This window comes from Pleurodeles waltl, chromosome 2_2 (genome assembly GCF_031143425.1).
Source record: "Pleurodeles waltl isolate 20211129_DDA chromosome 2_2, aPleWal1.hap1.20221129, whole genome shotgun sequence".
In the NCBI taxonomy this organism is placed as follows: Eukaryota; Metazoa; Chordata; class Amphibia; order Caudata; family Salamandridae; genus Pleurodeles; species Pleurodeles waltl.
The window spans coordinates 546985734-547057822 of NC_090439.1; positions in this window are offsets into that span (position 1 = coordinate 546985734).

Below are 72089 nucleotides of genomic sequence, written 5' to 3' on the forward strand. Positions count from 1 at the left end.
ACCCCATCTCACTGGTGACCATTTTATCTGTGGTACCTCCTGCACCCTCTCCTCATACTGTACAGTGGCTTGTAAAACCTGTCCATGTGGAGCGGCTGTTCCTGCTGGTCCCGCTCGACCTCTGTCCAGTATGTACCATTTCCAACGTATGACATAAGCTTCTTGAGCATGTCCTATGCGGTATGTTTTAGGTGAACTCAACACCCACTGCATAATTGAAATCTCAGGTCTCAAAATCACATTATGACCTAGAGTCATTTGCTCACTGTCCACTAGAGTGCAGTAGCCTGCAAATAACTTTTTCCCAAAGGGAGTGTATCGTTCCCCAGCTTCAGGTAAATGTTTTAGTCTAGAAACCCAGGGCACCCTCGTTCTTCCCTATTTTTGCCACCTGCTCCAATTTGCATATTGCTCCTGAACAGTTACATGCAACTCAATGTCTCCATCCTGTACTGGCCATAAATCTATAGCCTGTTGAATCGCCTCCTTTGCCCAATCAAACGCACACTGCTGCTGTTCACCCAATTCAAACTCATGCTTCTTTCATGTCACTTAGTACAAAGGGGTTAGGATTTGACTCAAATGAGGAATATGCTGTCTCCAAAAACAAACAATCCAATGAATTGCTGTGTCTCTTGCTTAGTGAAGGGAGTAGCAAACTCTAAAATCTTTCATTTTGCCTGTGGCAACACCGCTCTATGTCCCTGATTCCACTGAATCCCTAGAAACTTCAAGCATTCTGAGAGGGTCCCTGCATCTTGTCTGGATGAATCATCCACCCTCTGATGTGCAAGTGTTCCACATCCCGCTCCGAGTATGCACCTGTTCTTGTGTATCTCCTTGAATCATCACACCATCAATGTAATGGGTCTATTGCAATCCTGGAATGACAGATACTTCATCCAGGTGCTCTGCCAAAAGCCGGTGACAGATGGTGGGGTTTTGTACACACCCCATAGGTAAAGATAACATCCAGAATTGTCTACCAGAATATGAAAAAAGCAATTGGTCTTGACACTCAGGGGTCAATGGTATGGAAAAAATATTGGCAAAATCAATAGTTGCATACCATGTCCCTTTATGTTTCTGTATTCTTTCAATCAAAGTGATTGTGCGAGTACCGCAGCTGCCAATGGGGAGTATATATTTATCCGCTTGTGATAATCATTAGTCATTCTGTAGTGCCCATCAGGTTTATGCACGGGTCAATGGGGATTATTCCATGCAGTGGTAGTTGGAGCTATTACACCAGCCTCAATCATGTCTTAGATAGTCTTACTTATTTTATCATGCCCTCCTGGGATGCAGTATTGCTTTAGGTGTATTACCTTTGTTGCTGGGGGCACCTTCACTGGGGTTATCTTCAGATGGCCCACCCTCATAACTGCCACTGAAATGTATCTCTTGAATCCAAATTGATAACAGCCATCATCCACATACAAAGTCATTCCTTTTAAAATGTCAATTTCCAGTATGTACTCCAGAAGGGGGCGCAATCAAAACAGTATATTCTCTTTTTGATGTTCTTCCTGTTTTCATTTGAATCGTAGTCTGCACTGGAGGAGATTGTTTTCCACATAAGCTTTTGATGGTGTAGTGCTGCCTGGTAAATTTCTTGGAATTGCCATAAATTAAAGAGGCCTCCGCTCCAGTGTCAACTAGTGCTCGGACCCTTTGCACATTTCTGTGCTTCCTGTGTATTGCTAAATCAACATGTGGTCTGATATCTTCTCAAGCCCATCCCTATACCGAAGTTTGGCCAGTTTCCTAGTCGGATTTAAACATGTCAACTTTTTCCCAAGTCAGATCGGGATATATGCTTTCATATCTGCAAGCAGACTCTACTCCTTCTCTGCTTTCAACAGTTATCTCCTTGCTGTACCAACCTTCCTCCTCTTTCCCTTGTGAAGAGACATTTGTTTTCCTTTCCTTTCCATCATCCTGCTTCTGTGACTGACTCTGAATTGCATGTTTATTGTCTTGCTTGTGAATCCGCCTGCTACCTTCTTTGAGGTCCAGGCTCCTCTTACAGTACATCTCCCACATACTTTTCATATCTATCCCATCAACCTGATCCTTGATGACACCATCATTCAGTAATGCCATAAACATGTCTCTCCTAGATGCTTGGTTGTTATCTATATGACCCTCAAACCTTGAGGCTTTCCATGGTTTACTCCAATCGCCAAGCTCACCCAGCTCGTGAACAGCCTCCAGCACCTCTTTTATTCTCTGCCCTGTTTGATTAATTAGGCGAGTCATTATCACCTGCTTGTAAGCTGGAGAGGTAAGACAAATAATTTTATTTTGTACTGAAATGGTCAGTGGAGCCTCTAACAAATTGTGAGCTTCATCTAATAGAACAGCGGTTTTCATACTTTCTTGCTAAATTATTTTCATGACGTCTCTTAATGTGTACCAAGGCTTATCATTTGGCTGCCAGTCTGATTCAGTATGATATTTCTTATTACATCTCATGATTGACATCTGTAATAAACTGGTCACTCCTTGATTCCCATAACTCCTGAATTGTTCTTGTACTATGGGGTCAGTGTTAAGAGTACAAAACATCCTTGAATCTCCAGAATCTAATGTTACCCCTGAAGTATCATTCTCAAACAACCTCGCCATACATGTAAGCAGTGCTTTTCTGTTTAAATCGGTCCATAATATCATTAACTTCTTACTGAGTATAAACTACTAAAGAATGCATTACAATTCCTCGAGGATTCTGTGGAGTTCCCTTTATTTTTTGTCTAAATATTGGTTGTGCACAAACCACGTTCTGCTCATTTGGCTCACACAGGCCCCCACCTTTTTTGACCTCTTCATCACTATAATTTGGAAAATCAGTGCTCTCCCATATGTGAGTGTCCCATAAATCTCAATTCCAATCTAATCCTGCATTAGCAATTGCTAAATTAACCTTCTTTTGACATATTCTGCGTCTGCATTTCCAAAATTTTTTCTGGGTAACTTTAACAGCAGCTTTCTGTGCCATGGACTGATAGGTATCGTCCTTGTCTTGTAACAGCTTTTTCTGACAAGACAACACAGTTACAGTATTTTTTGTTTCAACTAACTGCTTTTCTAATTGTTGATTCTCCTATTCTAACTGCTTACCTTTCTCATGCATTTTTCTGTAGGCAGAGAGCCCTCGCCAACCATAAAATAGATAAATAACTACTACGTTCAAAAGGTACTGTTTTCAAACATAAAAGCACATTGTGGGGCTCTGCGTCCCCAAGGCATTCATCCCAGGACTCAGAAAGTCCTGAAAACCAAGACCATTAATTCACTATGACATGATAAGGTTCTTTGATCCACCCTGGAATCTCACGTGCATTCTTAGAAACGGTTTGCAATGCTGCTTTTGACTTCTTGCCAAAATATAGTTCCCTTTTAAATTTTATACTTTTCAACGTTTCCAAACCCTTTCAGACTTCCCAAAGTGTTTTGCTACAATTGAGACTGAGACAAGACAAAATGAAAGGAATGCCAACAATTCAGAACTATTAGTCTGAGTAATAAAGTTATTAAGGCACGTTTCAAGGTTCATATAGGGAAAGTGTGCAGGTCAAATGCAGCAACATGAATATACTTCTGAAAATAATCACAGCAGTATAGTAATAATGATCACTGAAATAAACAATGAAAATACACTACTTCAATCATTGATAATATATCTACCTATAGTGATTACATATTAATTCACAAAGCAAAGCTAAAAAGTAAGAATTAAAAATGCATCACCATGGGACTTGACATGGACATCATCTCTTTGCCTACTTCAAGTCGGGAACCCAGATGACTGCCGAAAGAGAGAACCACCCTCTCTGGTAATGAACCGGGCAAAGGTGTCCCCCTCTCGGAATGAGTTCAATCTAACCCCAGTCGTCAAGCCTCCCTCTTAAATACCTTGAACAAGCTGAAGAGAAGAATTCTAGAAACCCAATCCCATACTGTAAGTTGTTGTTCAAACGCGGACTGTATCAGTCCGTGTTGAAAGAGCTGGTTAGAGATTGGCCACATCCCAAGGTGCGCTCCCAGGACCGAACTGTTCCCTGACGTACCATAAACATTCTCTGGTGCATCCTTGTCTTTCCCTCACTCCTTCGTGTTATAGCCCTGCCTTGTTGAGAAAGAGAGCAAAAATATGTTGCTCCAGCTGTGCGCGGAAAAACACCCAACGGTGATTGAAGCTAAGCTAAACACAAAATGGAGTCAGTGGTCAAGATGGAACTGGTAGTCAAATATGAATAGCACTACACCTGGTCATCACATTAAAAATGAAGCAAACAAATGTCTCAAAAGTACAGGATTCTTCAATTCTGCAGATGAATCCTCATACCAGTCAAAGGGAGGTGAGGATTTTTCTCTTGGTTATTGTCATCAGCGGATACCAAATTTATCCGTGATAGAAAAATCTTCAGCAAGGCTATCCAACATTGATATCAAAGTTCCAGTGATATTTGATGATGAATGTTTAGAGGCCTTCTGGGTTTCGAGGGAAAAATTGTGTAATGCACTCTCCCTTGGAATGCTTGATTACAATACTGTGTTTTTTTTACTGCCATGAGAGAGAGGGGGGTGCTCTTTCAGTTCTCACTCAGTCAGAAACATGGTGACAGCAGCTATGTTAGATCCAGTAGCTACAAGTCTTTCAAGCTTTCTGATATTGGTTTGAAATATTTGCACAGCAATTGAGCAAAGTGAAGGAATTATGATGGAACATAAATTAAATTGTATTTGTTCCACAGTCTGAGATTTTGCTAACCCTTACCTGGACTTAGCATATAACAAATAGTTATCCAACCAGAAATTAACAAATCATGCAGGCAGCTGAGAATATTTCAATTAAAAGATGTAGGGGCATAATAATGAGAATCTTGGACTGCTGGGGAAACACTTTTGTGACTCTCTGGTGGTGCAAGCCTCTCAACCATATCTATGAGGCCACTCAAAGCCACTTTGCATGGCCTTGAGTGGCATCATGGATATAGAGTAAGACAAATAAGTTGCGGTAAAGAGGGGGGCCCCTCGATAATGTTCAGACATCCAACTCAGGGTAAAACACATGAAAATATAAAAAACTGTGGACACTCGCTATTTACTTACACATAACTAGGAAAGGGCAGAAACAAATGCACAGCATAATACTAATGATACATGCAAATTATTTATTATTGTCAATGGTATATAACATATACACACACATATGAAAAGCTGTTTCATAAAACAAAACACTACATATAGGCTTATAAGTTACATATATACTTCTATCACACCACATTCACACACCATGCAAGAAAACCTACACATTGGGAATTGTAAAAAATCCAATTGAAACAATTAATTTATTTCTAAACAAGAAAATACTTCATATTTAGGATTACCATTATCACTCTCCAAGAAATGATCATTTACACATAATCTTTCATAATTTAAGAACTTGACATTATAAGTCGTTTATCGGCAATATATTTCTTCTTCATGTACTTTCAATGTTATTTCTAATTTCTCCTCAATGGAATCAAAACCATGGATCAGATCACTATATTTCTTCCCAATACATTCACAATATTAGTTTCAATTTCTTCTTGGTGGAATCAGAATGACCGTGAATAAAATCAACACACGTTTTGGTGCAAAAGCGCTTTCGTCAGGACATCCACCAATTAGCCATTTCTGCAATCACATGTCACAAAAAACAATTGTTACTGCCCTAATTCCTGATGATATGTATGTTAAAATGTTGTGTGGATACGTGGATAGTTTGGAGTCAAGGATTATTTTGTGTGTACTTTTCTCTCTTCTTCTGCAGGTAAAGTAGCAACATATGTACAGCTTCTGATGTCCGATGGTCTACATGAGGTTCTATTGCCTTATCTATTAGATATCAGCATCTCGCTGGAAGCCTTTCATATATCCAAAGATGTCAAAGGTGGAGTAAAATATGATAAATTTCAAAATACAATTGCACAAATTAACTGTTATACTAATACGACTAAATGGAGGCATATATGTGCAATTTAAGTAAAGAATACCACAGCTATATTGAGAGAAGAGTGAAAATTGTGAGGGATTGGAAAGATGAAAAGGTAAGAGAGAAGTTTAAGACTGAAGAAGAATTTATTTTGTCAACTTTTCATCTGCGGGTGAAAATTGAGCATGAGAGAATAGGTGAGTTGAGTAAAGGGCGCTGTGAACCTAGAGGTGGTAGGTCAATTGAATATGTGGGTAAGAGCGAGTGTGAGAGTAGGTATGTTATGAGTGTGGTAAGACTGCTTATTGCAACCTGTCCCAAAATTGTATGTGTTTGTGTTACCTTCCTTTAGTGTTTACTAGAGCTTACCATGTGACTGGAATAAAGTATGATGTTAGTTTTAAAATTGGGTTTGGGTAGATACTACTAGATACATGAGGAGCTGTGAATCTATCTATAGATGTGGCTAATAATTATGTGATGGTTAGCCAGGGTGCTAAGCTTGTGGACCACCTTGCTTCTAACACCACTGGTGCTATAAATTAATGCAACTAATTAGCACTAGATATACTTCTCATGAATAAAGGAGGGGTTTGCAGGGTCTTGAAGGTTAGGAAGGGCTATACCTACATATCAGATAACTTAGTGTTATTGACATATATGTTCATGTTCAAAATATATCTAACGTTTGTCATGAAGTTCAAGCTTTATAGGAACATGACTTGTGGGAAGCAGTAATTTCCTTGGTTAGTGAGACAGGAGAGGGTTTAGCAAGGATAGGGAATGGTTAGATAGTTTGGGAGGGTGTATGTTTAGGCTAATACTAACCCCTGCAATAAGAGTATTAATTTGTGTAATTGTCTTCTTTCTCTTGTTCACATTTTATAAGCCTCAGTTTTTAAAATGTGGGTGTAAGGAAAAAAGAAGGTCAGCAAAGAAAAAAAGGGAAGAATGAGAGATGGAGGATGCCAGAAAATGTGCTTATTAACAGCATAAACTGATGAAAGAATTGACCCAAAAGAAACAGAAAGTGTTTCAAAGCAGGCTATAAAAGCTGTCTGCTTAGATTAATTATATGTGTTTATGTGAATATAGAATAATCAGAGGGAGGAAGGTGTTGAAGTATTTTGCAAATATACATTTTTGTACATCATTAACAATAAACAGAATATAGTTTCACACTTGATTACACATGTACACACTGATATACTACTGTTGCTTTTAAAACAAGTATACTTGGTTGCTCAGAATGGTGTTTTCCTGAACCTTGTGAGCTAGGCCTTCATTTTGGAATTAGCAGCCATCCTTCTTAAATGAGATGTCACCATTGCCTTCCCACTGTATATTTCACTGTTTATTTCTGTAGCACACATTTAAGAGGAACCATACTAATACTTCAAGGTCTTTCTACTAGCTCACTGTAGCCTCTTCAACATAACAGCTTGTTCTTCTTCATATAGTGGAAAAGGGCTAATAGGGCTCTACCCTAATTTGCTGTTGAAACAATATATTTGATTTTACCACTATGTATCAGCAATTTCATACGCAAGAATAATATATAAAAACCCTATAATTGGGGGTAAGCCAGACAACTTTCCTGAAGACTTAGATGCTGCTAGGGATGCTGTCCATTTCTTTATTGATTTTGATGCCCAGTTGGGACTTACAATAATTTTGATTTGAACTTCTCTGTAATGTGCTATTTGCTGAGAGCCTTCATTATTAACACATGTATCATCTTATTGTTAGGTCTGGAGTTAGCCAAGAACTTTTGATTTTACTAAACTTATATGTATAATACACTTCTGTAATGTAGCGTTCAGCCACTTCTCTTCATCCATTAGTCTGTTGTTTGAATAATTTTGATTTTCTGAGAGCCTTCACAGCATTACTCCATTCTGTCTTATTTTTGATTTTGGCACTAAAACTCTTTAGTCCCATCTGAAAACAGTTATTAAGTGGGCTCTGTTACTTAGAACCACATGTACAAAGATCCGGTTTTGTGACTCGCAAACTGCGACCCTTAGCAACTCGCAATTTGCGACTCGCAAAACTGTATGTACAACAGTGTACTTTACACTGTTTTGCGATTCCCAATGGGGTTGCAAATAACCTACCTCATGGATATTCATGAGGTAGGTCACAATTTGTGACCCCATTGGGAATGGCCACCCTCACAGGGATGGTGGCCTGCTGGAGACAGCAGACTACCATGTCTGTGACTACTTTTAAATAAAGCAGTATTTTATTTTTTTAATGCAGCCCGTTTTCCCTAAAGGAAAACAAGATGCAATTCAAAAACAAAAATGAAAAGTTTTCTTTTCATTTTTTCAGAGCAGGCAGTGGTTTGTGGGACCACTGCCTACTCTGAAAACATATTTTCGCTGCTATTCACAAAAGGGAAGGGGTCCCATAGGGACCCCTTCCCATTTGCGAATGGGTTAGCACCAGTTTGAAACTGGTGCTAACTGTGATTATTTTGTGACCGCATTCACGGTCACAACACAATCTTACATCGCATTGCGACTTGCAATTAGGAAGGGAATTAATTGTGACTCGCAAACATATTTTGCGATTTGGTAAGCAGGTTACCGAACTGCAAAATAGGCTCTGTGCATACCAAAATATTTTTTTCCTGTCGCACTTGTCCGATTCTGCAAATCGGGCCGTTTGCGACAGGACAAATGGTACGTACATGTGACCCTTAATTCCTGATAACACTGATGTGCTGTGAGGTGGCTTAGCTTAGGGACACTTTGCCTCTAAAATTAAGTTTTAACACTATTTCTGACTCAGCAATTTGTGGGTGCTCCGTGGAGCTAAAAATTGCAGGGTGCCCCACGTCTACACACCATCCATATTACTTATCTCCTAACAGATGATCCACTACACTACATAAATCACATTATTTATCAGCCTAAAAAAATACAATTCTTCCTGGTTTTATAACCTTTAAAGATTTACTTAAAGGCATCATTATAAGTGGCATGATCCTTGGGCCGACATTATTCACATCTGATGAAACCCAACACCACTGGATCAGAATTCACATTGGTTACTATAAACACAACTCAAATAGGAGTTTTCAACTGGTAATGGAAAGTAACATGTAGATTGTGGTGCTTAATGCACCACAGTCTGTATTTACGTCCTGGTATGTGTGGGGTTTGTTACCTCCACTAAATGTCTTGAGAGAAACCCACAGGAAAGAGTTGTTAGTCTCAATTTAGGCATGTGCCGCAACAGGTAATACAGTGCATAATGAATTCCTTGAGCCACTTGTAATGAAGGCATGGCATTCTCTACTGAGTGGTTTTTGTACATTGTTTAGAATTTCCTTCGTTCTAAGATGGAGTGTCTCCAATTCCTTAGACTCTATGAGGTGAACTCCATTACAGTTGATCCTCCAAGCTGAGGGGTCATTCAGATATAATGTCAACTTTGGCAGAGTTACCTTGATTTTCATTGTTATCTTCCAGAAACATGTGATTCTCCAGTCCCATAATATTTTGTCTATGTTCCAGTGATGGCAGTATATTAGAGGTAACCTAATGGTAATCTAGTATGTATTTCTATCACAAGTGTATTGTGGGAGTGAATGGCAGTGTTTGTTGATATAAATGTGATATTTCTGTTCCTAGAACTTCATTGTTGGTTCCTCTCTTTGTTGGTATCTTTTTGCTGTGGGATATAACTTAGCAGACTGTCTCATCTGACAGCCTTTTCACGTTATGTGTGGTGTATTAATTTTATATCTTAAATTCTAAATGATTCCATTTTCAGCAGTATTGCAAGTAGTTTAGAAAGCCCTGAGGTAGCATGTAGAAGGCCAAATATGATCCAGTGTATGCTTTAAAGGATTGCACACAAAGGTAGCTGCTGATCTGATGGGTGAGTTTCATGCCATGCCCACAGCAACTACACCATAAAATGAAGTCAGTAAATCTTTCTTGAGGAACTCTGTTTCAAGGTCACCAGGGGCACATTTATCAAGACCTAGAACTAGTGTTGCACCACATTGTATAAAGAAAGGACAATGCAAACAGTAAGTCATTTTTAAGAAATGATGTATTAGCACACAAGCATCTCTTTTTAACAGTTGCATTGTGCAAAATCTGTGCTGAATCCTGATGCATCATGCAGGAATTAATATATGGAATATAGGCATTTCTGTGCAAAAGCCAGCACATAGTAACACGGTGCTATTTAACACCATATCATTGTGTGGCATAGCGTGTCACTTTGTAATTCAACAATAGCACTGCATCAGAATTGCTGTGCATCGGCAACCAAGGCATAGAAAATGGTGCAGTGGTTGTGGTATAAAATCCTCACCATCACAGCACACTTTGGCAAGCTTAACTACTCCATGGAGGTCAACATACTGCAAGTGGGAGTAGCTCGGAGACAACCACATAGGCAGCAAAGGAGGAAGAGATGTGTTTTCTGTCAATGGATATCCCTTATTGACCTCCTAGAGGTGGAGGTCATTCACTAATTCAGATTGAACAGGGAGTCCATCATGGAATTGCTGGAGATGAAAGCACCGGGTCTAAAATGCAAGGACCCATGCCATTCCAGCACATGTCAAATTGATGTCTGTCCTACACATGTTAGCCTCTGGATCCTTCCAAACAACATCAGCAAGATTGGCTGGCATTTCACAGGGGCACATTATCTGCATTATCTGCATTGGGTGCCATAATAAAACTGACCATACAGTATCTTCTATTACCCCAAACTAACCAACAGAAATTTGATACAAAGCAAGGGTTCTACAATATTGCAGTGTTCCCCCATGTGCTGGGTGCCATAGATTGCACACATGTGTCCCCCCTGCAGCCCCTTCACACCTCTATAGGAACCGCAAATATCGTTATTTCTTAGATGTCCGGGCAGTAGTTCACCATCATGGAATCTTCATAAATCTCCTCACAAAATACCCTGGAAGTACCCATTATGTCTATAATTTTCACCACAGTATAATCAATGGGTAGTTTGAGAATGTCAGATGTGGAAATAGACTACAAGTTGGTAATGAAAGCAGAATGTTAATAAATTTGCATAATTCAGGAATGTATGGCTACCCATCTTTATGTATGTGTTTGGATCATGTGTGATGTGCACCTAGTGGTAGAATTTCACTCAAACAAGTAGCTGAATATGTCCCGTTGTGTGATTCCCTGACACATTCTGAAATGTGAGTAGTAAAAAACACACACTGCTAGGTATTGTGTCCTGTCATAATGAGTTGGTGATCAGAATCGCAAAGTGTTTAATTTCATTGACAGCGATAATGCATAGGTGTCCACAATAATGTTTAAGCTAAGATCAAAGAACCAACCTAAAAAAAAAAATGGAGTTATGTATGTGTGACATGGTGTATCAAGGTGGGAAGATCTGTCAATTACCTTGACTTAAACATGTTGTTGCCCATATTCTTGTTAGTCCAAGTATATATTTCACACATGACAGTATATTTATTGACTGATCTATCTTCTAGGAACACAAATGATAAAGGAATATCACATATCAATGGCTGTCATGCACTGAAAGTGTAGACACAAATAATGTTACCAATCTGTACTCTACGTACATATCGGAGACTGAAAGAACAAATAAGAGGTATTTTCCTGCCACTACAACATGCAACTCAAAATATACTCATACATAACAAGGCACATGGACATTCTTCATTCATGTAATAGAAGATTCTATTCATGCCTACATTTGCTGTGTCTCAGTTCATCAGAGTACTTGTCACACAATGAGTAAATAGGCCAAGACAGAGTTCATACATTAAGAACAAACCTAGGTCATATTGTAACCAAGCTACAGTATCTAAGTGTCTGTACCACAAACAATTGAATATTCTTATGATACAAAATGGTGTAGGAATTAAGGCATATAAGTCCTGAATCACAACATATCAAATTCACATGCATACATTTTGTAACTGAAGGTTATGAAGAAAGTGGTACATCGGCCAGATGCACTACATTCCTTGTGTCAGTCCTGCCCCACCTAACAACACCATGTTTGCGCTGTATTTATAATACGGCATACATGGCGGTCATTAGCACAATAGCATCAACATTGTTGACACTATTGTGGTGCTTTCGTGGCCTATCATCAAAAAGCACAGGGAGGCCCATTGATGAAAATGGATGTGTCATTTTAACTCCTACTCAGAGCAGGAGTTGAAAATGACGGAAATTATGGTGCAGTGAAATGTTGTAAATGTCACTGCGCCATTTTTTCGGGCCTCCCTCTATGGGAACTCCTTGCGCAGACATAATGTGGCGCAAGGGTTTACAAAGTGGCTGAATACAAGCATTGCACCGCTTTTTTAATACAGCACGAGAGAAAGATCTCCTTATCGCTGCCTTAGCATAAAAAAATTATGAGAGGGTGGTGCAAGGTGGCAGTAGGGGCTTGCAAATATGCCCCATAGTTTGGTACCAATCAAAAAAGGATTCCAGTTCAATTCCTGTGTCATTCTCTGCTATGCACAATAGAATATCTTAAGGATGATGAATCCATATTTAAATAGCCATGTCATATTTGATGGAATGGAAAATCTGATTGAGCAGGTGCACATGCTAACTTAAGATTTACTATTTAAGGCTGTACAATAATATGTAGACAAGCAAACCCATCATAGTCGTAAATATGACAAATGTATGTGAGAGTGTCAAACTCACTGTCAGTATTACAACCTACATATCTCTAAATCCCTACAAAAGAGGCTAAATTGCACACATATAGTGCACACTTCACATACAGCTGAAGCAAACAGTCAAACTTGCTTATCATACTTATCTTCTGTCAAAACATGAAAATAAAGTCTTGTATCCTTTACACGCTATACTATATGGACAAATAAGCAACATACTCTAACAACCATTTGTAAAGCAATGTTCAATAATATCTAAGACATATAAGGGGTAAATAAAACAAAATGTTTTTGATTTTGTCTGCATACATATGGCACATTGTTAGTTATGTAGAAATCACAAAGAATACAATCACTGACATGTCATGTTTTCTCTTTCCAGGTGACAAGGCAAATGATATGCAGCTATGGCTGATTACCACATTCACAAATCCCCAGACGGATGGCCAGAAGAAATACAATATAGCTCTCTCACAATCTCTTATTGTGATGGAGTGCATGTTTGAGGTACTTCAGTCCTGGTTCAGGTGCCTGGACAAATCAGGTGGCAGAATTCTGTATTCACCTACCATGGTCTGCAAAATCACCTTAATCGGTGCAATACTACAGAACATCTGTCTAAGGGCAAATGTCCTCTGGGGCTATGAGGGTACAATCCCTCCTGACCAGGAAGAAGACTCTGAAGAAGAGCTAGTCCATGCAAAGGCCAGTCATCAGAGATGGGGCCACATCACGGCTACTTTGTTTGAATAATTACATGAAAATGATGGTGATAATGAATGAAATTATGTGAAACTTTCATCAAATAAATGACTTTTTTTAACCCATTCATTGTGCAGTCTGTGTATGTCAAGGTACATATAATGTCACTCACATCTTCTCAAGTAGATGTAGGCCTCTGTTGGACCTGGCCCTTTTTGAAGGGTCATCCCCAAACTTTTTGCCTCCTTTCTCCAATTTTTTATGACTTCTTGCTGTTGGCTCTAGGACTCTGAGCACTTTATCAATGCTGACCGGTACCAAAGAGCAGGTGCTCTACCTTTCTAAGTTGATATGATTGGCTTACACCTAAGTGGCACATTTAATTTACCTGTAAGTCCCTTGTACAGCAGTATCCCTGTACCCAGGGCCTGTAAATTGAATGCTACTAGTAGGCCTACTGCACTGCTTGTGCCACCCACAGAAGTAGCCTTTCAAACCTGTCTTAGGCCTCCTAGCACAGGGCCTGTGTGTACAGTTTGCAGCCACAGGGACCTGGCATCTAAAATGACTTGCCAGGCCTGGAACTCCCCTTTTGCTACACATGTCACCCCCAAGGTAGGCATTAGGTAGCCCTATGGCCAGGGTGCTGTCTATCTAGGAGGCAGGACATGTGCCTGGTTGTATGGCCTGTCCTGGTAGAGATAAACAACCTATTTGGTTTCTCACTGCTTTGAGTGTTGCCTTCTCATAGGATTGCATTGGAAATGCCCTGCCTTATATCTAAGGGGTATTGTCTGATCTATGAGGAGTAGAAAAGGCATGTTTTGTATGGTTGTAAAGATAGTGAGAAATGCTGCTTACTGGTGTAGGTGGATTTTTTATTACTTCTAGAAAGTGAGCATTTCCCTGTGCTTATTACTCTGGTGTTTTGCAGCTTGACTCCAGTCCATGTCTGGGGCACAGTGACAGCCTCCTTGTTTTGTGGCTCACGGAAGGTGGTGACCTCACCGGAGGTCCCGCGTTCCCTCTGGGACCCCATCGGGTGCTATGACATATAAGCAGGAAGGGGTGGTGACCCTCAACAGAGGTCCCCGGTCCTGCCAACGTTAACCCTCTTTTTACCGCAGGTGCAGAAATCGGAGCGCGGAAACTCAGAGATTGGGACACAAATGTCCCTGTTTTTCCCACATCTAGTGCAAATGGCAGATCGCACTCACCAGTCTTGGTAAGAATATTGTAAAATGAAATGTGCACTTCTGAGGATGTGTAAAGGCGTTATGTGCTTTCATTACTTTGTTGATGCAGTCATGATATTGTTTAATGTATGCTAATGCCATGAGCTTTTATGCTGTGTCATTCTATGTGCAGTCATGATAATATTTTGGCAATAATGATCATATGTTTAGTATGACAAGTGCATTCCTTTAGTAATGTTTACCTGACTACTGCTTATTTTGCAGGATGACTAGCAACCTTTATGTTTTATGTGACTATTTCTGGCTTTTGCAGAGTAATAGTACTGTGTAATGTTCTGACAACTGCTTAGGTAGCAGGGTGTTACTGACATGTTGTGTTTGGTCTAATAATGTTGTGTACAATAAGGTTTATTTTTATATAATGTGATGTTTTGTTTCTTTGTGGTGGGGATACTGCATCACTTGTGTTGTGTGTGTTGTGCAAACCCTTTACACATTGCCTCTGAGATAGACCTGCCTGCTTGTGCCAAGCTACCAAGGGGGTGAGCAGTGGTTCTCTTGGGTGTGTAACTCCCTCGATCCTGACTGATGTTGGTGGGTTCTGCCTGGCTTAGGTGCATCCCCTAGCCAACCAGAAACCCCATTTCCGCAAAACATGGAGGCATATCTCAATCTAAGAACAAATCAATGCAGCAAACCATTGTGATGCAGTGCACTGCATGAAAGGGAGAGGGCTGGATTGCCCAATATCTAGATAGATATGTGGCATTCATGTCCTCCCTCCCCTAAGAAGCACAGCAGCGTGTCTTGCTGTGTTACGCCACATGAAACGGGGTTCAAAGTGGCCCTCAGAGCATGACGCATCACACTTCTCCCAATAAATCAATCCCTGAGGTAATCTTCAAGCTGGTGTGTGTTGCAGATATGGAATAGCATGCAGAGTATCAGCACTTTGCAGAAAGCAATGTTGCAGCAAATACCATCACTGATCATGGGCAATATCTGTCACAGTCAAAGCCCTATGCTCAGGTGTAGATTTCCAAATGTCATTGTGAAACTGGAATCCATGCAAGTGTGGAAATCCACAAAAACACACATGTGACACCTTCCCAGGGCTGATTGATGTAAAGTTTATGTGTGCCCACACTTGCTAAAAAACACATTCACCATGCTTTGCAGAGCAATGCCTGGAGGCTCAAAGTCCTGTACTAAAACAAACTAAACCATGAGAAGGAATTGTCTGAAAAGTAAGACAAGGGAAATGGTTGCCAAGCATCACATTCCTTCAGGAATACAGAGATGTGTAATGTGTGAAGCATGTATGTCATAATGCAAGCACAAACAGATGTGCAAGAGTTGTGTACCTCTGCTCTGAATGCCCATTTAATTGTATTGTGAAACCCTAATCGTCCCGTAGGGGGACATGGTATTTGTGTGTGTATCATGACATATGTCTGTGTCATGGATTGCAGTCTGGTTAGACCCGGAGGGACACCCAAAGAGCTACCCTCATATATTTTACACTACTGCCTTTTCCAGGAGAAAAAAAAAACAATCCAAGCATGGTGGACGCAACATATTGTGTAGTGATCAATAGTAGTGAACATGACCATTGTACCTGGGGTCACTGGAGCGAGGCTACAGGCTCACCCACCTTTTCTATAGTTCTGCTGCTGCGTGTTCAGCTTACCCCTGCCCAGCAACAAGATGATCGGGAAAAGTGTGAATAAGAAAATCATTTGATGAATGTATGTGCCCGTGTAAGACATACACTACACATAAGGTGAAATTTGTGAACAGTATAAGCATGGTGAATGTGCGTGTGCGTGTAGTTCTTGTTCAAAGTGACACACTCTAGTAGAGTACAAAGGGAGTATAGCACTGAACAATTTGTGCAGACTGAGTGTGTGGCCTGCATGTGAGTATGCTGGTGGTAGCATGATGCATCTGGATTACAGTAATGTACAATGAATATGCTCTGACTGTACACTGAGTGCTGACATTCCTGCACTGCTACAAATCATGGAGGACTTTGGGTTTCAATTTGAGTAATGCCATGGCTGCCTTAGGGAAACATGAGAAGTAGAAGAATCTTACAAGTCCGAGTTTGATAGCCCAGCAAAGCTTTCTGCGAGGAAAAGTGTACCGCCGGCTAATGCCATTCCAAGACGCCGGCTAAGTGTCTTATTTATGGAATGGACTAATCCGGCGCAAGGGGTGGGATAACATCAATTAAAATTATGTTAGCCGGATGGGGGTGGCGGTATAGGAGAAGGGTTTTTTGCACCAAACATTCGGCTGGTTAGAGTACAAAATGATGACTCTACCCAGCCCAGCGTCATTTCTTGATGTAAAACCTACCATACCACATGACTCCTGTCTTACAAGAGACAGGAGTCATGCCCACCACCCCAATGTCCAGCACAGGGGACAAGGGTCCCCTGGGCATGCCCATTGCACCCAGTGCCATGTAGGGGGGCCCATTTCAAGGCCCCTAACAGCATTAAAAAATGTGCAAAATATTTACCTATACTTACCTTGGATGGGGTCCCCCATCCTCCGCTGTCCCACTGGAGTGGGTGGGAGTGTCCTTGGGGCCTGTGGAGGGCACCTGTGGACTTATTCCATGGTGTTACACCATGTAAATGGGCCCACAGGTCCCCTAATGCCTTCCCTGACCCAGGTGTTAAATAATGGCACCAAACAAGCTTAGCACCATTATTTAGGCCCACCTCCCTCCCGTACACCATTGCACTGGAGGATAAATAGGGCACCTGGGCCTTAGAGTCATTTTTTGCCCGGGAACACCTACCTTGCATCTCAATGATGCAAGGTAATTTTCTGCTAGCAGCAAAGTGTAAATATGGAGTTAGGTTTGCGTTGAATTAGAGTAAAGAAATTACGCTAATTCAGCGCAAAGCTACTATAAATCTGGGCCTAAGTGTTTTATGATTGAGTAATAGATCACAGGCGTGGGGATGGACACATCCCAGGAAGAGAGCAACTGTTGGGCTTAAAAGGGAATTATAAAGAGTGGGGCAGAGGGCCCAGGATCAACCTTTTAATGCACACACGACAGTGGCTGACATCCAGCTATGTACACTGCACTGGCAATTCATATGAATGCTGTTGTGGGATCAAATAGCTGTGCAGTCCTGCCTTGCTGTGCTGCACTGCTGCCTCTTGTTCCCCTGCCTGGGTGAGTAAGACTGTACATGCATCCCTCGAACCCAGAGTAACTCCTCGGCCTAGCTGGCTGACCTCCTCATTAGAAGTCTCAAGGACATGAAAGACTTCCAACTATCATGCTTCTGTACCTGAACTCTGCCTCTGTCAGTCTTCCCTGCTAATTGGTGCCACCCTAGTCTAGGAACCTTGGAAGTGGGCTCCAGCACAAGCCTTGCATCTTCTGTTAAATCAGTGCATTGTCTCTGTTGCGTGGAAAAGAACTGGTGCATCACCTCTGTTGCATGGGCTTGAACTGGAGCATTACCTCTGTTGCTCAGGTTGGAGCAGGCGCAACACCTGTGTTGCAGGGCTCGAAACCAGCATATCACCTCTGGTATGTGTGTCAAAAATGATGCTTCAACCCCATTGTGTGGCCCCTAGTGTTTCTGGTTAGCTGCAACTGCGCAGTGAATCTTGCAAGGTACATTTGTAAAGCAAAGCATCTGTAAAATCAACACAAATGTTGAGAACCTGTCTGTCACACCCAGGAAATAATACAATAGGTGTGGCTGCGTACTAGGAAGTATAAATGTTACTTTAACTTTCTGTTAGTGTCTTTTAGTGGGTATTGGTGATATTTTGGAGTGCTGTGAGAGTTTGGAGGGGTTTTTGTCTGTTTCTGGTGTTGTCTATGTCTGCTCTGTCCCTTTTATTCATATTTTGTATAGCCTTTGTGCCTGTGTTCTTCTTTTATTTGTTATTGTATTCCTATTGCTGCATGTTTGTCTTTTTTTGGGTGACAGTGAATTAGGTATAGGAAGGGAGTTAAGGAGTTATATTTTTGGTTTAGTGGGGCAAGGGTAGGTAGGGCATGTGCCATTGTGGCCATGTTTGGAAAGGAGAGAGGACGGAACGTTATGGAGAGGGAGGTAGGCTGTCTCATCTGGCTTGTAAACCACTTCCTACCTCTGTTGCTGGCTTGTGGGGGTTGAGTGAGCAAGGAGGTAGGCTGTCTCATATGGCTGGTTAGCCACTTCCTGCCACTGTTATTGGCTTAGGGGGTAGAGTGAGCAAGGGTTACAGAGCCCAAGATCTGAAGGATCGATGGGAGAGGGTCCCCTAGTACATGGGCAAGGTGGGCTATGAGCAGTGCTTTACCTCTGAAATTAAGCAGATGTATTGGACCTGCTGGGAGTGAAGACTGGAGGCCTCATATGTGTGCATTAACGTACCATCCACATGTAATAATGTAGATAACTTTGTCAAAGTACATGCAATATCAACATTTATTTGCAATGTGTAGATGCCTTGTGACACACAAGGCAATAAAGAGTGACTCCAGGTGGCAGATGTATCAAGCTGTCACACAAAGCATTACACCTGACATAAATGCTATGTTGCATTACAGGGAACTAGCACTCTTGACGCTAAGAAAAGGTGAAGCAGCTCGTTGTCAAAATGAAACTTATCATATAGCAATTTCCAACACTAAAGAAGGTGTGGGCTTGTAAATGTGATTGGATCAATCATATATTTCTGTTTTTCCTCACTCATGTGCCGCGAACACTGAACAAAATGTGTCTATATCAGCCTCTGTGGCTAGATTCACAATACAGATCATTATCCACACTGCACAAGGTATTAGGCGTGTCTTTGTGGCAAGAACCGTATGTATGTACAAAGGACGCATTTATCAAATCTTCATGCAGCACAGAAAGTCACCTTGCATCACTGAATGAAAGTGAGAGGACAGCAATGCATCTTATTCAAATTTTTATGGTGCATCCCAGTGCTTTCCTAGCACTGGCACACTTCTGGCAGCCTAGTGCCAATGATTGCCCCCTTGAGTCATGGTGCATGTGGACCTGTGATGCAGTGGCCCAGCAGTTCTTACATCATCACATGCATTGGGCCTGACATTGACATATGATGCAAGACATTTTTTACCTTTCACCTGTCATACACCTACCTTTTTGCAGTAGTGAAATGGGCAGAAGACAAGGTTTCCTACCTCCCAGCAAGCCTGGCAGATCAATATAACAAACTCCCCTGGCTTACCCAGATGAAGGGACAAGGACAGGATAGTGAAAACTCCAGACTGACGCCTTTGGTGTACCTCAAAGAGACAACAAATGATTAGTGTTCCGAATAATGGAGGTGTACCTCAACACAAAGTGCAATATAGGATTCTACATACCTATTGTCCCTTCCTCCTATCTTGTAAAGCAGAATGTATCAGTATAGGTTTGCTTTGCCTTTAACAAATAGAAATTAAAAATGGTAAGCATGTAAGTCCAAATTCCTAACTATATTTTATCATAATATATTCCTTTGCACAAACATGCTCACCTATTGAGTAACTGGAAAAGAAGTTTGTTATCTAAAACGTGAATCAATCAACATTCTTCAATTCGCTGTGCCTAATGAATTATTTTTTGTCAAAAGTTTGTTATCTAACTCTTGAGTCTATCAGCATTTATCATTTTCTATGCACATAATTCATCATCTGTTTCTCAAAAATAAATTAATAATGGCTTATTTGAATTATCTGTTGCAGTTACATACAAGACCCAATTTGAACAAATTTTGTTCTATTGTTTCCTTTCTGGAAGATTTGTGGCACTATCTCAAAAAGAGTTCTAAGAATACTTGTTGAAATCCAAGACAAAATCCAGAAAACCTCAGATAAGTTCTCCAATGATTATTTACAGTTATTATGATATCATACAATGCCTTGGCCAACAGTAATATGGCATACTCTTCTTTCAGCATATTTATCGAGGTTGTAGAGCTCGAGTCAGCGCCAAAATGTAGGAACAGTCTGACTGACCTGACACTGCAGGTCAGCACTATTTTTCCCAGAAAAACCAACAACAACTGAAAAAATGCTGAGGCCCGCAGCCAGAAGACCGAAGCAAGATGTCCGAAGTGCACGTGGCAAAGAGACTTGTGAATGGAAGCCAGGCAGCAGGTAAGAGGACTCCAGGAGTATCAGCAACTGTAGCAGACGCCAAACATGTAAGCAGGATCCAGGGAAATTGATGAAGGACTCAAAACAATGAGCAGTCATTTAGGTGCAGTGCGCAGCCTAAAAGGCTGCACGCTCCACCCATTAAAGTCCAATATCACCTCCTGTCAGATCAGCCCTGCGAGGTACATTCCATGGTCTGAAAATGTATACTTATGTGTAAGGGTTTCTAAATGTTCCATGACACTGGAATGTCATAGTGCTTAGTTAATATTTGGGAGTGTGTGTAGTTGCTCTATACTTGATTCAATGTCTCAATTTTGTTTTGCAGCTGGACATTGTCCACTCACTCAAGGTGAAGTTGACAGCTTCGGGCATAGTAATGGGGAACATAAGAGTCATGATTACATGGTTGTACCTTTGTGGCACGTGTGTCACAACTTCAAATATGGGTGTCATGCCTAACAACAGTTTGCATAAACAGTATTACCAGGTTAGCCATCACATTTCAATCATTGCACAACAGATAGATGCTGGAAATGTTCCAGGTACATCCTGACATTAGTTGCATTCTGAAACAACCGATGAAAAGGTACAATTGACATCTCAACATATGTTGCCACAGGGATGTGAATCATTTGTATGAAATCTAAAAATTCCATCAGATTTGCCACTTATCTGAGGTATACCTGTTGTAATCCTGTATCAAGGGTGCCTGAACCTCTATGAGAGGTATTCATGTCAGACCTATGTAGAATGGAGTGGCAGGGGCCCCATTTCATGATGTCCTGATTGGCTTCATGTATGTAGGGCAGCTCATATATTGATCCGAGGTTTAATTCAACACAATAGCTCTCAGCCTGTTTAATGTTCATTATGATGGTAGATGTCCACATGGCAGGGAAGTTGTGCTGTGGCCTAGCAGTTGTACTGTGGATGGCAGCCTGCATATCACAGTAATACATGTATATGGAGACCAGAGAGTGGCAATATTGTTATAACACCTATGCAGCCCCAATATAGATACAAAGTCATTGGCCTAAGTTTGGCCAGCAGGACAGATGCTCTCGGTTTACAATATATTGCCATATCAATGCCAGTCTCCTGGGCAGCTTCTACCCTATTTGGCATTTATGTAAAGCTTTCATGCAGTGCATCATAGCAAGTCACCATGATGCACTGTGTAAAAAAGAAAGGAGAGCAATGCACTATGGTTACATGATACCAGTGCATTCCTCTCCTTTCGTACTGGTGGCATATCTTTGCCCACCTTGCATCATGGTGCAAGGAGCCTGCATTGTAGGCACAACATATCTTGGGAAGGTAAGGACAGGTGCCTGCATAAACACACTCCTGAGAGGCTTTTTGATATTTCATTGTGAGTTACAGAACGCAGCACAGGGAGAATAAGGTTAAAAAAATGTGAAAATATATTCTTTCTCCTGGTTTAGGTTTATCTGTGGACTTGATGCATTATGACATGTTTCCAGGTGTAGCACTGATGCTAAATCTGTGAAGCTGTCAAAATGAGGGTGTTAGTGCAGTGAGACACCCACTCTCCATCTATGGAATAGCTTCCCGCCACAGAGTAAGGCAAGTCTGCAATGTGTACTGCCTTGTATAACTCAAGATGACTAGTAACATGCAAACCCACACAAGATACCATTGCTTACCTGTACTGTCTCACTTAGATTTTGCCTTGACCTTTCCCCCCTTGCATGATGCAAGTCCAACAGCAAAAGTGTAAATATCCGGCCGTGGGTATTACTTAGCATTGACACATCTGATTGAGTGTGGAACACTGGTATGAATGAAATGCGTGGTTCTTTATGGTGCCTAAATATATGTTTTGTACACTTACACTGAGCTTACTTGGGTTATTTTGACACATTGTAATTGGAGCTATCATTGTAATTACGGTATTTTGTACATTTCAACATGCCAACATCAGGTTTAGGTATGGAGAGGCACTTGTGATAGCACTTCAGTGTCAGTAATATTTTGTGATACGTGATGTACACATCAAACTTGCCCTAATATGAGGTACAATTTTCTTCCTAGCTGAAACCTCCAAAACGTTTGCCTTGAGACAGGCATGGTATGCCTGTTTTCAGAAAACTGCAAATGGATTCAGGAAAATTGGTGCACATTTCACAAAGCCAAGTCTATAGGCATTTGGGCGCCACCAACTTCTACACAGGTGAAGACAACCCCTGCTGCTAGACAATCTGTATGTGTGACTCGGCAGCCAGGCAATTCGCACCCCATGCCTGGACCTTCAGAAGGACAGCAGCTAAAAGACACAGGACAAACTAGCATAGGACAGTTATATTTCACTGTGTTGCTCATGAGGAGCATGTGGAGGAACGACCAGCCGGACCAGAGGATGTCCAGAATTGAAAAGAAGTTCCAGGAGGTACTTGAGAGAATAGCTGCCCAGATGTGTACTGTCTCTCATGACTTCTCCTTCCATGTTTTCTGTACATCTTATATTTTTATATTCAGTGGTCATAGGTTTTATTCTAGACAGTTGAGTGTACTTTTAGGATTAGTTTAGGGCAGTTTTAGATAAGTGAGTCATTTTATCTAGTAGCTTTTTAATATGGTAGGCTTTTAAGTGGGTGGAGGTTTGTGTTTTGAAAAAGATAAAAAATAAAACAACTCTTTAAAAAAACAAAAAATATATAATTGTTTAAGGTTCAATGTGTAGTTTGTATATGTTTATGATGTAGTTGATGTTTGTATTGTACTGAGCTGTGTGCATTAAGAGGGGTGGGGGTTGATGTTTAACTTGGCATGTGTCAGTAGTGGTTAAAACAGGCTAGGTGTAAGCTAAGGTAGCATAGGCTAGTGTTTAGGATAGTTAGTGCAGGTTAGGTATGATTAGTTACTGTCATAGTTGTTAGATTTTACATTGAAATGTTAACATTGTTCTCTAGTTGGGTATTATTTGTCATGAGCTGGTACTATTTTGTTAGGTGAGAACATGATGTTCAATTTGTCCTGAGTACATTGTAGGAAAATGTTACATTGCCAGAGACCTCTGGGCAACTGAGTTATATATGGAACCATTTCCATACTTTAGACACTCTAAGTGGGGCTCAGTATTTGTTTACACACAGCATAACACAGGTAGCCGTCTAACTGTAGTGCTCTGGGTGATAGTGAGAGGGCAAGTAAGTGTTGGATTTAACATTTTATTACAGATTGCTGAATGCTGCCTACGCTGGACCAAATTTGCTTCCTAGCACCATTGTGCAAGGGGTTCTGCATTGTTGGCTGGTTTGTAATTTTGCAGGAAGTCACACCTTCCTGGACAACATCCATCATCATTGGCTTTTTCTTCATGGTATGTGTTGCCCATCATGCAGCTCACATAGAAAAAGATGACAAAATAGTTTGTACCCATATATCTTAATTTTCCCTGTCCCCAGGGGGGGTGTACCATTGTTACAGTTTTCCTGGCCACTAATGCAAAAGTTTATGTAGAAATGATTCAATGTGTGGATGCATACACACTCATCACATGTGAGATTTCTCTGGGGCAGAGTAACATAGTTCAGCTATTATAGCCTGTGGTTCATAACTCAGCATTTATCAGTATACACAGGGTGAGGCAAGGTGCACTTGCATTTCTTGGTAACTGTCATTCACAGAATTGGTTTGGCCATCTTTGCAACATTTATGAGGATCATTCTTAACAGTGATTTTGCCTCACACATCACATTTATAGATGGGACGTTTGTGTGTGTAGTTTACAAGAATCTGCTCACTGTGTTTCTATCAAGGAAATGTATCTTGTTGATAAACTCTGACCTTACATTGATTAACTACACATTGTTCATCATATAATTGCAATGGATGTATCTGGTGTAACTGCACAAACAAATACAGCATGTACAATTAACTTAAGCTCATTCTTCTTCAGCTTTAAAAAAGTGGCTTTGGGTTGTACAGTTACATTATGTATGTAGACTTTTGAGGAACAACTATACAAATCTCATAAGGGTTTCTAGAAATAATAATTGTACATTCCAGAGGTTCATATACTCACATTACAACATGTGAGTAGGTTAGTTCTTTTTAATCAAAAACAACCGACATGTCCAGTTTGTTGTATTGTGTGTAAACATACATTTGGTTACATGTTTGACTTCATATGTGCATATGTGTTATTAGAGCAGCAAGTAGCAACAAATTACCATTATCAAGTGTAGTAGTTTTTTTGGAGCACAGGGGACAAGATAAACTATTGTACAAAGAGTAGTGTATAGGGTTCCAAATAAGGTGGCATGATGTTATAGACAGGAGAGATTAGAAAACTGAACGGGCATTCATAAATGTTTATTGGGACATTCATCTTTAGAAACTGAGGAACTCTACATCTTCCTCCTCTGATACGTGTCCCACCTCACCTGGAAGTTGTGTTGTTGGAATTGGAGGCCTTTGAGAGATGTTACTAGCCTGTGGCACACACACATCAGAGGCAAAGGGTATAAATCCCACGTTCCCAATAACATTTGTGAGTGCCAGTAAGGAAGCTTGGTAGTCCTTGACAAAGGTTTACTTGTTGGCCAACAAAGCAGTGACATTGATATTGAGGGCACTCGTTAATGCTATGAAGGAGTCATACTTGGCCTCCACAGACTGGATGGATGTACTGATCTCTCTCATCTGACTAATGACTTGACTGGTGTCAGATGTAGAAGGCTGTTGTTGTTTTTCTTTCCGCATCAAAATGCCAACAATGACAGCAAGGGACTCATCAATCCCATGGAGCCATAAATAGTTGTCTGTGATTGCTTTAGTCAACCCCCTATTAGGACTAAGACGCCTATAGGCTCCTTTAAGAGTGCCCGCTATGGTCTCCATTCCCAACCAGACTTCTTCAGGCATTCAAAGCTGGTTACCTATCACTTGCCATTTCAAAATAACTTGGGGGTCCTCAGAGTCCTCAGCTGATATGTGACTGGTTGATGGTCCAAGTCCAGTTTGTATTGGTTCACCTGAATATCCACCAAAATTGCGTTCCCTTGCCAGTGCCAGAGGAGAAGTTTCAATACTATCCAGAAGCTGTTGGAAGGTGTTTTCATCCTTGGGGGCTGGATAGTATCCTCAACAGGTTGGGCATCATGGACAGGCTGATCTCCAGGAGATGTTTGACCCTCTGGAAAGAAAAATAAATTTGTTATGAAGATTCAATATGACATAAGGTTTTGTGTTACATTCGGACCATATTATGTTCAATTTCAAGTACACAGGAATATGTGGAGCATATGTCTCTTGCAAGCATCATTCAGACCCGCTGACTAAACAACATTGCACAAATTACTTCCAGCTTCTATATTAACTCTCAGAAGACACCAACACCACCAAACGCTGTCATGTCAAGCCATTGCCCAACATGACTAAATCTATGAGAGATTAGTTGCTCACACTCAAGTGATGATATTCTGCAAGATAAACTCACCCTCATTGCCCAGAGAACAAGGCTAGAACCCCTCACCCACCAACCACCCCAGATACCTGACCATCATCTTAAACACCAAACTCCCCATGAGACTTCAAATTACCACTATCACATCGACCTCCTTTCTCATATTTTGCATGCTCAGAAAGTTCTTCATATGGATCCGTCCTGACACCTGTAGGACTATAACCCAGGCACTCATCACATGTAAGCTGTAGTACACCAATTACCTCTTCTACAGCATCTCTAAACACATGCTATGTAAGAGGCAAACTTTCCAGTACACCAATGGAAAACTACTTCTCAACCCACCTTGCAGGCCGCATATCACATGCCACCTCAGGAAAATACAATGCCTGCCCATTCAGACACACCACTGCTCATCTACAACTAGAAGGTACTACACTACTGGGGATCCACCAAGATCACACATCATCTACACTTCCACCAACCAATCATAAACCTCCATTCTATATCACTTGCACTCACCCCCACTTGCTATAGCCACATAAGCAATACAGGGCATAGGGTGTTTTCCTTCCTGGTAGGCTACACCTGGATCAACCTCACCAACACATCAGGACAACAGCTTCAAATATGAATCTGAGATAGTAAATGTACACCTGGCTCTTCAATTGAACATACTTGCAGAGCATGTACCTCCTCAGCATCTGGATACCCTTCAGGTGACAGGTTGACTCTCTACAAGGCCAGAACAACTGATTTTCCATTACAGTTTACTTTTGACTGCCTAGCCCCAATGCAAGAACACTCGGGTCATGGTGCAGTAGCACTGACATATCTTCAAAGTTTCCAAGGTCATGCATGATGTGTTGCTCCAGTACAGGTTTTTGACTCTGTATTCTCAGACTTATAGTTCTGCTCTATGATGTAATACTGTACATTATAAGTCCCAGTGTTCAAAAGAAAAAAGCCGGACTGAGTGAGCACAACTAGCATGAGTCTGGCAAACTTTGGAGGGCTGGACTGGGCTGGAAAAATAGTTACTGCCCAAGGAAAGCACAGTTATGTGATTGATGATTTAAAATATGGGGGCATTCTTGCGCTTTTCCTTTCACACAGCACAGCTCAGCATAGCAAAGTGTCTTTCACCCTGTAGTGCATGACAGTTTGAACAATATGGTCCCTTGTTTTCACGCACCCTGTAGTTCTTGCTGGTCCTCTACTTCAACACTGTCCGGTAATTCCACTCCAGCTAATAACTTTGTTGGGATGAGGAATGCAACTGCTCCTCTAATGGGTCCAACTCTTCCTGGACATCAGGTCCTCCTTTGGCCCTCATGGCTGCGTTAAGGTTCCTACCCAGTTAGCCCTACATCTGCATCATGCCATCTCTTCTTACAGTCCAGAATTGTCATATCTGCGCAATGCAGTTTATTTTGTCCACTATGGCTTGACAGTTTGCAGCCTTCCCTGATAATGACAATGTTGAGCTGACAATTAACAGGTGTTAATTGTTTGCCACATCACTGATTAGTATTTGGTTCTTCTCCTCACTGACGTTGGTCTTCCCAGGGCTGTTGGCAAGTCTTCCGGGTTGGGATTGGTACCTTCCTGGCAACATGAGGCTCCTTCCATGCTTCTTTATATTAAGGAGTATTGCTGTGTAGATTGCATCACATTTTCAAGTGCTCCTCCATCGCTAGGCACGTCTATGTGTTGCAATGCTAATTTGCGTCACATAGGAAGTACTTGTGTTGCAACACTTTGCATCTTTCATGACACCGTTGCATTAAAATTCAGGATGCATCTCTGATCCTTGTGGCATGGTGTTCCATCCCATAAATATGGGTTATTCATGGCACAGGCAAATAGTAAATTCTGACCAGATGAATTTGGTGCAGCAGAGTGATTTTTTCAAGTCAGGTGAATAAAAAGTACAGATTTAGCACAGAGTGAGCAGTAACACCTCCCCACCCTGTAGCAGATTGACAAGTCCCTTTTAAAACTTGTAGCACTCTGGATATTGCGAGAGATTGTGAGGCGTAAGGAGGCTAAGTCTGCTGGGGTTGTGGCTCTGCTGGAAGATGCTGCTGAAACACTGTTGCTGCTGCCTCCACCATTGCTTCTGATACTACCGCTACTAACACAACTGCTACTACTGCTGCTGCCCGTTGCCAGCGGTGCTGCCTGCTTACTGATAACAGTTAGGAACCAACTCAGGCAAGTAAGCAAGAGACCAGGCAGGTGAAGGCAGCAGCAGGGGGACCATCCTAGCCCAGCTTGCAGAAACAGCCTGATTGGGAGGGTGTGGCTTGCAAGTCAAGACCTCGCAGCACCATGCACTAGGACTCGCAACCCGCTACCAGACTGCATAAAACCCAGAAAAAGCCATTTCGCTACCACCTTAACAGGAGAGGTTACACCTCAAACTCATTGCCTCAACCTGGGCAATAAAATCACATTGTGAGAAAGTAGCCTCTTTCTAGCATGGTTACCACCACTTTTGGCCTGTTTTTGAGTGTATGTTAGTGTGTTTTGACTGTGTCACTGGGACCCTGCTAGCCTAGACCCCAGTGCTCATAGTTAAAAACCTATATGTCAGTGTGTTTTGCCTGTCTCACTGTGATCCTGCTAGCCAGGACCCCAGTGCTCATAGTTTGTGGCCTAATGTGTATGCCTGTGTAGTGCCTAACTTTGTCACTGAGGCTCTGCTAATCAGAACATCAGTGCGTATGCTCTCTCTGCTATTAAATTTGTCACTGTAGGCCAGTGGCTTCATTTACCAATTTAAATTGGCACACTGGACCTGCCCTTATGAGTCCCTAGCATATGGTACCTAGGTAACCATGGCATTGGGGTTCCAAGAGATCCATATGGGCTGCAGCATTCCTTTTGCCACCCAAAGGGAGCTCAGACAAACCCTTACAAAGGACTGCCATTGCAGCCTGCGAGAAATAGCGCACACACAATTTCACAGCCATTTTCACTGCATTTAAGTAAATTATAAGTCACTTATATGTCTAACCTTCACTTGCTTAAGGTTAGGTGAAACGTTACTAAGTGTGAGAGAACCCTTGCACTAGCAAAGGTGCCCCCACATAGTTCAGGGCCATTTCCCCGGAATTTGTGAGTGCGGGGACACCATTACACGTGAGCACTACAGATAGGTTAATACCTATGTGTAGCTTCACAATGGTAACTCCGAATATGGCCATGTTACATGTCTAAGATCATGTAGTTGTCCCCTCATTCCCAATCTGGTATTGGGGAGCCAATTCCATGCATCCTGGGTGCTCCACCATGGACACCCAGTACTGCCAAACTGAGGCTTGCAGTGCAGCTACAGCTGCTGCCATTTCACAGACAGGGTTCTGCCCTCCTGGGGTCTGGGCAGCCCAGACCCAGGAAGGCAGAACAAAGCATTTCCTCTGAGAGCAGGGTGTTAAACCCTCTCCCTTTGGAAATAGGTGTTTGGAGGGCACAGATGGTGCCCTCCTTGAATAAACCAGTCTACACCGGTTCAGGAACCCCTTCTCCCGTGCTCTGGTGGGAAACTGGACAAAGGAAAGTGGAGTGACCACTCCCCTATCCATCACCACCCCAGGGGTGGTGCCCAGAGCTCCTTCAGTGTGTCCAAGACTTCAGCCACCTTGCTTTGCAAGGTTTAGGGGCACTCTGGAGGGCTCTGAGTGGCCAGTGCCAGCAGGTGACATCAGAGAACCCTCCTGATAGGTTCATACCTGATAAGGTAGCCAATCCCCCTCTCAGGGCTATTTAGGGTCTCTCCTGTGGGTTCTCTTCGGATTCTGCTTGCAAGTTTCCTTCAGTAATCCTCTGCAACAACTTCAGACTCTTCTGACCTCGGATCAACTGCAGCCTGCTCAAAGAAATGCTGTAACTGCAACAAAGGCCCATATTGATACTTTTTGAGGTAAATCAGCGCCAGGGCAGATTTGCATCAAAATGTTTACTTCCAGTTAACTCCATTCAAACGTGCCAGCCAGGCATCTTATTTATGGAATGACTTTAGCCGGCACTGCGGCCTGGTTAGCGTCAAAATAAATGATTCTAACCGGGCAGTGCAGGCGAAGAGAAGACTGGGGGTTGTGCGCCAAAGAATGGTGCAAATCAGGTTAGAGTAAAAAATATTGGCTCTAACCTGACTTGTGCCATTTGTTGACGTGCAACCGCCTTGGAAATGACTCCTGTCTTAGCAAAGACAGGAGGCATGCCCCCCTGACCAATGGCCATGCCCAGGGGACTTTTGTCCCCTGGGCATGGCCATTGGGCACAGTGGCATGTAAGGGGGCCCAAGTCAGGAACCTCCCAAGGCCACGTTTAAAAATTAAAAAATTATACTTACCTGCACTCACCATGGATGGGTCCCCCCTTCCATGGGTGGGCTAGGGTGGCAGGGGGTGTCCCTGGGTGTGGGAAAGGGCTCCTGTTGACTGCTTCCATGGTCTCCCACCATGGAAATGAGCCCACAGGTCCCTTAACGCCTGCCCTGACTCAGGCGTTAAAAAAGGGCACATGTTTAAAGGCATGCCCTCCTCCTGTTCATCATTTTGACACCGGAGGATAAATAAGGCGCACATGCCTTAGAGTCATTTTTTGCATGGGAACACCTACCTTGCATGTCATTAGCGCAAGGTAGGTTTTCACGTCAAAAAAATGACTCAAACTCCATAACTTTGGCGCTGGACGGGTCTAGCTCCAAAGTATAAACATGGAGTTACGTTGGGGCTGAATTTGCATTAAAAAAAATGGCGCAAATCCAGCGCAGAGTATAAATATGGGCCAAAGTGTCTACAAGAGACACTTTTTTTAAGCAACCGCAGCTCCAAGTCAGCAACTGCAACAGTTTCCTCGGTGTGCATGCTCTGGGGACTCCCTGTCTTCATCCTGCACCAGAAGGACCAAATAAATCTCCGGTGGTGTGATGGAGTCACTCTCCTGCTCCAAGCAGGCACCTTTGAAGGCGATGACCGGTACCCTGGGACTCCTCTCACAACAACGAGCATGCTCCTAAGGACACAGAGAGCAGACATCGTTAACATAGACTGTCCTGAGGTCTTCCTAATGCAATTTGGAGGAGAAGACCTTGCCTTCCCCGAGAATGGTGGTACCCCTGTGTACTGTGTCTTCTTCACCTCCTGAGGTCTCTGTGCACTCTTTGCAAAATTTCTTCGTGCACAGCCTGGCACAGGTCCCCATCACTCCACCCTGTGATGCTCAACTCACTGAGTTGTTCTCTGGTGGCATGGGACCTTCCTTTGTTGTGCTGCATCAACTGCATTTTGCACCTCCTTTGAACCCGGATCCTGTGGCTTCTGGGGGTGATGGCTGGCATCCTGAGGGCTCTCTAAAGTGCTGAGAGGCCCTATTCATACACACACAGAGATGAGGCCCCCAGGCCCATCCTGGGTCCATCCAGTGCCATTTTGATAAAAAATGCACTTTTGTCATAGCCAAGGCTTGTTGGCACCTTGCAACACAAAATCTCATCTGCAACAATCTTCTCGCCGTGGGACATCTTTTGCATTATGCAGTAACCCATTGGCATCTTCCTATGGTGTATTTCTGCAGTCTTCTACTAATGTGGACTGTTCTTTTGAGCCCTCTTCTGGGTTGGCAGGGGCTCCTGTCCTTCCTGGAACTTCTTTCAACTTCTGTACTTGGTTCCATTCCTTTGCAGGTCTTCAGGTCCAATAATCCAGCAGTTGTTCTTTGCAGACTTGGTTGGCTGCTGCAAAATCCCAAAACCGAGGTGTAGTGTGTCCTGCTTTTCTGGGCTCTGGGGTGGGGTAATTTACTTACCTTTACTGTATTCTTACTGTCCCAGCTATTCTGCAAGCACCTCACCTGTCTAGGGGGGAAATTCATGATTCACATTCTACTTTCTTAGTATATGGTTTGTGTTGCCCCTAGACCTATTTTCTCCCATTGCATTCTATAGGATTTCCTACTGTTTGCATTGTTGTATGACTATTTACTTGTCTAATGTTGGTGTCTAGTGTATACATTGTGTATAATACTTAACTCCAGAATACCTTTATTTTTGGTAACACTGAGTATTGTCTTTACTTGTGTATAAGTACTGGGTAACTATAAGTGGTATTGCAGGAGCTTTGCATGTCTCCTAGTTCAGCCTAAGCTGCTCTGCTTTAGCTACCTCTATCAGCCTAAGCTGCTAGAACACTACCACATTTCACTAATAAGGGATAATGGGACCTGGTGTAAGTACCCAAGGTACCCACTACAAACCAGGCCAGCCTCCTCCACACATCCCTCAAACCGAAGGGAAACTGCATGGCAGTCCGGCATTTAATCCAGACACAAACCGACCAATTCCAATAACAAGTCCAACAAACAGCCTAACGCCAACAGCGTGCTCATGCCCCCCCTCTATGAAACGTTCTGAGACAAAGAGGCCAGGTGGCCTACAGACTCCACAGAGGGGGGGAGGCGGCGCTGAGTCCAGGTGATACAGTGATATAGTGAAAAGTGACACTGCAACCAGGCGTGGGTGGTTAAGTGAAGAGAGGCTCCAGAGGTGATACAAAGAGGCACCAGGAGTCAGCCTGCATGTGGCATGAGGGCAATAGGCCACAGCTTGCCAGCTCTGCACAGAAGTGGCCGATGTTAGGCCCGTGCAACTTGTGCATGTGTCGAGCTCTGCTTTCCCACTGCAGCACCCCTACAAGTCCACCTCTGCCTCAGTGCAACAATCACTGAGCCTTCTCGGCATTTGGCATCACAAGGCAAAAGGAACTCAACAAGTAAGCCATCTAGAAAAAATGCCTGGGAACTACATAAAGCCTTACCAGTACCATTGGCAAGAGGTGCTTAAACAAGGAAAAAGTAGTGCATCGTCTTGCATTGTGGGTTGGAGGATAATACTGTGGTGCTCGTGCCTCCCAGAACTGGTGACAATTTCACTCTCCCAGAAGTGTTAAAAAGTGACATTTGAGAAAAAGGTGGCCCCAGATCTGGACACATCAAATTAGTATCTAAAGCTGGGTAGTTCCTGCAACAACAACGGCAAAAGCCCAGAAGGCTCTGCTAAACAGATCAGAAAATCAGAACAAATCTTCAGCCATCTGTAGACAGCAGACCAGCCAGGAACACTCCCCGTAGAGGGGAATCTAGGCTCCATAAATTGCAAAATCATTAAGTTAAAGGGAGCAAAATGCAATCCGGAAAAGCAAGGGTGGTGGTGGCTCATGGGAGTAACAAGTCATCACAGAGACAGAGGCAAAGATCTCCAGAACAGGATTCAGTATTATGTTTGGGAGACACCACAGATTTGAAATTCACCCACCCATCAATAGCAGTTTCTAAAAAAGCAAAAATTACAGGCATAACTCGGAAAGAGGGATATAAAATTACAGACTTTTTAACATCTAAAACATTAGAGAATCTGATTGCCCCACTGAGCATCCCAGTCTCAAACCCAGATCCAGCAAGCAAAGTAACTACAGCAGAGACTGATGAAGACCTCATGGCAAAAGAAGTCTGACACCGCTTCTACCCCCTTTGCAAGGGGAGGCAAGACAAATGTAAACCACAAGAGTTAGCCTAGGTCTGTTCTCAGCATGTAAAAGTAGCTCTCCAGAAAAGACTAAGGGGGTCATTACAACCCTGGCGGACGGTGTTAAAGCGGCGGTAAGACCACAAACAGGCCGGCGGTAAATAAATTGCAATTATGACCATGGCGGAAACCGCCAACAAAGACAGCCACTTTAACACTCCGACCGCCACGGCGGTACAGACAAACAGCGCGGCGGTCACCGCCAACAGACAAGCGGGAGACAATGTACCACCCACAGTATTACAACCTACCAATCCGCCACCTTTTCCGGGGCGCATTCACCGTGGATAAAAACACGGCGAAAACAGCCATTTCAAAGGGAAAACGCTCACCTCTACACACTCCACGAGGAAGGAGGACACCATGGAACCGGAAGACAACGTGAGTAGTTCACCTACGACATAGGGGAGGGGGAGGCAAAAGTCAGGGACACACACGCAACACCCCCACCCCGACCCTCACCCACTACAACACACACACCAATGCATATCCAAACATTACAGTAACAACCCCCAACCCCCCCGAAAGAATGCAAAGACAAAAGGAAATGAGTTCAACCATTGTAATATATCAAAATACAGTAAGGAAATATATACAGATATATATACACATTCCACAAAATATACATCACGATTAGTAGTGCAGGTAATGCACCATTCATTGTCCGTGGACCACTGGGCCCAAAATGCATGGGCGAGGCCCACATCAGATACCTGATCAAAACAGAGAGAACACTGCCGGGGCATCAGATAGCAATACAACAGGCAAGGGAAGGGGGGGCACCTCAGCCGGATGAGTGCACCATGCCAGATCTACGAGGGGACTCCATGCCCATTGATGTATCCTGGGGGGTACAAAGCCACAGTCTTCCAAGTCTTTACAGTGGGTGGGTTGCCCACTGGACCATCCTGGGGAGTGCAAAGCCACAGTCTCTCAAGTCTCTACAGTGGGTGGGATGCCCACTGGACCATCCTGGGGAGTGCAAAGCCACAGTTTTTGAAGTCTCTACAGTGGGTGGGTTGCCCACTGGACAATCCTGGGGAGTGCAAAGCCACAGTCTCTCAAGTGGATAACAGTCTCCACTGGTTCTGGAGGGGGACTGGTGCCCAGAGTGCTTGATCCTGTGAAGGACAGACAGAGTGGATGCATGTCTCCACTGGTTCTGGAGGGGGACTGGTGCCCAGAGTGCTTCATCCTGTGAAGGACAGACAGAGTGGATGCATGTCTCCACTGGTTCTGGAGATGGACTAGTGGCCAGAGTGCTTCATCCTGTTAAGGACAGACGGAGTGGATGCATGTCTCCACTGGTTCTGGAGGGGACTGGTGCCCAGAGTGCATCACTCTCCCCGTGACGGTCCCAGTTCCGTCACTGCCCCTGCCGGTCATGGGCTAGCGGTGCTTGAGTTGGCGGTCCTTGCCCTATTCAGCGGTCTTTGCCTTGTTCAGCGGTGCCTGCCAGGGCGGTCTTTGCCCTGTTCAGCGGTGCTTGAGTTTGCAGTTTCTGACCTGTTCAGCGGTGCTTGCCATGGCAGTGCTTGCCCTGTTCAGCGGTGCTTGAGTTTGCAGTTTCTGACCTGTTCAGCGGTGCTTGCCATGGCGGTCTTTGCCCTGTTCAGCGGTGCTTGAGTTTACAGTTTCTGACCTGTTCAGTGGTGTTTGCCATGGCGGTCCTTCATTGCCCAGCTGGGCTGGGGCTGGCGGTCCTTCATTGGGCAGCTGGGCTGTGGCTGCCGGGGCCCTCCTGGGCAGCTGGGCTGTGGCTGGTGGTGGCCTCCTGGGCACTGACTCTGGCCTCCTGGCCAGTGACGATGGGGCTGCCCTCCTGGGCACTGACTCTGGTGGTGGCCTCCTGGTCACTGACGATGGGGCTGCCCTCCTGGGCACTGACTCTGGCGGTGGCCTCCTGGCCACTGACGATGGGGCTTGGCCACTTACGATGGGGCTGCCCTCCTGGGCACTGACTCTGGCGGTGGCCTCCTGGCCACTGACAATGGGGCTGCCCTCCTGGGCACTGACTCTGGCGGTGGCCTCCAGGCCAGTGACGATGGTGCTGGCGGTGGCCTCCTGGCCAGTGATGATGGGGGCTGGTGGTGGCCTCCTGGGCAGCGGGGATGATGGCGGTCTTCTCCGCCGTGCTGCTCTTCCCAGACTTTGGCGATTTCTTCTGCCCCTTCCCCACCTTGGGAGGAGTCACAGCTGAGTGGACACTCCCCCCGGGACCCTTGTGAGTGGCTTTGCGGGCTGGAGTCTTCCCCCACTCCTGCCGGGCACTGTCCAACTTCTGGTGCTTCACGGGGGGGACTGGCTGTGCTGTGGCTCCGTGTCACACTGGCTGCCCTAGTGCCCGGTGCACTCCACATACCTCTAACAGGCACCACTGGTACCGGAGATTTTTTGGCTGAGGTGCTAGCACGGGACCTATGAATTGGAGGGGGGGGAAGAGGTCAAGCTTAGTTAGGAAAAGTTTCTTAGGAACACTGGGACGGGTGGCTGAAGGGGGTCTGGGAGTGGAGGAAGAGGAGGTGGTTGTAGGAGGTGTAACTTTTGTGGCTTTGGGTGCAGGTGCATGCGCTGGAGGCTGTCGTGAGGTGATGTATGTCGGGTGGGTGTGTGCCTGCGTTTGTGTACTTTGGGAGGGGGGGTCACAGACACACTGGGAGAGGACACAGGGGAAGTGTAAATGGTAGTGGGGGTGGTGAGTGCAGGTGAGCGGGGTGTGGTGGTTGGTGTGCTGGTGAGGGACCTAGTGGCTGTAGTGGTAGTGCATGCAGGTGAGAGTGTAGACGAGACTGGGAGGGAGGAGGGAGACAACGACGAGGGGGACACAGTGGAGGCAATGGATGTTGGTGTGTCTGTATGTGTGTGATGCTTGCGTGAGTGCCTCTGGGATGTGTGGAGCTTATGTTTGCCTGAGCTTCCCTTGTGTGTTGAGGTGTGTGCAGGCTGGTCTGATGGTGTGCTTGGGATAGGCTGGGGTACAGGGGATTGGGTCTGGGTGGAGGAAGTTGGAGGGGGGAGGTGAGAGACAGGGACAATGGCTGCCATCAGTGCTGAGGCCAGAGTTTGCATGGTTCGATGAAGGGCAGCCTGACCAGAATGAATGCCCTCCAGGAATGCATTTGTATGCTCCAGTTCCCTTTCTACACCCTGGATGGCATTCAAAATGGTAGACTGCCCAACAGTGAGTGACTTGAGGAGGTCAATGGCCTCCTCACTGAGGGCAGCAGAGGTGACAGGGGCAGGGGCTGAGGTGCCTGGGGCGAAGGTGATGCCCATCCTTCTGGGTGAGCGGGCACGGGGCGAAGGCTGAGGGGCTGCTGGGAGGGCGGTGCTGGTAGGGGGGGTGGCGGCTGTACCTGTAGAAGTAGGGGGCACAGATTTTGCAGCCACCACAAGGGAGCTCTTATCGGAGGACGAGTCTGTGTCGCTGGTTGCAGATCCGGTGACCGCCGTGAAGCTCCCCTCACCCTCCGTCCCACTGGTGTATTCTGAGTCCGTGGTGTGGCCCTCCATGGCCATGTGGGATGCAGCTCCCTCGTGCTCCGATGCCACTGTACCTCCGCCTGATGATGCTGATGCACACAAGAACAGGGAGACCACAAAAAGGGGGTGGGACGACAGAAGAAAGACAGGTTGAGTGCATGGCTTAACGCTACCGTTGGCGGACAATACAGACACAGCAGCCCCCTGCAGTAGGTCATGCTGTTGGGCTCTACAGATGCAGTTCCTGGGATATGGCCTACATGGCTATGGTGTACATCTGCACACATAGATGACACAGGGGCATGTATACCTGTACTTGGCACTCGACAGAGGTGGGGTGGAGTGCCACATGGCCTGCATTACGGAGGGGCCTAACCTATGCAACTCGCCCTGGCCTAGGGAAACCCACAGCCCTCCTCCCCCACCCAGACACCGTCACTGCGCGCAAAGTCAGCAGAATGATGTTGTACTCACCCCCTTGTGTCTGCTGTGATGCCCTCAAGCGCCCATCCAACTCAGGGTAGGCCACCGCCAGGATCCGGAACATCAGGTGGTTCACAGTGCGACGGGCACCACTCCCACGTTGTGAGGCCATCCCCAGCTGAGCCTCTGCCGTCTTCTTGCTCCAGCGGCAAATGTCCTCCCATCTTTTACGGCAGTGGGTGCGCCGTCTGTGGTGGACCCCCAGGGTCCGGATGTCCTTGGCGATGGCACGCCAAATATCCTTCTTCTGGTGTGCTCTTACCTACATGACATATACAGGGGAAGAAGAGAAGTCATTACCAACTGCACCGTCAAAGTGAGTGGCCCACATCCCTACCCTTGCCATGTGGCACATGCATTCACAGTCCTTCATGCACCCAGAACTGTGGCCCATTCCTTCTTACAACCAGCCCCCTCCACTCAGGCATAGCCCATACAACGTGCTCCCTGTGTACTTACCTGTTGGTCTGGAGGACCGTAGAGTTGCATGTACTGGGGGAGGACCCCGTCCACGAGCTTCTCCAACTCCTGTGCAGTGAAGGCAGGGGCCCTTTCCCCAGACGCACGAGCCAATGTCTCTTCCAGACCGAGGTCACAGCAGCACTTGCAGTGTAGGTCCTCTCCTGTCAAAGATCAGGTATCGAGTGATTGAACAGATAGAAAATGGCAGCCACGTCCGCAGCGTTGACGTCCGCGGCGGTGCGTATCATCAACGCCGGTGCACTTCGTCATTGGCTCTTGGGACCCATAGGGTCCAATGTTAAACAATGCAGCACTGCGCCGCGGTATTCAGCCGCCTACCGCGACGGTGTACAACGCCAGCGCAGTTACCTCACATTCCATTGTCCCAGTTTAGAGGTCAGGCAGCCGCCATTTCAGGGGCCCACATGGCTTCATTTTCAACTGCGTCACACATACCTAGGCCTAGACTCAACACACATACAGACAACTTTTTGGATTATGTTTCGTGTTCTGTGTAGACTGTGGGTACATACCTCTGAGTTGTTTGACTCTGTGGTCGCTGTTGTCCTTCCTAGGCACCGTCCGCTGGGACATGTGAGGAGATGGCGGAATCCTCCGGTGTACCGACTGCTGGTGGACCTGTTGACAATGGAGGAGCGACATTTAATCATCACCTACAGGTTTGACCATGCCACAATCCAGGAACTGTGTACCCAGTTGGAGCCTGACCTGATGTCAGCAATCCACCATCCCACAGGGATCCTCCCTCAAGTGCAGGTGCTATCAGTGCTCCATTTCCTAGCAAGTGGGTCATTTCAAACAACAGTGGCCATGGCATCAGGGATGTCCCAGCCTATGTTTTCCAACGTGTTGTCCAGAGTGTTGTCTGCCCTGCTGAAAAACATTCGGAGCTACATCGTTTTCCCTCAGGTGGAGGATTTGGCTACAGTTAAAGGTGACTTCTATGCCCTTGGACATATCCCTAACATCATAGGTGCCATTGATGGGACCCATGTAGCTCTGGTCCCCCCTACAGGAGTGAACAGGTGTACAGGAACCGGAAGAGTTATCATTCCATTAATGTACAGATGGTATGTTTGGCAGACCAGTACATCTCCCAGGTAAATGCTATGTTCCCTGGCTCAGTGCATGACGCCTACATCCTGCGGAATAGCAGCATCCCTAGTGATGGGTCAACTCCAGAGGCACCAGTTGTGGCTATTAGGGGACTCTGGTTACCCCAACCTGTCATGGCTACTGACGCCAGTGAGGAATCCCAGGACAAGGGCAGAGGAACGCTACAATGAGGCCCATGGGCGGACTAGGAGGGTGATCGAACGCACCTTCGGCCTCCTGAAGGCCAGGTTCAGGTGGCTCCATATGACAGGTGGTTCCCTATTCTACTCACCAAGGAAGGTGTGCCAGATCATCGTGGCCTGCTGTATGCTTCACAATCTGGCTTTGCGACGACAGGTGACTTTTCTGCAGGAGGATGGTCCAGATGGCGGTGTTGTGGCAGCTGTGGAGTCTGTGGACAGTGATGAGGAGGAAGCAGAGGAAGAAGACATTGACAACAGGAATTCAGTTATCCAGCAATATTTCCAGTGACACACAGGTGAGAACACATTCCTGCCTACTTCAAGTACTTTAACACTTCTACCTCTATCCTGTCTGTCGATTTCAACTAGTATATGGTAACTGAGTTGTACATTTCCCTTACGGTTTCACAGGTGTGGTTACCAACATGTGTCATCTGCTTAGATTCCTCATGGACTTGAGATGTGTGACATAGGTATGTTGGCATTACATTTGAGAACGGATTTTGTCACTGTCATTGTTAATACACATTTTCAAAATCACAGACTGACTCCAAATTGTTTTGTGGTTCACGTGTGTTTATTGAAGTGCTAAATATTGGAGGTGGGTGGTAAAATGGTGAGGGGTGATGGTGGAGGAATGACCATGGCAGAGTCCAGTCTATTAGTCTCACAGGTGCACTGCCCATATGGGCATAGGAAGTGGAGCTGGGGCAGTTCCAATATGGACAGGGTTACAAAGTGGGACAGTAGGATGACAATCAGGGTGTTCTAATTTCTTGGCAGGAGTCTTGGCATCGTGCTCTGCCCTGTACCTGGATCTTAGGGACCGCTTGCGTGGTGGTTCTCCGTCTGCAGGGGGTGGGGTGCTGGTGTGGTGGTCCTGTGGTGGTGCCTCCTGTCCACTAGCGCCGTCGGAGGTGGTGGGCAGTTAATCGTCCATGCTAGTGTCAGGGGCCCCTTGGAGTGCCACGGTGTCCCTCTTGGTGTTAAGTATCTCCTTCAGCACCCCTAGAATGGTGCCCAGGGCGGTGCTGATGGTTCTGAGTTCCTCCCTGAAGCCCAAATACTGTTCCTCCTGCAGGCGCTGGGTCTCCTGAAACTTGGCCAGTACTGTTGCCATCGTCTCCTGGTAAGGGTGGGTATGCTCCCATGTTGGAGGAGAGGGCCTCGTGGAGAGTGGGTTCCCTTGGCCTGTCCGCACCCTGTCGCACAGCAGCCCTCCCAGTTCCCCTGTGTTCCTGTGCCTCCGTCCCCTGGACCGTGTGCCCACTCCCACTGCCCCCAGGTCCCTGTTGTTGTTGGGGTGGTGGGTTATCCTGGGTCTCCTGTAGTGGTGGACACACAGCTGATTGACGTGTCCTGGGTACGGAGGTATGGGCCCGCTGGGTGGGTGCTGCGCTGGTGTTACCAGAGGGTGGAAGGTCTGTGGTGGCCTGTGACTGGGTGTGGGGAACTGACTGTCCCGAGGCCCACGATGGTCCGGGCTGGTCATCTGGATCCAGTTGGACAGAGCTGCTGTCATCACTGTAGGCCTCTTCTGTGGGTGGGGTAGAGATGTCTGGACCCTCCTGTCTGGTGACGTTGGGTAGTGGTCCTGCAGGGGTGTAAAAGCATGATTATTGCATCTGTATGTGTCATGGTGTGCAATGGGTGGGTGACCGTGTACCCCAGTACTAGCATTCCTGTGTGGGGGCTTGTGTGATGATGGTTGGGGGGTGTTGTGGGTATGTGCAGTGGGCATGCTTTAGTGATGGGTGTCCATGCTTTGTTGTGTCATGCAGGGCTTGGTGTTGGGATGGGTGGTTTGTGTTAGTAGTACATATGTGAGGAGTTGGAGTGATAGGGGAGGGGGTGAGGGTGGGGGTTTGTGATAGCATGCAGGTAGGGTGGTGGATATGATAGTTAAGATTTGACTTACCAGAGTCCATTCCTCCACTGACTCCTCTGAGGCCCTCAGGATGCATAATGGCCAAGACCTGCTCCTCCCATGTTGTTAGTTGTAGGGGAGGAGGTGGGGGTCTGCCGCCAGTCCGCTGTACTGCGATGTTGTGCCTGGTGACCACGGAACGCACCTTCCCCCGTAGGTCGTTCCACCTCTTCCTGATGTCGTCCCGATTTCTTGGGTGCTGTCCCACTGCGTTGACCCTGTCGACTATTCTGCGCCATAGATCCATCTTCCTAGCTATGGAGGTGTGCTGCACCTGTGATTCAAATAGCTGTGGCTCTACCCGTACGACTTCCTCCACCATGACCCTGAGCTCCTCCTCTGAGAACCTGGGGTGTCTTTGCCGTGCCATGGGGTGGTGTAGGTGATGTGTGGGGTGGAGTATGTGGTGATGAGTGTGGTGATATGTAGTGGTGTGTGGTGTTTTGTGCGTGGATGTAGTGTGGGTGATGGTGTTGTGTGCCTCTGTGTGGTGGGGTTGTCTATGCTGTGCTGTCTCTTTGGCCTTCGTCAAAATTTTTGGTCGTAGGGGTTTGTGGGTGATGTGGGTGTGTGTTTTATATAGTATTGATTGTGTGGGAGTGGTGTGTGTATGTGTATCAGGTGTGTGTATTTGGAATTGTCCAATGTGGCGCTGTTTTGGAGATGTGTGTGTATTTTGAGCGCGGCGGTGTGTACCGCCGATGGAATACCGCGTTGAAAGACCGCCGCGTGGATTCATGGGTCGTGATAGCATGGGCGTGTTTCTGTTGGCGTGATGGTGGAGGTTTTGTTTTTGCCAGTTTATCACTGACCTTTGGTGTGGCGGACTTGTATGGGTGTCTGAATTTTGTCGGATTTCGAGATGTGGGTCATAATAGCTGTGGCGGAATTCCGCGGCCGCAGCGGTGTATTGGCGGTCTTCTGCACGGCAGTAAGCTGCTTTTACCGCCAATGTTGCAATGACCCCCTGAATTCTGCATCAAAAATATGACCCTATCAGATCAAAAAGGCAGGGCCAGCAAATAGTGGCTGCCCCTGTCGATCCTGCGGAATCAGACAGATTACGACCCCCTTCTTCAAATTCAATTGCGGTCAAAATTTCAGAACCAACAGCTAAGGGCATTCCAGTGGGTACGTGGGGAGCATTCCTGTTGACCATGGATGCAATGTCTACAGCAGTCCATCAGCAAGGTGATAAATAGGAACTTCAGGTGGATCTTCTCAACATCTTGGCAGTGTACTTAGTGGGTATTGATAAGAAGCTTCAGGCTTTCAATGATCTGATACAGAGGACTCAAAACTACTATTATGCCCAGCAAGTCACATGTCAGTGTGCAATTTTAGGGGACAAACCCCAAGTGATGTCATCAATCCTCACGACATCTTGACGGAAGTAAGGTCCCAAGCAACTAGATCCTTTGAAAGGCAACGGGTCATAGAATATGATGCAAAAGAAAAAGCAGATTCTAAAGGCTCACAAGTAACCAAGGAGTTCCTACAAGTGGCTACTTACAGCCCCTTCCGGTTAAAAGGATTGATGTCAAACAAAAATGAAATAAGTCCCCTTAAGTATCATGCAGATGTTGCTGGATGGGAGAACCAAGTTGACATGGCTGTGGAAACAGTAGAGAAGGAGATGGCAATCACAAAGACGGAACAGAAAAGGCAAAGGAAAACATGTAAAGGTAAAGTGGCTCAACAAGACAGAATGTTGGAAAACATTTTCAAAAGAAGATTCAAAGAAAATTGAAGGCTTCTGATTCTGAGGGGGTCAAAAAAGGTAGAAATTGAAACAATAGTCTCTCTGCAGGAGAATGTATCTGGGAGCACACAGGGGAAAATAACATCCACAAGTCCCCACAGCATGCTGAGTAGTGCGTAGGCAAACAACTTAGGCCAGTCACCAAATGGTCATTACACAACTTTAAGGTTAGCAGGCAGTTATGCGGATACTAACAATGCAGAAGGGAAAACAAGAGAAAGAAGGACTACAGAGATAAAGTGCAGGAAAACTCAGAGGAGCGATCCTTGATTTCACCACCTGAAAGCAAGGATCAACAAAGCCGTCCACTGAGTAAGGAAAACCGCAATGTGGGAACGAGTTGGAGAGGTATTCAATTACAACAAGATCAATCATCATTTAGAACTTTGGAGCAGGAGTACAAACAGATTGAGGGTCAGCGAATTCAGCAGATCCCCAGACTTACCACCACAGGAACGAGTTTGAAGAACAATCAATTACAACAAGCTGTAACATCATCATGGGCCTCAGGGCAGGTGCAACATCTACAGCTGGATGAGGGCTAGCAACCACAAGTGTTTGATTTCACAAGGACTAAACATTCTGGGTTACAGCAAGCAAGACAGGGCCCAGGAGGCAATAAACTATTGTTAATCCCCTACTACAATTCAATGGGGTGTTTGATACTCTAAATAGAGGAACTATCATAAAACGTATAAATGAAATAGAGGCTTTAGCATGGATCAGGTGTTCAGACTTGCTGTCAGTGGAATTCAGATCTCATCCAGATAGAAGTGACAGAGAGGCAACTTTCAGTACTTGGGCCTTGCTGGATATAGTAGTTCAAATACTGGCAAAGTAAGTCATCTTTAATTCATGGGGGATTGAGCTACAAAAGATTGATCCCCCCCTTTTAGACCTGGCATCCGTGGCGTGGTCTCTCCTAACTTTTTGCTTCTACTTCCCAGGTTGTTGCTGTGTGCTGGACTCTGTCTTTGCTGTTTTTGTTACTATCAACACTTTCCCACTGCTGAGCAGTTCTAAAATGCAAGTGCCCCTTAGCTGATATTGTATGTGTAATTGGCTTTTCCATAATTGACATATTTGATTTACTAGTAAGTCCCTAGTAAAGTGCACTAGAGGTGCCTAAGGCCTGTAAATCAAATGCTACTAGTGGGCCTGCAGCACCTGATTGTGCCACCCACGAGTAGCCCTGTAAACATGGCTCAGACCTGCCACTGCAGTGTGTGTGTGCAGTTTTAAAATGCCAATTCGACCTGGCAGGTGTACCCACTTCCCAGGCCCAAACCTTCCTGTTTTATACAGGTAAAGCTACCATAAGGTTGGCCCTAGGTAGCCCCATGGGCAGGGTGCAGTGTATGGTAAAGGTAGGACATGTAGTAGTGTATTTTTACATGCCCTAACGGTGAAATATTGCCAATTTCGGTTTTCACTGTTGCAAAGCCTATCTCTCATATAGGTTAACATGGGGGCTGCCTTTAAATGTCCTTAAAGTGAGGTTTCCCATTGAGAGCAGTTAGAAATATGGAGTTTGAGGTCTCTGAACTCACAATTTAAAAATACATATTTTAGTGAAGTTGGTTTTTGAATTGTTAGTTTGAAAATGCCACTTTTAGAAATTGCAATTTTCTTGCTCAAAACATTCTGTGACTCTGCCTGCTTGTGTATTCCCTGTCTGGATCGGACTGACAGTGGGGCTGTTTGTGAATCTCCACTAGACAGTGACACAAAGGGAGCTGAGGTGTAGCCTGCATATTCTGATGGGCCATCTAGGCTAGAGTGGAGGGAAGAGCATTCACATACACCTGAAAGGGATGGGCCTGCCTTCACACAGTGCAGTCTCCAGCCCCCTGGTATGTGTCTGGAGCCAGGCCTGGGAAAATCAGGTTCCTGTGAGCAACAGAGACTTTTTGTTGAAATTGGGCAAAGGCAGAAAGGGGTATAAGTATTGGATTCAAAACCCCAGACTTTAGATTACTTCAAGGATACAAGAGGAACCTCTGCCAGGAGAAGAGCTGAAGGAGAAGTGCTGTCCTTGACTGTTACTGTGCTTTGTTGGGCTATGCTGCAGTTGCTTCTTCTGCCTGAGAAAGGTGACAAAGACTGGACTTTGTGCTACATTCCTGCTTGCCCCCTATTCTGAAGTGTCAGGGCCATCAAAGACTTACCCTACCAGCACCTGGACTTTCTGCTGAGAATCCTGTCCTGCCAAGTGGTGCGTAATCCAGTCCCTGGGCCCTTGAAAGGAGAAGCTGGTGAAATACCAAGGAGAACAAGGTGCACCTACTTCGGATGACTCTGGAGGGATGCTGCTGCTAGATTCTGCGATGCTGCCTGCACCTGAAGCCGTGGTTCTCACTGTACAGTGATGACTCCACAGGCAGGTCCGACGCCACCACAGCCTTGCTGAAGTCCACGACTCCGTGCAGTCCTGAAGTGCTGTGTCACCGATACCCATGTCAGACGACTTTGCCGCACCATGCCGTGATTGCTGGATATCGACCCCGCTGAAAGTGCGCACATCCAAGGCTTCGCACTGACACAGTCTCACCTCCACAGCTCCGCAGCAAGGACCCGACGCCTCACACCGATGCCTCCGCTCCTTCGTCTGGCAGCACCGGAACTGACGCCACACTGGATGCAGCAACGCTTTGAACTCTGACTCCGTTCACTGGCTTATTTCCTCATTTTCACAAGGTACTGTACCTCTGGGTCCGTGTGACTCTGTGACCAGTGCCATTAGCGTCGGATTGTTGGGAACAACTCCGTCACGATGCCATGATATGGCCAAATCAAAGCATTTGTGTTTCTAAGCACTGTAATGAAGTTTAATCTTTTAAAAATTCATAACTTTGCTTATGTATGTTGGATTGTTGTCGCTTTGGTCTTGTTTTGCTCAGATATATATTGGCTAATTTTCTAAACTGATGTTGAGTCATTTAGGTACAAATACTTTACACCTTTGCCTCCGTGTTAAGCCTTTCTGCTCATGCCAAGCTACCAAGTGGGTGAGCAGGGGTTAACCGGGTGTGTTTCTACTTTGCACAGACTAGAGTGAGGGTCCTTGCTTGGACAGGGAGCAATCTGACTGCCAACCAAAGACACCATTTCTAACACCCTCCATTACCCAGAACCATTGCTACCAATAGAAACAAGAGGGAGCACAGTCCTAAGGGAAGTGGTAGGAGCTGGCAAGAATCCAATAATATTTGGAAATCTGATAAATGTGAACTTTGCAAGCATGTTCCCCCAGGTTTCAAACGGTTGGGTCATTACTGGTCCTGACAAGAAGAATACAAGCTCTGAAATGGAGTTGGGCAGCAGAAACAACTGCTCTTGGAATATGCATGGGCTGGAGAACCTACAACAAAAGGTGGATGCAAGGACATTTCTCCAGTACTATGACATCATCTTCATGCAAGAAACTTGGGGGGTTATTACAACTTTGGAGGAGGTGTTAATCTGTCCCAAAAGTGACGGTAAAGTGACGGATATACCACCAGCCGTATTACGAGTTCCATAGGATATAATGGACTTGTAATACGGCTGGTGGTATATACGTCACTTTACCGTCACTTTTGGGACAGATTAACACCTCCTCCAAAGTTGTAATAACCCCCTTGGTGTCTAGATCCAATGCAAATCATAGGCTATGTAGGGTATCATGCTCCAGCAATAAAGTCCTTGAAATTCAGACACACCAAAGGGGATCTCTCTACATTCTGCTCCACCAAATTCAATTGGGTCATAGAACAAATAGACTTTGGAGTGAAGTAGATGCAAGCAGTTTACCCGAATCCTAAGAAGGCAAGCCCTACTCCTGTAGGAGTGCTGGTTTTAAATGTATATATTCACCCTAGTAAAGCAACAAAAAGGTAAAACATAGAAACACTGCTCAAAGTAACACAAACTCTACAGAAGCAATATAAGTATGCAATGTTTATTATCTATGGAGATTTCAATATAGATCTAGACAATGCCAGTACAAAAAGGAGCTCTCAGTTTCAGAAAGCAGCTAGAAAAACTCGGGCTTAGGAGTCTCAATGGCTACTCAAAAGAGAAGCCACCAGATTTAATTAACTTTTTAAGTGACCGAAAAAGCTCAACAATTGACTATACATTAATTAGTGAAGGCCCAGGTCAGTCACTTGCAATTATTTGCCCACACAGAGTGATAATTTCCCTCAATACATCCGGATCCTATGTAAGTTCAAGCAGCTGTGTCTGTCAAAGACCCCCCATTAACTTACAATATAAAAAACTTAAAATGGAGTGACACTGGGTTAGAGAAACTGATGGAAGAGGCATACCGATGTGCTGGAACTAGTGAGGTTGTAAAAAGTGAATTAGAAAGGCAGGAAAAAGTAGGAAATGAATGAGGTGAGCGGGAAAAGGCATGGTTACTTTTAAGTGACTCTCTATTGACAAAATTTCCAATACAAAAACAACCTCTCACAACTGTAAACAGAGAAAACAAAAATGGAGTTTATGGAAGGCACGCATGGTACAACACAAAGTTAAGAAACCAAAAAGCTGAAATTACACGAGAAACAAGGAACATAGCAAAGGAGGTAAGCATTGGCAAGAAGACGTATAAAACCAGGCTTCTTAATTTGAAATTATAATACAAGAAAGACTGCTGGAATGAGAAAAGAAGCTACCAACAAGATCTGTGGACTAAACTCCTCATGTCCAGGAAACTTCAGAATATTAAAAAATGTTGGCAGCTGGTGAACGGGTTGTCATCAGGAAAAGCGAGACAGTATAACAGAGGGATCGACAGAGCTACATGGGAAGCACACGTTCTTACGATGTACACCTTGCCAGAGGGCGGGAGGGAATTTCAGCTGGCTAAATACAAAAGAAAGACAAACTTGATCATAGTTATTCACAGTATCGAAGTAAATTTCTGCTAAACACAAGGTATTTATAAATCAAGATCATTACTCCCCAGTTGTGGATATAGAACAGCTGAAGGAAATTTTAAAGAAACTAAAACCAGAACATGCAGCAGGTCCAAATGGAATCCCGAATGTATTATTCAAAGAAGATGTAACTTACTGGGCCTATTACTTTGTAGTACTTTTTAATGATCTTTATCATACTAACCGAAAACCAGATTTATAGAAAGGCAACATCTTTCATCCGATTTTTTAAAGTAGAAATCCAGCCTCACCACTCAACTACAGGCTTATAGCTTTAATCGACGTCAAAGCAAAGCTCTATACATCGTGTGTACTCCATCACTTAAAAGCTTGGGCAGAGGAAAAACAACTTAACTTATACCTCAAATCCAGACAGGATTTAGAGTAGACGTGGAGACACTAACAAATCTGACAGCACTAACTCCCTTAGTAGAGAAGGGCAAATAGAGAAAATCTCAGCTGTTTGGTGTTTAAAAGACCTCAAGTCTGCTTTTGATTGAGTTACTCATGGATGACTATGGTGAAAGCTGGAAGAACAGGGCCTTCCAAATGACCTATTGAGGGCAATAACTGAACAATATACAGGAACGTGGGTGGAAGTCAAAATTGGAGACAGTGGCCAATTCATGAACAAAATCGAAATAACGAATGGTCTTAAACAGGTATGCATCTGGGCACCAACACTGTTCAATCTATACTGTGCCGATTTAACAGGCACTCTCCCATTGACAACAACCACCCGCCCATTCTGGCTTCAGAAAAACTAGGTTGCCTACAATACGCGGATGATATTGCCCTATTGAGTCAAACTCCAATTGGTCTGCAGCGTAGTATGAATGCCTTAAAAGTTACATTGATGAGCAAGGGTAGAGATAAACCTGAATAAAACCAAAGTTGTTCGGCTGGCCAACTCTAAATTTAAGTCATACTCCTGGTTTGTAGAAGGAAAAAAGGTTGAGGTAGTCCCCACATACAAATATCTGGGACTTATCGTGGATCACTAAATGACTTTTAAAACCATCTAGTTGTTATTCAAGCAAAAGCACAGTTGCTAACCTATGAGTTCAAATTACTAATGCAGAAACTGAGTTGTTCATCATTTAGTCATCTGCTTTCTGTAATGTTGGCTCGGTTAATACCAACGATGTCCTATGGAGCAGAAATCAAGCAGCAATGTGAAATAGGTATTCTGAATAAAATTCAAATCAATGTTTATACATCTGTTTTTTACATTCTGATATCAGCCTTACCAGCCCAAGTACGCCTAGAGTTTGGGTTAAAAAATCAAGTATTCCAATTTAAAAGTGTGCTTATATCAAACTATGATGGACACGTCGTGTTTCCAAAAGGGTTTCCATTAGCAACCCATGTTGGACAGAAATCAAGAACAACAACACAGTAACTTAAAGGGCTATCGAAGAAACTACCTAAAATTAGCCATTAAGGATCTAGGCATGCAAGAAGCCTGGGCTGCTAGCATGGGAAAATCGGCATTCAATTGTTCAATCAACACTTCAACTCGGATCTTGTCTCTTCTAACAGACAAAAATGCTCTTGCACAAAGTCGACATGCCTGGACAGTGATAAACTCATACAATAATCTTCGAGCCCAGGAGTACTTGTCAGTACATTTTTCTAAAGTTCTAAAGCATCACTTTATGTTATTCTGCTTCGGAATGATGGAGACTAAAGGCCATATGTACAAACACTTTTTCCCATAGACACAGAATGGGGAAAAACCTTAGCTACATCTGGCCCTAAAGATCTTATCTCCTCCTGGTAATATCAGTCGCAAAATCAAACTTTTCGATTTTGCGGGTACAAGCAAGAGTCACTAGCACATGTTTTTGTGTATGTCCTGTGCCTTCGCAACAAAGGAAAAAATACCTGAAACTAATACTTGGAAATCTGAAAATTCACTCTTGCAGGCAAGTGGTAGTTACTTGGCTGAGTGGCACTTCAGATCCCCTGGCCTGCAATGGGATAATGTTTCTAAAGCCACTTTTTAAAGAATTGTCTGAGGAGAATGAGCAAGGTCTGGTGTAAGATAGGAGTACATACTAAGTACAAAAACTTTACGTCCAGGCCTTTTCAGGCATTGTGAAAATTGAGAAGTTGGCGACCCCTAAAAAAATGTTTGCATAAAAGCCACAAATACCTTGTCTCCATTTGAGCAAATATGTAGATCTTTCTGTTCTTCAAACCGCTCAATCTTCTATTTTTATTGTACTGCTAGGGTTTAATCAAAGCAAGATTGACAGATATATTCAAAAGTTTTGAACTGTACAGGCAGCAGCACTCTAGTCACACACTATCCCTGATTATTCCGAATTGATGATTCAAGTTTCTAGGTTGCATAGGGCACTCAAACTTTAATTGGTGAATTGATGAAACCCATGTATTCAAGGGCCTGCTGTTGGGGGGTGGGAAATGAATCAGTAGGCCAAGACTATAAGTTTACTTAAGGCATGCTTACTTTCTTCCAAGCAAGCAAGCACAGGACTAAACAATATGATTTGCACATAGGCTTACTTTTACAACTGTGCTTCTTTCTTTTATATAACAATATTTTAATGACTGGATATTTTGCATAATTCAGAAAGCACTTTTTTAATGTAAAAAAATGCAAAAGGTTTTTTAGAGGTATTGGAGTGGCCTTTACTGTTTCAATGTACTTGAAATGGTTTTATTTGTAGGCAATGGTTTTTATAACTATGCTAATAAACTTGACAAGACATGGTGCAGGCAAATGCCACAAAGAGTGCAAGCATTTCTAGTGCAAGGCTGTATTGCACAGTGTTGTGTCACTAATACATTTTCCCCCTAGTGTTTGGCATTATGATGAAACTTGAAAATAAAGAATTATAATGAATTAGCATGGGTCTCATTATTTACACATTTTTATCACTATTTAGCACAGAACACTTTGCCATTTGAATTACATGATGGTACTGAGTGCTCTGGATTTGCATACCCCATTTCACACTGTTGGAGTGTTAAATTTCAGGACACAAGGTTGATAGAAAAGTTCTAGGATGCCATGTCCCCTTTGTTCTAAGCCAACGATGATATAGAAAGGTTGAATGATTCAATATGAGTAGGTAGAAAAAAAGGAGAAAGAAAAGGCACAACATGAACCTATCTATTTGATAAATGTTTTGGACCTTTTAGTCGAACTGGAAAAATTGTTATGATTGTGTTTATGTTTCTACTGCTGTGATGTAATATGTGCTATTTAGGAGGGTCCACAAATGTGTTTGAAAGGTCTAGTTAAACAGAAGGATTGTCTGTGATGGTAGATCAGTTGTTAAAATCTTCCCCTTACTCTCCCTGTAATAATAGTTTTAGTGCACCATACACCTTGAATTTTTATGTGCATTTCCAATAGCAGGTTGACAATTGGACATTTTAGAGGAGAGAAATTGTATTGATTGTTGGGGTATAAGCAACTGTGTTGATAGAATTGAAAATACTTTGCTCACACTTTCAAAAGATCAGTGCAAAGCAGTCCAAGTAGTTCATATGAGTTTGATGTATTGCATTTCTGTTTACCAATTAGACAATATTGTTCAAATTCTATTTGGTGGACACTTTCAGCATTGTAATTGTAAATTGTATTTATGCAGCACTTACTATCCCTGACGAGGAGTTGAAGCGCTTTGTGGTGAGTAGCACACTGCTCTGAACCCAATATTAGAGGTTAATAGTTAGTAGATTATTCACTTTTTTGCTATCTACATTAGTTATGTTAGGTTTGTGCTCTTCATTTCTTGTGTGCTTAGTAACATTAGGAGTCGGGATGAAATGATGGAATGGATTTGAGAGGGAAAGTAGAAAGTTGATTTTGTAAGTAGTGATTGGGTGTGCCTATTACTTGGGTGACATAGCTAAAAAGAAGGGGAAGTTTGAGAAGGATGTTTGGGAGTTCATAGTAATGAAAAAGATTCAGAATGAGTCAGAGAGAGGAGGGATGTCATAAAGGTTGAAAGGAGGGTTTTTATATAATAAAAAAAATAAAAAACAATATGTACACTCATATGCACATGACACTTGGTAAGGTTGCATTGGCTGGAGAAAAAAAAAAAAGGGATAGGTGCACAGAAACAGTCTTATCTATGTGGTCCGATGTGCACATTTATGTTGTGGAGAGGTATGCAAAGTTTTCATTACATTTCTCAGAGTTTTAGTAGCAAGCATGAAATCTTATCATACATCAATAAATTATGTTATTTGATATTACTGCAGAGCCTCATGCTTTCATTATTTTGGATGGTTTAGCAGTGATTGCAAAACCCTTAAATTGATTTTGAAAAATAGAACCGTATTGTTACACTCCTGCTATTGTTGAGCATGATGTTATCACATTTATTTGTTGTTTAAGTTCACATCACTGTCCGTTTGCTGTCCAATTGTGAGGAAAAAAAGATGGATGGTCATGGTTACTCTGCATCAAATACTATTTGAATGCCACCTCTCTCCCTATATCTTCAAATGAAAGCAGCATAAATACAGAAATTTAAGTTTGCCAAAAGTTCATGGTATTTTTGGCACGTTTTCTCTATTACCAATAAATACACAAAGATCTGAGATCAGTTCTTGATTAAACAAAACTTGACATTATTATTATTGGTATTATTATCAGGAATTAGGGGCCAGATGTATGAAGATTAGTGTTTGTGATTACCAAAAAGTGATTTTTTGTGATTCGCTGTTTGGTAATCGCAAACACCAATGTACAAATGTGTGTTTTACACATTTTGCTATTTATGGTAGGACTCGGTTTGCAATCCATTGGGAAATGCAAAAATCGCAGGGATGGTGACCTGCTGGGGTCAGCAGAACACCATGTCTGTGATTGTTTTTCAATAAAGCAATTTTGTTTTTTTAACTGCAGCCCACTTTCCTTAAATGTTTTTCAAAAGGAAAAATGAAACGTTTTCTTTTCATGTTTTCTTAAGAGCAGGCAGTGGTCCCTGGGACCACTGCCTGCTCGTCGAAAATATTTTTACAACTCTTCTCAAAGGGAAAGTGGTCCCTTAGTGACCCCTGACTATTTGTAAATGGGTTACCACCAACTTGAAACTGGTGGTAAAATGAGAATGGTTTGGACCGCATTTCAGTCCCAAAACAGTCATACATACCACTGTGATTCTGTATTAGAAAGGGATGCCCTAAACATGTCCCTACCTAATACCAAATCACAAACTCAAACTATTTGGTAACAGGTCTCCAAATTACAATTTCGACTTAGTACATGCAAAAAATGCCTTTCTGAGTTTGCAAACAGCCTGAGTCTCTGAACCGGGCCCTTTGAGAACGCAAAAACACTTTGTTAATATGGTCATATGTCTGAATACACACATAAGTCTGGTTGGTGTGATTATTTGTTAATAGCTTACCTAGAAGATACTGTGCTGTGACAGCCATATTTCTAAACAGTGACGCTGGTATTTGTATAACATTACTGATATCTACAAAGGCATATACCTTAATAACATTATTCTGAACTCGAGAATGACATATTCTATATACTTAGGGAATTTAGAGGTTAGTGAATGTGGGTCATCTGCCAAAGAACTGCAAATGCAGCATACACTAAACGTATGGTTCCTTCTCCCCATTTAGAGTTCAGGGAACTGGAAAGTTTCCATGGCAGACCCTCGTCTTCTTACTCTAGTAGAGACACTTGACCTTACAACTAGTCCCCACTGAGCTGCCAGTTCAAAGTGATTGTCCACAACTGGATGTCACTGTTCAGTACCAACCCGGCATGTCAATCAATCAATTGCCCCAGAACACTTTCCATACAAGTGAGCCATTGATGCTTTTTGTTTTAGTGAAACACCTTGCTTTGGAAACATGTGTCAGTAAAATACAATTTTGTTCTAAATGGTGGCACAAAGAGTACCACTCAGAAAACTGAGCCTGCAGTTTGTGGTTTTATCAGGTACATGTCGTGGAGGTAAACTACATCATCGGGTTCAAATAAATACAATTAAAAGTAAACATGTTTGCCTAGGTTTATTGCATGACGATAATCCTCTCATGAACCGACAAATGTGAACAATAGACGCTTAAGGTGCTCTCCTGATATAAATGTTCTTGTCTTTGTATGCTCCTGTCTGAGCTTTCATTAACCTCCTTAATAGCCAGTGCTTTGGGTGCCAGATTTGTCTTTTCACAGTTTTATTATCAATTCTCATTCTCACTTACACCACTTTCATTTTCCATCTACATAATAATTTTAGTCCAATTACAGCTGGCATTCTTAAGTTAATATTTAAGCAATTACTTAAACAGGGCAGAAATTACTCACAATTGAAAGAACTATAAAAAATGTTGAGAAAGTGATAATTGCTAAAAAGAAGGAGATGCAGTTAAGGTTAAAAAACACAGCACACATAAGAAATATAAGAAAAGGTGATGAAAGCTCGTCCCAGGAGTACGAGTTTGAGGTTCCTCACATGAATGTGAACAGTCAGGCTGTTTGTATGTGCACCAAAACAAGCATCCGAAATGTTGTCATCATCGGTTTTTATTTTAGTGACATTTGGCGTGTTATTTCAGAATGACCTCCCTGGATGGGTGATATGTATGACCTTTCCTCTCATCTACCTACTTGTCTATACATACAGAGTCCAACTGGGAGAGAAAATAGGTCGGTTGCCAAAATAAATGTGCCCCCATTAGTTGATCAGATAGCTTAAAAAGTGGTCATGCTAGCAAACTGTGGCAGTTTGGAACTTATAAAGACACGCTGTGTAAGTGTTTGCAAATAATGGAGGACATCATGGATTGGAACTCACAGCAGGCAATGTTTGTTTTCCTCAGGGAAACAATAGTAAGAACCAGGCTAGCAGACCAGAAAACAGGCCAACAAACAGCCAAAGAACGACCTGCACACTGACCTACCTGTCACGCCAATCAATCGGGCACCACCTGATTGCCCTGTGATTGCCCTGTAGGTCAGTCAGACACTTCCCCCGGATTAAAAGGTCACAGAAAAGATTCCAAATTAGTTATGAATTAACTACAGTCACTATGTTTTCAGGCACTGCTCCTCTGTTGGGGCGGAGGAGCATCACCCCTTCCTGCCAGCAATAGCAGCTGCAAACCTTTTACTACAAAACGATAATAAACTATGGTTATTATTATTTTGAAGTAAAAGGGCCAGGGCATTAGGATGACAGCACTGAGGGGGAGTGCTCAGCACCCCCTCATTGTGCTTGTATGTTTTGCCATCCGTCTTGGGCCAGTCAAACACACATGCGCAGTAGGCTCCCTCCAGCCCGGCACTGTGTTGCCGGGCTGGAGAGAGCAGGCAAAGGCTCCCAGTCTGCATGGGAGCCCCCAGCCAATCCTAATGTTGCTTTGAGCAGCATCATGATTGGCCACAGGGCAGGCTGGGAGCCTATAGCTGCAACAGAGGAGTGGTGCGGTGGTGGCAAGAACAATCCAGGTCAGTGTTTTTTTTGTAATAATCCCCCCATCCCTGTGCACTGCCCACCCCTAAAAAGTACCACAATTCTCTACTGTATGTTTAACAAATCTTAACTGCTTCTTTTTAAATGTGCATCGAGAGTGGAAAGGGCGATTGGTCAAGTATTTTGAATGACTGAGTAGTCCCCACTGGCAGTGAGGTAATAGTCCTGTGTCCCTAAAGAGGTGGGAAACACAGGTTTGTCAGGACCAGGGAGGCACTGATTTACAATGGCTCTTCAGTTCAACTAAACACCCTTTGTTGTTTATTTCCTATAAAACAGGTTTACATCAAGCCGAAAACACGTTTATGCAGGGCAAAGCACTGCCTTGTTCGCCACGATTCTGGTACAGTGGTATTTACACCCCTAAAGAGCAGCAACTGAAAGAGAAATGCGATTTTTTGATCCCTATATCGATTCCTGCTATTGACCAATCCCCAGAAATACTCCAGAATCAAACTTACGTAAATATATGCATCCTTAAGAAATGCATCAACTTTCTTCATACTGTGCCAAAGTAATTAGTTATGGAAATCTCCTTGTCCTGCGGGGGTAAACATACAGATTAGTATGTTTGATTTATGCTGACCTTGTTGTTAGAAGGGCACATGATTTTGTTCATTGCCATGGAAGAGTAAATTATTCAGTGCTCATTGAGCATTCACTCCACATCCTTTCCTACAGATGGAACCAAATAATCTTTCAAGTTATTCTCTAGTCCACAGAATAATTATCCACACCCCAGAGCTGCACATACACATATAGGTGGTCATTACAACCCTGGCGGTTGGTGGTAAAGCGGCGGTAAGACCGCCAACAGTCCGGCGGTAAAAATAATGGAATTACGACTGTGGCGGAAACCGCCAACATAGACAGCCACTTTAACACTCCGACCGCCACAGCGGTACAAACAAACACCGCGGCGTTAACCGTCAACAGACAGGCGGGAGACAATGTACCGCCCACAGTATTACAACCCACCAATCCGCCACCTTTTCTGGGGCGGATTCACCATGAACAAAAACATGGCGGAAACAGGACTTAGAAGGGAAAACGCTCACCTCTACACACCCTACGAGGAACCAGGACGCCATGGAACCGGAACTCCAGATTCTGCCAGCCTTTATCTTCCTGCTCCTCTACCAGGAGCACGAACGCCGGCGGCGAAGACAACAGTGAGTACTGCACCTACGACACAGGGGAGGGTGGAGGGAAAAAACAGTGACATACACACACATCACCCCCACCCCCACCCTCACCCACTACAACACACACGCTAATACATATTGATACATCACAGTTACACCCCCATTCCCCCCCGGAAGAATGCAAGGACAAAAGGAAATGAGTCGAAAAATTGTGATATATTCAATTACATACATCAAAAATATTTACAAATATATACATTTATACTATATACAATTAAATACATCAAGAACACAAGTCCAAGGGAGTCCACCATCATAGTCCGTGGATCACTGGGCCCAAAAGGCATGGGCGAGGCCCACACAAGATACCTGAACAAGACAGAGAGAACACTGCAGGGGCATGAGATAGAAATAAAACAGGCACCTCAGGGGGAATGGAAGGGGGGGCACCTCAGCTGGTTGAGTGCACGACGCCAAATCCACGAGGGGGCCCCATGCCCACTGTGCAATCCTGGAGAGTGCAAAGCCACAGTCTCTCAAGTCTCTACAGTAGGAGGTTTGCCCACTGTTCAATCCTGGGGAGTGCAAAGCCACGGTCTCTCAAGTCTCTACAGTAGGTGGTTTGCCCACTGCTGCATCCTGGACAGTGCAAAGCCACAGTCTCTCAAGTCTCTACAGTGGGTAGTTTGCCCACTGTTCAATCCTGGGGAGCGCAAAGCCACAGTCTCTCAAGTCTCTACAGTGGGTGGTTTGCCCACTGTTTAATCCTGGGGAGTGCTAAGCCACAGTCTCTCAAGTGGATGTCAATCTCCACTGGTTCTGGAGGGGGCCTTGTGCCCAGAGTGCTTGATCCTGCCAAGGACTGAGGTAGTGGATACCTTTCTCCACTGGTTCTGGAGGGGGCATTGTGACCAGAGTGCTTCATCCTGCCAAGGACTGAGGTAGTGGATGTCAATCTCCACTGGTTCTGGAGGGGGCCTTGTGCCCAGAGTGCTTGATCCTGCCAAGGACTGAGGTAGTGGATGCATTTCTCCACTGGTTCTGGAGGGGGCCTTGTGCCCAGAGTGCTTCATCCTGCCAAGAGCTGAGGTAGTGGATGTCAATCTCCACTGTTTCTGGAGGGGGCCTTGTGCCCAGAGTGCTTCAGCCTGCCAAGGACTGAGGTAGTGGATGTCAATCTCCACTGGTTCTGGAGGGGGTCTTTTGCCCACAGTGCTTCATCCTGGTCGTGGCGGCCTCAGTAGCGTCAGAGCTTTTGGCACTCCTGGGCCTGCAGTGCTTGTGGCAGCGGTGTCTTTGGCAGCGGTGCTTGTGGCAGCGGTGTCCTTGGCAGTGGTGCTTGTGGTGGCGGTGTCCTTGGCAGCGGTGCTTGTGGCAGCGGTGTCCTTGGCAGCGGTGTTTGTGGCGGCGGTGTCTTTGGCAGTGGTTCAGCTGCTGGCGGTCATGTCCTGTTCAGCGGTGCTTGTGGCGGCGGTGTCCTTGGCAGTGGTTCAGCTGCTGCCGGTCTTGACCTGTTCAGCGGTGCTTGTGGCGGTGGTGTCCTTGGCAGCGGTGCATGTGGCGGTGGTGTCGTTGGCAGCGGTTCAGCTGCTGGCGGTCCTGTCTGTGGCAGTGGGGCTGCTGGCAGTCGCCTCCTGGGCAGCGGGGCTGCTGCAGGCGGTCCTGTCTGGGGCAGTGGGGCTGCTGGCGGGAGCCTCCCGGGCAGCGGGGCTGCTGCTGGCGGTCCTGTCTTGGGCAGTGTGGCTGCTGGCAGTCACCTCCTTGGCAGCGGGGATGCTGCTGGCGGTCCTGTCTGGGGCAGTGTGGCTGCTGGCGGTCGCCTCCTGGGCAGCGGGGCTGCTGCTGGCGGTCCTGTCTGGGGCAGTGGGGCTGCTGGTGGTCGCCTCCTGGGCAGCGGGGCTGCTGCTGGCGGTCCTGTCTGGGGCAGTGTGGCTGCTGGAGGTCGCCTCCTGGGCAGCGGGGCTGATGGCGGTCTTCTCCGCCATGCTGATCTTCCCAGACTTGCCGATTTTCTTGTGCCCCTTCCCCAGCTTGGAAGGTGTTGCAGCTGTCTCCACAACCCTAACTGTACCCTTGGGAGCGGCTTTGGTGGCTGGTGTCTTTCCCCTCTCCCGCCAGGCACTGGCCAACTCTTGATGCTGGACAGGTGTGGGACTGTCCGTGCTGTGGGTCCTTGCCACACTGCCTGCCCTGCTGCCTGGTGCAGTCCATAATCCGGTGACTACTGGCACCACTGGTCCTGCCGATGTTGTGGCTGAGGTGCTAGGTTGGGACCTGGAGAGTCAGGCTCTAGGAGACTGACGGGGTGGGGGAGGTGAGGAAAAGAGGTCAAGCTTGGACAGGAAAAGTTTCTTGGGAACACTGGGACAGGGAGCTGGAGGGGGTTTGGGAGTGGAGGAAGAGGTTGTGGTCGTAGGAGGTGTACGTTTGCTGACTTTGGGTGAAGGTGCATGGGCTGGAGGCTGTCGTGAGGTGGATGGCTGTTGGGTGAGTGTGTGGCTGCGTTTGTGTACCTTGGGAGGTGGCCTCACAGACACACTGGGAGAGGACACAGGGGATGTGTGAATGGTAGTGGGGGTGGTGACTGCACGCGAGCGGGGTGTGGTGGTGGGTGTGCTGGTGATGGACGTAGTGGCTGAAGATGTAGTGCATGCAGGTGTGAGTGGAGACGAGACAGGGAGGGAGGAGGGAGACGAGGAGGAGGGGGACACAGTGGAGGCAGTGGATGTTGGTGTGTCTGCATGTGTCTGATGCTTGCATGAGTGCCTGTGGGATGTGTGGTGCTTATGTTTGCATGAGCTTCCTTTGTGTGTTGAGGTGTGTGCATGCTGGTCTGATGGCGTGCTTGGGATAGGCTGAGGTACAGGGGATTGGGTCTGGGTGGAGGAAGTTGGAGGGGGAGGCTAGAGACAGGGACAATGGCTGCCATCAGTGCTGAGGCCAGAGTCTGAAAAGCTCACTGAAGGGGTGCCTGACCGGAATGAATGCCCTCCAGGAATGCATTTGTTTGTTGCAACTGCCTCTCTACACCCTGGATGGCATTCAAAATGGTAGACTGCTCAACAGTGAGGGACCTGAGGAGGTCAATGGTCTCCTCACTGAGGGCAGCAGGGGTGACAGGGGCAGGGGCTGAGATGCCTGGGGTGAAGGTGATGCCCACCCTCCTGGGTGAGCGGGCACGGGGTAAAGGCTGTGGGGCTGCTGGGAGGGCAGTGATGGTAGGGGGGGTGGCAGCTGTACCTCTAGATGCGGGGGGCACAGATGGGGCACGCCACCGGAAGGGAGCTCCCATCAGAGGATGAGTCCGTATCGCTGGTGTCAGCTCCTGTCCCTGCCGTGGAGCTCCCCTCGCCCTCCGTCCCACTGGTGAATTCGGAGTCCGGAGTCTCGTCCCCCAGGGCCATGTGGGATGCAGCTCCCTCCTGCTCCGGTGCCACTGCTCCTCCGCCTGATGATGCTAATGCACACATGTACAGGGAGACCACAAAAAGGGGGGGTAAGACAGAAGAAAGACATGTTGAGTGCATGCAATACCGCTACCGTTGGCGGACACGACAGACACAGAAGCCCCCTGCACTACGCCGCGCACTTGGGGTCCACTAGTCAATCCCTGCGACATGGCTTACGAGGCTAGGGCCGATTTCTGCACACATGGATGTCACAGGAGCCTGACTAGGTGTAGTTGCCACTGTACCCAGGTGGGGTGGGGTGCCACAGGGACTGCCTGAAAAAGGGGACTTAATTAGCAAACTCGCCCTGGCCTAGGGGAACCCACAGCCCACCTCCCCCACCCGGACACCTACTATGCGCGCTGAATTAGCTGAATGAGAGTGTACTCACACCCTTGTTGCTGCTGTGATGCCCTCAAGCACCCATCCAACTCCGGGTACGCCACCACCAGGATCTTGAACATCAGGGGGGTCATGGTGCGACGGGCACCCCTCCCACGTTGGGAGGCCATCCCCAGCTGGGCCTCCGCCATCTTCTTGCTCCAGCGGCGAATGTCCTCCCATCTTTTCCGGCAGTGGTTGCTCCGTCTGTGGTAGACCCCCAGGGTCCGGACTTCCTTGGGGATGGCACAACAAATTTCCTTCTTCTGGTGGGCGCTGACCTACAGGAATTGTACAGGGGAAAAAGAGAAGTAATTACCAACTGCACCGTCAGAGTCATTGGCCCACATCCCTACCCTTGCCATGTGGCACATGCACTCACCGTCGTTTCATGCACGCCTCATTCCCCCCCCTATCTTTCATCCACCCCACTCCACACAGGCATTGCCTATACAGCATGGTAACGGTGTACTTACCTGTTTGTCTGGAGGACCGTAGAGTAGCGTGTACTGGGGAAGGACCCCATCCACGAGTTTCTCCAACTCCTCCGTGCTGAAGGCAGGGACCCTTTCCCCAGACGCACGAGCCATTGTCTCTTCCAGACTGAGGTCACAGCAGCACTTGCAGTGTAGGTCCTCTCCTGTCGAAGATCAGGTATCCAGTGACTGAACAATGAGAAAATGACGGTCATGTCCGCGGAGGTGCGTACCGTCATCATTGGCTCCTGGGACCGATAGTGTCCAATGTTAACCATTGCAGAATTGTGCCGCGGTCTTCGACCGCCTACCGCGACGTGTACAACGCCAGTGCAGTTACCTCATATCCCATTGTCCCACTTTACAGGTCAGGCAGCTGCCATTTCAGGGGCCCACATGGCTTTATTTTTGACTGTGTCACACATACCTAGGCCTTGGCTAAACACTCATACAGGCAAATTTCAGTTTATGAATAGTTTTCTGAGTAAGCTGTGTTTACGTACCTCAGAGTTGGTTGACTCTGTGCTCGCTTTTCTCCTCATAGGCACCGTCCGCTGGGGCATGTGAGGAGATGGCGGCATCCTCCGGTGCACAGACCACTGGTGGACCTGTCGACAATGAAGGAAAGACATGTGATCATCACCTACAGGCTTGATCGTGCCAAAATCCAGGAACTGTGTGCCCAGTTGGAGCCAGACCTGATGTCAGCTATCCGCCATCCCACAGGAATACCTCCTCAAGTGCAGGTGCTGTCAGTACTCCATTTCCTTGCAAGTGGGTCTTTTCAAACAACAGTGGCCATAGCATCAGGGATGTCCCAGCCTATGTTTTCCAACGTGTTGTCCAGAGTGTTGTCTGCCCTGCTGAAACACATGCGGAGCTTCATCGTTTTCCCTCAGGTGGAGGATTTGCCTACAGTGAAAGGTGACTTCTATGCCCTGGGACATATCCCCAACATCATAGGTGCCATGCGGTCTTCCCCCGCAGGAGTGAACAGGTGTACAGAAACCGGAAGAGTTACCATTCGATGAATGTGCAGATGGTGTATTTGGCAGACCAGTACATCTCCCATGTTAATGCAAAATTCCCTGGCTCAGTGCATGACGCTTACAACCTGCGGAATAGCAGCATCCCTTATGTGATGGGGCAACTACAGAGGCACTGGGTGTGGCTATTAGGTGAGCACCAGGAACCAAATCAGTGGGAATAGTTGTCTGGGTCTGGGGATATCCCTAAGAGTTAGTGTGTGTCTAACAGTTGTCCCTCGCCATTTGCAGGTGACTCTGGTTACCCCACCCTGTCATGGCTACTGACCCCAGTGAGGAATCCCAGGACAAGGGCAGCTACAATGAGGCCCATGGGCGAACTAGGAGGATTATAGAGCAGACCTTCGGCCTCCTGAAGGCCAGGTTCCGGTGCCTCCATATGAAAGGTGGTTCCATATTCTACTCACCAAAGAAGGTGTGCCAGATCATCTTGGCCTGCTGTATGCTTCACCACTTGGCTTTGTGACAACAGGTGCCTTTTCTGCAGGAGGATGGTCCAGATGGAGGTGTTGTGGCAGCTGTGGAGCCTGTGGACAGTGAAGACGAGGAAGCAGAAGAAGAGGACATCGACATCAGGAACTCGGTGATCCTGCAATACTTCCATTGAGACACAGGTAAAAAGACAAACCTGCCTGCTACATGTACTTTAACACTACTACCTCTCTACTGTCTGTCCTTTCCACCCAGTGTATAGTCACTAAGTTGTCACTTTCCCTTACGATTTTACAGATGTGGGTCCCACTGTGTGACATCTGCTTTGTTTCCTCATGGACTAGAGCTGTGTGACATAGGTATGTTGACATTACATTTGAAAGAGCATTTTGTCACTGTAATTGCTAATACACTAATTCGAAATCACAGACAGACTCCAGATTGTTTTGTGCTTTAAGGGTGTTTATTTAAGTGCTCAATATTGGAGGGGGTTGTAAAATGGTGAGGGGTGATGGTGGAGGAATGTCCATGGCAGAGTCCAATCTATTAGTCTCAAAGGTGCATTGTCCAAAGGGGCATAGGAAGTAGAGCTGGGGCAGTTTGAGGATGGACAGGGTGACAAGGTGGGACAAAAGCATGACAAGCAGGGTGGTCTCATTTCTTGGCGGGGGTCTTGGCACCGTTCTCTGTCTTTGTCCTGGATCTCAGGGACCGTTTGCGGGGTGGTTCTCCTTCTGCAGGGGATGGGGTGCTGGTGTGGTGGTCCTGTGGCGGTGCCTCCTGTTCACTAGCGCCGGCAGAGGTGGTGGGCAGTTCATCATCCAGGCTAGTGTCAGGGGCCCCTTGTTGTGCCACAGTGCCCCTCCTGGTATTCACGAGGTCCTTCAGCACCCCTACAGTGTTGCCCAGGGTGGTTTGATGGATTTGAGTTCATCCCTGAAGCCCAAATACTGTTCCTCCTGCAGCCGCTGGGTCTCCTGAAACTTGGCCAGTACCGTTGTCATCGTCTCCTGGGAATGGTGGTAGGCTCCCATTATGTGGGAGAGGGCCTCGTGGAGAGTGGGTTCCCTGGGCCTGTCCTCCCCCTGTCGCACAGCAGCCCTCCCAGTTCCCATGTCTCCCTGGGCCTCTGTCCCCTGAACCGTGTGCCTACTGCCACTGCCCTTGGGTCCCTGTTTTTGTTGGGGTGGTGAGTTAGCCTGGGTTCCGTGTAGTGGTAGACACACTGCTGATTGATGTGTCCTGGGGACAGAGGTATGGGCCCGCTGGGTGGGTGCTGTGCTGGTGTTTCCAGAGGGGGGAAGCTCTATGTTGGCCTGTGACTGTGTCAGGGGAACCGACTGTCCCGAGGTCCCAGATGGGCTGGTCTGGTTGTCTAGATCCAGTTGGACAGAGCTGCTGTTATCACTGTGGGCCTCTTCTGTGGGTGGTGTGGACCAGTCTGGACCCTCCTGTCCGATGACGTTGGGTAGGGGTCCTGCAGGGGTGTAAAAGCATGATTATTGCATCTGTGTGTGCCATGGTGTGCAATGGGTTGGTGACCGTGTACCCCAGTGCTTGCATTCCTGTGTGGGACCTTGTGTGATGATGGTTTAGGGGTGTGTATGGGTATGTGCAGTGGCCATGCTTTGGTGATGGGTGTCCATGCTTTGTTGTTGCATGCAGGGCTTGGTGTTGGGATGGGTGGTTTGTGATATTGGGACATTTGTGAGGAGTAGGAGTGATGGGGGTGAGGGCGAGGGTGGGGGTATGTGATGGCATGCAGGTGGGGTGGGGGATATAGTAGTAAAGATTTGCCTTACCAGAGTCCATTCCACCAGCTACTCCTGCGAGGCCCTCAGGATGCAGTATAGCCAAGACCTGCTCCTCCCATGTTGTTAGTTGTGGGGGAGGAGGTGGGGGTCCGCTGCCAGTCCTCTGAACCGCAATGTGGTGTCTTGAGACCACGGAACGCACCTTCCCCCGTAGGTCATTCCACCTCTTCCTGATGTCATCCCTATTTCTTGAGTGCTGTCCCACTGCGTTGACCCTGTCCACGATTCTTTGCCATAGCTCCATCTTCCTAGCTATGGAGGTGTGCTACACCTGTGATCCGAATAGCTGTGGCTCTACCCGGATGATTTCCTCCACCATGACCCTGAGCTCCTCCTCAGAAAACCTGGGGTGTCTTTGCTGTGCCATGGGGTGGTGTGGGTTGGTGTGTGTTGTGATGTGTGGGGTGATATTTAGAGGTGCGTTGTGTGAGGTTTGTGGATGTTATGTGGGTGATGGTGTTGAGTGCCTGTGGATGCTCATTTGTAGATAGTGGTGTCTCTCTGTGGCCTTCAGTTGCAGTGGTTGTCTTAGGGGTTTGTGGGTGATGTGGGTGGGTGTTTTATATTGTATTGGGTGTGTGGGAGTGGTGTGTGTATGTGTATCAGGTGTGTGTATTTCAAATTGTCCAATGTGGTTGTGTTTTGTAAGTGTATGTGTATTTTGAGTGCGGCGGTGTGTACCTCCAATGGAATACCGCGGTTGAAAGACCGCCGTGTGGATTCGTGGGTCGTGATAGTGTGGGCGTATTCCTGTTGGCGTGACAGTGGAGGTTTTGTTTTCGCCAGTTTATCACTGACCTTTGGTGTGGCGGACTTGTGTGGGTGTCTTAATTTTGGCGGATTCTAAGCTGTGGGTCATAATGACCGTGGCAGAATGCTGCGGCGGTGTGTTGGCGGTCTTCTGCACGGCGGTAAGCGGCTTTTACCGCCAATGTTGTAATGACCCCCATAGTATCTAGACTCCTGGAACAATGCAGACGAGGAGTTGACAACTGGCTTTGTGCACTGCTTAAAGAAACAGCATAGCTCTAAGAGTTTGATGGCCTTTTATCCAGTAGCTTGCTAAAACAAGCATTGGTGAAGCCAGTAGGTTTTGCCTACGCCAAATCTATTGTCTTTGTCATTGTTTGTGTCATACTGTTTTTTTATTTATTTGAGATCATATATAAAAACATTAGAGGATGAAACACAGTTGTGAATGCAGTGACCCTAGGTCGGGGACATACATAGATCCAACATCAAGAGCTGAAAACCAAATGGCTACACAGAGCACAAGAAAAGCTAACTGCAAATTAGCTTGATTTCATTTGAGCTCTCATCCTAATGTCTTTCCTTGTCCACTTTCAACTGCTCCAGATTATGGGCCTCATTACGACTGCCGGCACCGAAATACCACCAGTGCTAGTGGTCTTAAGACCACCCTAATACAAATTAACTCTGACTTCTGCCCGAAATTGGGTGGAATTCCGAGACGTGTCGTGCTGGCAGTCAGTGGTGCAGACAGGGGAGGGTGTGTGTGTGTTTGTCTGCATGTGTGAGGGTGTGTGTGAATGTCATGAATGTGGGGGGTGTTTGTGAGTGCGTGTCTGCGTGTGTGAGTGATTGTGGATGGGGTGAGGGTGAGTGATTGTGGATGGGCTGACGGGTGAGTGATTGTGGAGATGGAGGTGAGTGTTTGTTAATGGGGAGGGTGGTGAGTGAGTGTTTGTGGTTAGGGTGTGAGTACGTGTGTAGGGGTGTGAGCAATTGAGCACGTGAATACGACTGAGCAGATGGAAGAGTTGAGTGTGTGTATGTGTGTGCATGTGTATGTAAGTGGACGGGGATGGGTTTAGTGTTAGTGTGAGTAGACGGGGAGGGAGGGGTGTTTGGGTGACTGGATGGGGAGGCTGGTGCATGTTTGTGTAAGTGGGCGGGGAAAAGCGGGTGAGTGTGTGTATGCGGTGCAGGGAGAATGAATGTATGTATGCGCTGGGGAGCGAGGGTGAATGTATGTATGTGCTCGGGAGGGGGAGTGAATGCGTGCGTGAGTGTGGTGTTTGTGTATGTGAATGGGGGTGTACGACACGACTACCTGGGTGAGTGGGTGTGTGTTTGTGTGTGGGAGTATGTGAGTGCATGTGTGCAGGTATGTGGATGTGTGTGCAAGTGTATGTTTACTCCTGTCACCAGAGAGTAAATTGGTCCAACACTTGTGACACTGTACAAGTGATCAGGAAAAATGGGCTAATAGTGCAAGAGGGAAAATCTGCTGAATTGGACCTACCTGTTGTCCCATTCTGCGTGCTGTGATGAGTGTAAGCAAAATGTGAATGCTAGTTGATTTTACCAATGAGTAAATTAATTGATATAACCCAAAACCCAGAGCCCCTCAATGGGTGGTTGTATATATATATATAGCCACGGAGGCAGTTGCCCGGTCATCCGGGAATGGGGAGAATATGAGCCCTGAAGAATTCCGTTGGGATGAAACGCGTTGGCTATGGCTAGTTTGAGTAACATTTGAATTTATATCTGAACAATCACAGATGAATTAATAAAGACAAAAATTATTTTTAAGAAGGCCTGACTAATGGAATAATTTTGACGCATGGTACATCATGAGGATATGAGATAGACAAGGAAATTTCTTCTCTTGTCAGAAGTGGACACAAACATGTCTTTTAATTGTAGTACCAGGAGTCCTGGTGACTGAGGATTAAGGGGTTGGCCCTCAAGACTTGTGCACTATTAACATTCACTAACTATTGATGTAATTGAATGTAAAGGTGCGGCAACAATCGCCTCGGCCCCTCAGTTGTATCTATTGAATATATATATATATATATATATATATATAGATATATATATATAGATATATATATATATATAGAGAGAGAAAGAGAGAGATGTATACATATACATATAAATATATATATATAAATATATATATAAATATATATATATATATATATATATATATATATATATATATATATATATATATATATATATATATATATATATATTCATATACATATTCAGTAAACTGTGTATTTTGGCTATTGAAATTTTGCATACATTGACTGAGTTGCAAGTTGATTTTGTAACACATAAGGATCGATTATGAATTTGGAAATGCTGGGTATTGAAGTGGATAAAACATGTCCCAGTTCTTTCAAACTCAAGTCCACATTTTTACCACCTGTACAATGTGAGGCAATAGAAGTATTCAAACAAGATGTAACTAAACAATTTAAGAAAATCAGATATAGATCTAGTAATGTGAAGAGAAAGAATTTATCAGAACCACAATTGAAAGCTCTGTTTAGTTTGAAACAAGATAAGAGCATTGTTATTAGGCAATCTGATAAGGGGGGCAATATAGTTGTTCTTGATATTGATAAATACTTGGCAGAAGGAGCAAGGCAGCTGAATAATTTACACTGCTACCTTAAGTCTAGCAGAGAGGACATTAAGAGAATGAATCAGCAATACTTTGGGATGCTTATTGAGTGGAGAGGTTTCATAAAATGGGAGGAGTACTTATTTTTGAAGTGCGATCACCCGAAGATCCCCATACTTTATCTTCTACCTAAGGTACATAAGGATAAATTGAATCCACCGGGGAGACCAATTGTATCAACAATGGGCTCTCTCTTAGAGAATACCTCTAAGTATATTGATCATTATCTTCGTCTCTTTGTGGAAACAGTACCATCATATGTGAAAGAGACCAAACATTTTCTGAAGATCATTGAGGGCATACAATGGGAAGATGATTATTTGTTATTGACATTGGATGTTGCAAGTTTGTATACCAGCATAGATCATGAGCTGGGTTTACAAACAGTTAGACATTATATGCGAGTGAGATCTATTTCTTTGTGATTACACACTGAAATGCTTTGTGATAGGATTAGTTACTGTTTGAGGAATACTTTGTTTATCTTTGATAATCAAATATATAGGCAGCTACAAGGAACTGCAATTGGCCTTTGCTTTGCCCCCAGATATGCTAATTTTTGTATGGATTGGTGGGAGGAACAGTTGTCTATTACAATCAAAGAATTTGATGAGAGAGTGATTTTATGGTGTTGATTCATTGATGACATCTTTGTGATTTGGAGAGGTGATGACTCTACGGTTAAGAGATTTGTTTTGAATCTGAACCAAAATGAATTTAATTTAGAATTTGTTGAACAACACAGTACAGTGCATATTAAATTTCTGGATGTTGAGGTGGTGGTAAAAGACAATGCTCTTATCTCTAAGCTACACAGAAAACAGACAGCTGGAAATAGCTTACTATCTGCTCGCATTGCACATCCCCCTAGTTTGGTTCAAAATATCCCTTATGGGGAACTATTGAGAGCACGACAAATATGTAGTAATATGTATGATTATCAATATGAAAGTGAAATCATGTGCAAAAGACTCAAAGAAAGAGGATATGGTACGAAGGCTATTTCACAGGCAAAACAGAAGGTGGATAAAATGTGTAGAGAAAGCCTACTATATAAAGCATGTTCTGTAAAAGAAGAATCAGAAACAATCAGATTCATTACAACTTACAGTAATCATTCATATAATGTGAGGGGTATTCTAAATAAGAGTTGGCATATTTTGCTGACTGATCCGGTGCTCAATAAATACATACGGGAGACACCGCAAATCACATTTAGAAAAAGTAGGTCTTTGAAAGATGATTTATGTCACAATTTTGTGACACCTGAGAAGGAAAAAGCTATGAAGAACAGGGCGCCATCCGGATTTTACTATTGCATGCATTCTAAAGTGTTCAGAAACAGTGAGAACTGCAAAAAATTAAAGTAAAGATAATGTGAAGGAATATGTAATCAGGTGGCATTATAACTGCAATACTGCCTTCTGTATATACTGTCTGATATGTAGGGAGCACAATACATTGTGCTACAAAAGAGTGTTAGAACATAGAAGATCTATAAGACACCATGATAGAAATTATCCGGTAGCAAGACACTTTCATGATAAGCACTTTGGTAATGAAAGCTTACTTAGATTTGTAGTGATTGATCAGGTCAAAGTGAATAGTCGAGGAGGAAATAGAGAACAGGAACTAAGAATATTGGAATCCAAGTATATAATAAAATTTGACACTCTTGACCCTTTAAGGCTGAATTCCTCTGAGGAAATGTGTACACATTTGGGATAGAAAGAAACGGTTAAATACTGTGTGTATGAGGCTCATTAGGATGAATTTGATCTAATGATTTTATATTTATATGTTTTATGTGAGTGGATTTCTATTCACTTTGTTTGGTTTATATTACAGTATAGGTAGCATTAGAGGAAGATATTGACATCAAGTGAGAATACCCCTAACTCAAACATGGGGTATAGGGATAGATGGTGAAAAGTGATCTATTTAATAAAGAGTGTGATGTATTATAAATATGCAGCAGGCCCTGTAGTAAAAGATATATACTAACTTAAGCATATTCTGTTGGTGGTCTAGAATTGAACCAGTTGAATATTTTCTTAAATGCCCACTGCGGCGTACGTGGTTCTGTCTAAGTGTTAAAAATGCCACAAATTTTAAAATTGTTTAAAATGAAGGGGATCAATTGAAATTCTTTATGTTATAAGTTTATTAATATATTAGCCTTCTATGATATACATTAAAAATGCGTATAAGTTGATTACAGCATGGACTGGATGGGAGGAGAGAAATATATAGCTATTTGATGGATTACTTCAGTCTTGAGGATAGGATCACAGCACTTAAAGAGGGCCACCACTGGTAGTACATAATTGCTGGGATTTGTGTTAATGTCCGTCATTTGTGTCTTATGTTATATAGAGAAGCATTTTGTATACCCACTCTATCCGTGACCAAGGCTAAGGCCGAAACGTATTGGAGGGATGACTTATTTCTTCCAAATAAACCTCTTTTGTATTTATAACACCTTGGAGGTATATATATATATATATATATGTATATATATATATATATATATATATATATATAACTCCAAACGCTCGAGATGAACTCATGTGGCCCGAGAGGGGTGGTGCTAAACCGGTACGAGCAAGCCGGTAATTATAAATATGCCAAGAAAAAGATGAAATAGAAAAATAGCACGCTCAGGATTCAGGTAAAGTGAAAGCCATATTTAATCAAAGCACAACGCGTTTCGGCTGGCACTGCAGCCTTGGTCACGTCACCAATGCCAGCAGTGCCAGCCGAAACGCGTTGTGCTTTGATTAAATATGGCTTTCACTTTACCTGAATCCTGAGCGTGCTATTTTTCTATTTCATCTTTTTCTTGGCATATATATATATATATATATATATATATATATATATATATATATATATATATATGTCATCTTTTAACATATGAGATTGGAGAAACAGCAAAAGCTGTCCCTACAACAGACACAGACAAACAATAACTGTCCAACATGTAAAATTCCTGATATCAAAATGTTCCAAATAGAATAAAGTAGCTGTTATGGGTATTGACCTCTTGTGTGCCAGTCATGGAATAAATGATTGACGTTTGCGTTCAGAAGGCAGGTTGATTTATCTTGATGCTATGTCCATGCAGCATGTTGTTAGAGTATCTTTTTAAATTCAGTATTAGTCTCTATATTTTACCAACATTTATTTGTCAAATATTATTGATTTAGAAAACATACCACAGGCAAGGAGTGAACAAAATGGCTCATATTTAAATTAAAAGGTTACTGCATTTACTTATTTGTTTGCCAAAGTCAAAGCCACAGCCAAGAAATCCATCTTTTTTTTAAAGCTATGATATTTTTATGAAATCAAAGGTAGTTAAAACTGATTGCTAAAAGTTATAAACAAGTATTTTTAAAAAGCTGGAATTATTTGCTGAACGTGTGTGACAGTTATTTACAAATATTAACAAGTGAATGTACATTTTTAAGTTAGCTAAGATAGTGAGGGGTTTTAAAAATGTTTAGTTTGACCTTTATAGACAAGTTTTATTTTCGATTGACATACCCGTTTCTGAGATTTGCAATAAATGTGCAGATTAAAGGTGAAGTTCTCAGAAGGAAATCACGGTTTCAAAGCATACTAAGAGTGACATTGAGTTGGGCAATAGTTTCTGCGATATGAAGAGGTAATGAATTCTACAATTTCTTTATATGAATGATTTTTTTTTATCTTTACAGATTACTCTTCAGCAGGAGTATGGAAAAACAATTCTATTTTGCCTTCTCGTGATACACAAATGTCATGAAGGATTTAAGGGAGGTGGCTAAAGAAGTAATGTTGTACATTAATTACTATTGTTTGAAAAATATTTTCTTAAATATGGTTGTAAACATATTGTGATAAACAGAATAGCATGGAACATAATATCTCAGGTTTGAATAGCGTGTTATAATTGTGTTACTATCTAATTATGTAATGTCATCTTATTTAAAAATTGTTCTATAAATATTGTACTGATGATTTTTACATGTGGTCTTATCGTTTGAGTGTAATAAATTATTGCTATCCATTATTTATCAATTACATTTTTTGAATAGTTAACTTTTTTTGTTTGTTACCCTATTGAAAGAGTTACACTTTATTTAGTTGTTTTGGTGGTGGTTTGTTTGATTTGTAATGGAGTAGGGTTGTAAGTGTAATAACATATGTATGTCATAATATTTAATGAACTGTTGATTTTTAAAATTTAGCTTGGTTAATTAAACTTTTAATTATATAGATTATTTAATATAATTTGAATTTTATGTGTATTTGTTTTTATTGTATTTATCTTTATTTTTTATTAAT